We start from the raw sequence: 72,089 nt of genomic DNA on the forward strand, positions 1-72,089 counted from the left end.
ACCGTGCCACAAAACACTGAGTCACCGTGCCACCAAACACTGAGTCACCGTGCTGTCAAACACTGAGTCACCGTGCTGTCAAACACTGAGTCACTGTGCTGTCAAACACTGAGTCAACGTGCTGCCAAACACTGAGTCACTGTGCTGCCAAACACTGAGTCAATGTGCCACCAAACACTGAGTCACCGTGCTGTCAAACACTGAGTCACCGTGCTGTCAAACACTGAGTCACGGTGCCACCAAACACTGAGTCACTGTGCTGCCAAACACTGCGTCACCGTGCTGTCAAACACTGAGTCACCGTGCTGTCAAATACTGAGTCACTGTGCTGTCAAACACTGAGTCACCGTGTTGACAAACACTGAGTCACCGTGCTGCCAAACACTGAGTCACCGTGCTGCCAAACACTGCGTCACCGTGCTGCCAAACACTGAGTCACCGTGCTGCTAAACACTGAGTCACCGTGCTGTCAAACACTGAGTCACCGTGCTGCTAAACACTGAGTCACCGTGCTGCCAAACACTGAGTCACTGTGCTGTCAAACACTGAGTCACCGTGCTGTCAAACACTGAGTCACCGTGCCACCAAACACTGAGTCACCGTGCTGCCAAACACTGAGTCACTTTGCTGCCAAACACTGAGTCACCGTGCTGCCAAACACTGAGTCACTGTGCTTACAAACACCGAGTCACCGTGCTGTCAAACAGTGTGTCACCGTGCTGCCAAACACTGAGTCACCGTGCTGTCAAACAGTGTGTCACCGTGCTGCCAAAAACTGAGTCACCGTGCTGCCAAACACTGAGTCACCGTGCTGCCAAACACTGAGTCACTGTGCTGCCAAACACTGAGTCACCGTGCTGCCAAACAGTGTGTCACCGTGCTGTGAAACAGTGTGTCACCGTGCCACCAAACACTGAGTCACCGTGCTGTCAAACACTGAGTCACCGTGCTGCCAAACACTGAGTCACCGTGCTGCCAAACACTGAGTCACTGTGCCACCAAACACTGAGTCACCGTGCTGCCAAACACTGAGTCACCGTGCTGCCAAACAATGTGTCACCGTGCTGTCAAACACTGAGTCACCGTGCCACCAAACACTGAGTCACCGTGCTGTCAAACACTGAGTCACCGTGCTGCCAAACACTGAGTCACCGTGCTGCCAAACACTGAGTCACCGTGCTGCCAAACACTGAGTCACCGTGCCGCCAAACACTGAGTCACCGTGCTGCCAAACACTGAGTCACTGTGCTGCCAAACACTGAGTCACCGTGCTGTCAAACACTGAGTCACCGTGCCACCAAACACTGAGTCACCGTGCTGCCAAACACTGAGTCACTGTGCTGCCAAACACTGAGTCACCGTGCTGTCAAACACTGAGTCACTGTGCTGCCAAACACCGAGTCACCGTGCTGTGAAACAGTGTGTCACCGTGCTGCCAAACACTGAGTCACCGTGCTGCCAAACACCGAGTCACTGTGCTGCCAAACACTGAGTCACTGTGCTGTCAAACAGTGTGTCACCGTGCTGCCAAACACTGAGTCACCGTGCTGTCAAACACTGAGTCACCGTGCTGCCAAACACTGAGTCACCGTGCTGCCAAACACTGAGTCACTGTGCCATCAAACACTGAGTCACCGTGATGCCAAACACTGAGTCACCGTGCTGCCAAACAGTGTGTCACCGTGCTGTGATACAGTGTGTCACCGTGCCACCAAACACTGAGTCACCGTGCTGTCAAACAGTGTGTCACCGTGCTGTCAAACAGTGTGTCACCGTGCCACCAAACACTGAGTCACCGTGTTGCCAAACACTGAGTCACTGTGCTTGTCAAACACTGAGTCACCGTGCCACCAAACACTGAGTCACCGTGCCACCAAACACTGAGTCACTGTGCTGCCAAACACTGAGTCACCGTGCCACCAAACACTGAGTCATCGTGCTGCCAAACACCGAGTCACCGTGCTGTCAAACAGTGTGTCACCGTGCCACCAAACACTGAGTCACCATGCTGCCAAACACTGAGTCACCGTGCTGTCAAACAGTGTGTCACCGTGCCACCAAACACTGAGTCACCGTGCTGCCAAACACTGAGTCACTGTGTTGCCAAACACCGAGTCACCGTGCTGTCAAACAGTGTGTCACCGTGCTGCCAAACAGTGAGTCACCGTGCTGTCAAACAGTGTGTCACCGTGCTGCCAAAAACTGAGTCACCGTGCTGCCAAACACTGAGTCACTGTGCTGCCAAACACTGAGTCACTGTGCTGTCAAACAGTGTGTCACCATGCTGCCAAACACTGAGTCACCGTGCTGTCAAACACTGAGTCACCGTGCTGTCAAACACTGAGTCACCGTGCTGCCAAACACTGAGTCACCGTGCTGCCAAACAGTGTGTCACCGTGCTGTCAAACAGTGTGTCACCGTGCTGTCAAACAGTGTGTCACCGTGCCACCAAACACTGAGTCACCGTGTTGCCAAACACTGAGTCACCGTGCTGCCAAACACTGAGTCACTGTGCCACCAAACACTGTGTCACCGTGCCACCAAACACTGAGTCACCGTGCTGTCAAACAGTGTGTCACCGTGCTGTCAAACAGTGCGTCACCGTGCCACCAAACACTGAGTCACCGTGTTGCCAAACACTGAGTCACTGTGCTTGTCAAACACTGAGTCACCGTGCCACAAAACACTGAGTCACCGTGCCACCAAACACTGAGTCACCGTGCTGTCAAACACTGAGTCACCGTGCTGTCAAACACTGAGTCACTGTGCTGTCAAACACTGAGTCAACGTGCTGCCAAACACTGAGTCACTGTGCTGCTAAACACTGAGTCACCATGCTGTCAAACAGTATGTCACGTGCTGCCAAACACTGAGTCACCGTGCTGTCAAACACTGAGTCAACGTGCTGCCAAACACTGAGTCACTGTGCTGCCAAACACTGAGTCAATGTGCCACCAAACACTGAGTCACCGTGCTGTCAAACACTGAGTCACCGTGCTGTCAAACACTGAGTCACGGTGCCACCAAACACTGAGTCACTGTGCTGCCAAACACTGCGTCACCGTGCTGTCAAACACTGAGTCACCGTGCTGTCAAATACTGAGTCACTGTGCTGTCAAACACTGAGTCACCGTGTTGACAAACACTGAGTCACCGTGCTGCCAAACACTGAGTCACCGTGCTGCCAAACACTGCGTCACCGTGCTGCCAAACACTGAGTCACCGTGCTGCTAAACACTGAGTCACCGTGCTGTCAAACACTGAGTCACCGTGCTGCTAAACACTGAGTCACCGTGCTGCCAAACACTGAGTCACTGTGCTGTCAAACACTGAGTCACCGTGCTGTCAAACACTGAGTCACCGTGCCACCAAACACTGAGTCACCGTGCTGCCAAACACTGAGTCACTGTGCTGCCAAACACTGAGTCACCGTGCTGCCAAACACTGAGTCACTGTGCTTACAAACACCGAGTCACCGTGCTGTCAAACAGTGTGTCACCGTGCTGCCAAACACTGAGTCACCGTGCTGTCAAACAGTGTGTCACCGTGCTGCCAAAAACTGAGTCACCGTGCTGCCAAACACTGAGTCACCGTGCTGCCAAACACTGAGTCACTGTGCTGTCAAACACTGAGTCACCGTGCTGTCAAACACTGAGTCACCGTGCCACCAAACACTGAGTCACTGTGCTGCCAAACACTGAGTCACTGTGCTGCCAAACACTGAGTCACCGTGCTGCCAAACACTGAGTCACTGTGCTTACAAACACCGAGTCACCGTGCTGTCAAACAGTGTGTCACCGTGCTGCCAAAAACTGAGTCACCGTGCTGCCAAACACTGAGTCACCGTGCTGCCAAACAGTGTGTCACCGTGCTGTCAAACAGTGTGTCACCGTGCCACCAAACACTGAGTCACCGTGCTGTCAAACAGTGTGTCACCGTGCTGTCAAACAGTGTGTCACCGTGCCACCAAACACTGAGTCACCGTGTTGCCAAACACTGAGTCACTGTGCTTGTCAAACACTGAGTCACCGTGCTGCCAAACACTGAGTCACTGTGCTGCCAAACACTGAGTCACCGTGCTGCCAAACACTGAGTCACCGTGCTGCCAAACACTGAGTCACCGTGCTGCCAAACACCGAGTCACCGTGCTGTCAAACAGTGTGTCACCGTGCCACCAAACACTGAGTCACCGTGCTGCCAAACACTGAGTCACCGTGCTGTCAAACAGTGTGTCACCGTGCCACCAAACACTGAGTCACCGTGCTGCCAAACACTGAGTCACTGTGCTGCCAAACACCGAGTCACCGTGCTGTCAAACAGTGTGTCACCGTGCTGCCAAACACTGAGTCACCATGCTGTCAAACAGTGTGTCACCAGGCTGCCAAAAACTGAGTCACCGTGCTGCCAAACACTGAGTCATTGTGCTGCCAAATACTGAGTCACTGTGCTGTCAAACAGTGTGTCACCGTGCTGCCAAACACTGAGTCACCGTGCTGCCAAACACTGAGTCACTGTGCCACCAAACACTGAGTCACCGTGCTGCCAAACACTGAGTAACCGTGCTGTCAAACAGTGTGTCACCGTGCCACCAAACACTGAGTCACCGTGTTGCCAAACACTGAGTCACTGTGCTTGTCAAACACTGAGTCACCGTGCCACCAAACACTGAGTCACCGTGCCACCAAACACTGAGTCACCGTGCTGCCAAACACTGAGTCACCGTGCTGCCAAACACTGAGTCACCATGCTGCCAAACACCGAGTCACCGTGCTGTCAAACAGTGTGTCACCGTGCTGCCAAACACTGAGTCACCGTGCTGTCAAACAGTGTGTCACCGTGCTGCCAAAAACTGAGTCACCGTGCTGCCAAACACTGAGTCACTGTGCTGCCAAACACTGAGTCACTGTGCTGTCAAACAGTGTGTCACCGTGCTGCCAAACACTGAGTCACCATGCTGTCAAACACTGAGTCACCGTGCTGCCAAACACTGAGTCACCGTGCTGCCAAACACTGAGTCACTGTGCCACCAAACACTGAGTCACCGTGCTGCCAAACACTGAGTCACCGTGCTGCCAAACAGTGTGTCACCGTGCTGTCAAACACTGAGTCACCGTGCCACCAAACACTGAGTCACCGTGCTGTCAAACACTGAGTCACCGTGCCACCAAACACTGAGTCACCGTGCTGCCAAACACTGAGTCACCGTGCTGCCAAACACTGAGTCACCGTGCCGCCAAACACTGAGTCACCGTGCTGCCAAACACTGAGTCACTGTGCTGCCAAACACTGAGTCACCGTGCTGCCAAACACTGAGTCACCGTGCTGCCAAACACTGAGTCACCGTGCTGTCAAACAGTGTGTCACCGTGCTGTCAAACAGTGTGTCACCGTGCCGCCAAACACTGAGTCACCGTGCTGTCAAACACTGAGTCACCGTGCTGTCAAACACTGAGTCACCGTGCTGCCAAACACTGAGTCACCGTGCTGCCAAACACTGAGTCACTGTGCCACCAAACACTGAGTCACCGTGCTGCCAAACACTGAGTCACCGTGCTGCCAAACAGTGTGTCACCGTGCTGTCAAACACTGAGTCACCGTGCTGCCAAACACTGAGTCACTGTGCTGCCAAACACTGAGTCACCGTGCTGCCAAACACTGAGTCACCGTGCTGCCAAACACTGAGTCACCGTGCTGTCAAACAGTGTGTCACCGTGCTGTCAAACAGTGTGTCACCGTGCCACCAAACACTGAGTCACCGTGCTGCCAAACACTGAGTCACCGTGCTGCCAAACACTGAGTCACTGTGCTGCCAAACACTGAGTCACCGTGCTGCCAAACACTGAGTCACCGTGATGCCAAACACCGAGTCACCGTGCTGTCAAACAGTGTGTCACCGTGCCACCAAACACTGAGTCACCGTGCTGCCAAACACTGAGTCACCGTGCTGTCAAACAGTGTGTCACCGTGCCACCAAACACTGAGTCACCGTGCTGCCAAACACTGAGTCACCGTGCTGCCAAACACTGAGTCACTGTGCCACCAAACACTGAGTCACCGTGCTGCCAAACACTGAGTCACCGTGCTGCCAAACACTGAGTCACTGTGCTGTCAAACACTGAGTCACCGTGCTGCCAAACACTGAGTCACCGTGCTGCCAAACACTGAGTCACCGTGCTGTCAAACACTGAGTCACCGTGCTGTCAAACACTGAGTCACGGTGCCACCAAACACTGAGTCACTGTGCTGCCAAACACTGCGTCACCGTGCTGTCAAACACTGAGTCACCGTGCTGTCAAACACTGAGTCACTGTGCTGTCAAACACTGAGTCACCGTGCCACCAAACACTGAGTCACCGTGCTGTCAAACACTGAGTCACCGTGCCACCAAACACTGAGTCACCGTGCTGCCAAACACTGAGTCACTGTGCTGCCAAACACTGAGTCACCGTGCTGCCAAACACTGAGTCACCATGCTGCCAAACACCGAGTCACCGTGCTGTCAAACAGTGTGTCACCATGCTGCCAAACACTGAGTCACTGTGCTGTCAAACAGTGTGTCACCGTGCTGCCAAACACTGAGTCACCGTGCTGTCAAACACTGAGTCACCGTGCTGCCAAACACTGAGTCACCGTGCTGCTAAACACTGAGTCACTGTGCCACCAAACACTGAGTCACCGTGCTGCCAAACACTGAGTCACCGTGCTGCCAAACAGTGTGTCACCGTGCTGTCAAACACTGAGTCACCGTGGCACCAAACACTGAGTCACCGTGCTGCCAAACACTGAGTCACCGTGCTGCCAAACACTGAGTCACCGTGCTGCCAAACACTGAGTCACCGTGCCGCCAAACACTGAGTCACCGTGCTGCCAAACACTGAGTCACTTTGCTGCCAAACACTGAGTCACCGTGCTGCCAAACAGTGTGTCACCGTGCTGTGAAACAGTGTGTCACCGTGCCACCAAACACTGAGTCACCGTGCTGTCAAACAGTGTGTCACCGTGCTGTCAAACAGTGTGTCACCGTGCCACCAAACACTGAGTCACCGTGTTGCCAAACACTGAGTCACTGTGCTTGTCAAACACTGAGTCACCGTGCCACCAAACACTGAGTCACCGTGCCACCAAACACTGAGTCACTGTGCCGCCAAACACTGAGTCACCGTGCTGCCAAACACTGAGTCATCGTGCTGCCAAACACCGAGTCACCGTGCTGTCAAACAGTGTGTCACCGTGCCACCAAACACTGAGTCACCGTGCTGCCAAACACTGAGTCACCGTGCTGTCAAACAGTGTGTCACCGTGCCACCAAACACTGAGTCACCGTGCTGCCAAACACTGAGTCACTGTGCTGCCAAACACCGAGTCACCGTGCTGTCAAACAGTGTGTCACCGTGCTGCCAAACACTGAGTCACCATGCTGTCAAACAGTGTGTCACCGAGCTGCCAAAAATTGAGTCACCGTGCTGCCAAACACTGAGTCATTGTGCTGCCAAACACTGAGTCACTGTGCTGTCAAACAGTGTGTCACCGTGCTGCCAAACACTGAGTAACCGTGCTGTCAAACACTGAGTCACCGTGCTGTCAAACACTGAGTCACCGTGCTGCCAAACACTGAGTCACCGTGCTGCCAAACACTGAGTCACCGTGCTGCTAAACACTGAGTCACCGTGCTGCCAAACACTGAGTCACCGTGCTGTCAAACACTGAGTCAACGTGCTGCCAAACACTGAGTCACTGTGCTGCTAAACACTGAGTCACCATGCTGTCAAACAGTATGTCACGTGCTGCCAAACACTGAGTCAATGTGCCACCAAACACTGAGTCACCGTGCTGTCAAACACTGAGTCACCGTGCTGTCAAACACTGAGTCACGGTGCCACCAAACACTGAGTCATTGTGCTGCCAAACACTGAGTCACTGTGCTGCCAAACACTGCGTCACAGTGCTGTCAAACACTGAGTCACCGTGCTGTCAAACACTGAGTCACTGTGCTGTCAAACACTGAGTCACCGTGTTGACAAACACTGAGTCACCGTGCTGCCAAACACTGAGTCACCGTGCTGCCAAACACTGCGTCACCGTGCTGCCAAACACTGAGTCACCGTGCTGCTAAACACTGAGTCACCGTGCTGCCAAACACTGAGTCACTGTGCTGTCAAACACTGAGTCACCGTGCTGCCAAACACTGAGTCACTGTGCCACCAAACACTGAGTCACCGTGCTGCCAAACACTGAGTCACCGTGCCGCCAAACACTGAGTCACCGTGCTGCCAAACACTGAGTCACTGTACTGCCAAACACTGAGTCACCGTGCTGCCAAACAGTGTGTCACCGTGCTGTGAAACAGTGTGTCACCGTGCCACCAAACACTGAGTCACCGTGCTGTCAAACAGTGTGTCACCGTGCTGTCAAACAGTGTGTCACCGTGCCACCAAACACTGAGTCACCGTGTTGCCAAACACTGAGTCACTGTGCTTGTCAAACACTGAGTCACCGTGCCACCAAACACTGAGTCACCGTGCCACCAAACACTGAGTCACTGTGCCGCCAAACACTGAGTCACCGTGCCACCAAACACTGAGTCATCGTGCTGCCAAACACCGAGTCACCGTGCTGTCAAACAGTGTGTCACCGTGCCACCAAACACTGAGTCACTGTGCTGCTAAACACTGAGTCACCATGCTGTCAAACAGTATGTCACGTGCTGCCAAACACTGAGTCAATGTGCCACCAAACACTGAGTCACCGTGCTGTCAAACACTGAGTCACCGTGCTGTCAAACACTGAGTCACGGTGCCACCAAACACTGAGTCATTGTGCTGCCAAACACTGAGTCACTGTGCTGTCAAACAGTGTGTCACCGTGCTGCCAAATACTGAGTAACCGTGCTGTCAAACACTGAGTCACCGTGCTGTCAAACACTGAGTCACCGTGCTGCTAAACACTGAGTCACCGTGCTGCCAAACACTGAGTCACTGTGCTGCCAAATACTGAGTCACCGTGCTGTCAAACACTGAGTCACCGTGCCACCAAACACTGAGTCACCGTGCTGCCAAACACTGAGTCACTGTGCTGCCAAACACTGAGTCACCGTGCTGCCAAACACTGAGTCACTGTGCTGCCAAACACCGAGTCACCGTGCTGTCAAACAGTGTGTCACCGTGCTGCCAAACAGTGAGTCACCGTGCTGTCAAACAGTGTGTCACCGTGCTGCCAAAAACTGAGTCACCGTGCTGCCAAACACTGAGTCACTGTGCTGCCAAACACTGAGTCACTGTGCTGTCAAACAGTGTGTCACCATGCTGCCAAACACTGAGTCACCGTGCTGTCAAACACTGAGTCACCGTGCTGTCAAACACTGAGTCACCGTGCTGCCAAACACTGAGTCACCGTGCTGCCAAACACTGAGTCACTGTGCCACCAAACACTGAGTCACCGTGCTGCCAAACACTGAGTCACCGTGCTGCCAAACAGTGTGTCACCGTGCTGTCAAACAGTGTGTCACCGTGCCACCAAACACTGAGTCACCGTGCTGTCAAACTGTGTGTCACCGTGCTGTGAAACAGTGTGTTACCGTGCCACCAAACACTGAGTCACCGTGTTGCCAAACACTGAGTCACCGTGCTGTCAAACAGTGTGTCTCCGTGCTGTCAAACAGTGTGTCACCGTGCCACCAAACACTGAGTCACCGTGTTGCCAAACACTGAGTCACTGTGCTTGTCAAACACTGAGTCACCGTGCCACCAAACACTGAGTCACCGTGCCACCAAACACTGAGTCACCGTGTTGCCAAACACTGAGTCACTGTGCCACCAAACACTGAGTCACCGTGCCGCCAAACACTGAGTCACCGTGCTGTCAAACACTGAGTCAACGTGCTGCCAAACACTGAGTCACTGTGCTTACAAACACCGAGTCACCGTGCTGTCAAACAGTGTGTCACCGTGCTGTCAAACAGTGTGTCACGTGCTGCCAAACACTGAGTCAATGTGCCACCAAACACTGAGTCACCGTGCTGTCAAACACTGAGTCACCGTGCTGTCAAACACTGAGTCACGGTGCCACCAAACACTGAGTCACTGTGCTGCCAAACACTGCGTCACAGTGCGGTCAAACACTGAGTCACCGTGCTGTCAAACACTGAGTCACTGTGCTGTCAAACACTGAGTCACCGTGTTGACAAACACTGAGTCACCGTGCTGCCAAACACTGAGTCACCGTGCTGCCAAACACTGCGTCACCGTGCTGCCAAACACTGAGTCACCGTGCTGCTAAACACTGAGTCACCGTGCTGCCAAACACTGAGTCACTGTGCTGTCAAACACTGAGTCACCGTGCTGCCAAACACTGAGTCACTGTGCCACCAAACACTGAGTCACCGTGCTGCCAAACACTGAGTCACCGTGCTGCCAAACACTGAGTCACCGTGCTGCCAAACACTGAGTCACTGTACTGCCAAACACTGAGTCACCGTGCTGCCAAACAGTGTGTCACCGTGCTGTGAAACAGTGTGTCACCGTGCCACCAAACACTGAGTCACCGTGCTGTCAAACAGTGTGTCACCGTGCTGTCAAACAGTGTGTCACCGTGCCACCAAACACTGAGTCACCGTGTTGCCAAACACTGAGTCACTGTGCTTGTCAAACACTGAGTCACCGTGCCACCAAACACTGAGTCACCGTGCCACCAAACACTGAGTCACTGTGCCGCCAAACACTGAGTCACCGTGCCACCAAACACTGAGTCATCGTGCTGCCAAACACCGAGTCACCGTGCTGTCAAACAGTGTGTCACCGTGCCACCAAACACTGAGTCACCGTGCTGCCAAACACTGAGTCACCGTGCTGTCAAACAGTGTGTCACCGTGCCACCAAACACTGAGTCACCGTGCTGCCAAACACTGAGTCACTGTGCTGCCAAACACCGAGTCACCGTGCTGTCAAACAGTGTGTCACCGTGCTGCCAAACACTGAGTCACCATGCTGTCAAACAGTGTGTCACCGAGCTGCCAAAAATTGAGTCACCGTGCTGCCAAACACTGAGTCATTGTGCTGCCAAACACTGAGTCACTGTGCTGTCAAACAGTGTGTCACCGTGCTGCCAAACACTGAGTAACCGTTCTGTCAAACACTGAGTCACCGTGCTGTCAAACACTGCGTCACCGTGCTGCCAAACACTGAGTCACCGTGCTGCCAAACACTGAGTCACCGTGCTGCTAAACACTGAGTCACCGTGCTGCCAAACACTGAGTCACTGTGCTGCCAAACACTGAGTCACCGTGCTGCTAAACACTGAGTCACCGTGCTGCCAAACACTGAGTCACTGTGCTGCCAAACACTGAGTCACCGTGCTGTCAAACACTGAGTCACCGTGCCACCAAACACTGAGTCACCGTGCTGCCAAACACTGAGTCACTGTGCTGCCAAACACTGAGTCACCGTGCTGCCAAACACTGAGTCACTGTGCTGCCAAACACCGAGTCACCGTGCTGTCAAACATTGTGTCACCGTGCTGCCAAACAGTGAGTCACCGTGCTGTCAAACAGTGTGTCACCGTGCTGCCAAAAACTGAGTCACCGTGCTGCCAAACACTGAGTCACTGTGCTGCCAAACACTGAGTCACCGTGCTGTCAAACAGTGTGTCACCGTGCTGTCAAACAGTGTGTCACCGTGCTGTCAAACAGTGTGTCACCATGCTGCCAAACACTGAGTCACCGTGCTGTCAAACAGTGTGTCACCGTGCTGCCAAAAACTGAGTCACCGTGCTGCCAAACACTGAGTCACTGTGCTGCCAAACAGTGAGTCACCGTGCTGTCAAACAGTGTGTCACCGTGCTGTCAAACAGTGTGTCACCATGCTGCCAAACACTGAGTCACCGTGCTGTCAAAAACTGAGTCACCGTGCTGTCAAACACTGAGTCACCGTGCTGCCAAACACTGAGTCACCGTGCTGCCAAACACTGAGTCACTGTGCCACCAAACACTGAGTCACCGTGCTGCCAAACACTGAGTCACCGTGCTGCCAAACAGTGTGTCACCGTGCTGTCAAACAGTGTGTCACCGTGCCACCAAACACTGAGTCACCGTGCTGTCAAACAGTGTGTCACCGTGCTGTCAAACAGTGTGTTACCGTGCCACCAAACACTGAGTCACCGTGTTGCCAAACACTGAGTCACCGTGCTGTCAAACAGTGTGTCACCGTGCTGTCAAACAGTGTGTCACCGTGCCACCAAACACTGAGTCACCGTGTTGCCAAACACTGAGTCACTGTGCTTGTCAAACACTGAGTCACCGTGCCACCAAACACTGAGTCACCATGCCACCAAACACTGAGTCACCGTGTTGCCAAACACTGAGTCACTGTGCCACCAAACACTGAGTCACTGTGCTGCTAAACACTGAGTCACCATGCTGTCAAACAGTATGTCACGTGCTGCCAAACACTGAGTCAATGTGCCACCAAACACTGAGTCACCGTGCTGTCAAACACTGAGTCACCGTGCTGTCAAACACTGAGTCACGGTGCCACCAAACACTGAGTCACTGTGCTGCCAAACACTGCATCACAGTGCTGTCAAACACTGAGTCACCGTGCTGTCAAACACTGAGTCACTGTGCTGTCAAACACTGAGTCACCGTGTTGACAAACACTGAGTCACCGTGCTGCCAAACACTGAGTCACTGTGCTGCGAAACACTGCGTCACCGTGCTGCCAAACACTGAGTCACCGTGCTGCCAAACACTGAGTCACTGTGCTGTCAAACACTGAGTCACCGTGCTGTCAAACACTGAGTCACCGTGCCACCAAACACTGAGTCACCGTGCTGCCAAACACTGAGTCACTGTGCTGCCAAACACTGAGTCACCGTGCTGCCAAACACTGAGTCACTGTGCTTACAAACACCGAGTCACCGTGCTGTCAAACAGTGTGTCACCATGCTGCCCAACACTGAGTCACCGTGCTGTCAAACAGTGTGTCACCGTGCTGCCAAAAACTGAGTCACCGTGCTGCCAAACACTGAGTCACTGTGCTGCCAAACACTGAGTCACTGTGCTGTCAAACAGTGTGTCACCATGCTGCCAAACACTGAGTCACCGTGCTGTCAAACACTGAGTCACCGTGCTGTCAAACACTGAGTCACCATGCTGCCAAACACGGAGTCACCGTGCTGCCAAACACTGAGTCACTGTGCCACCAAACACTGAGTCACCGTGCTGCCAAACACTGAGTCACCGTGCTGCCAAACAGTGTGTCACCGTGCTGTCAAACAGTGTGTCACCGTGCCACCAAACACTGAGTCACCGTGCTGTCAAACAGTGTGTCACCGTGCCACCAAACACTGAGTCACCGTGTTGCCAAACACTGAGTCACTGTGCTTGTCAAACACTGAGTCACCGTGCTGCCAAACACTGAGTCACTGTGCTGCCAAACGCTGAGTCACCGTGCTGCCAAACACTGAGTCACCGTGCTGTCAAACAGTGTGTCACCGTGCCACCAAACACTGAGTCACCGTGCTGTCAAACAGTGTGTCACCGTGCCACCAAACACTGAGTCACCGTGTTGCCAAACACTGAGTCACTGTGCTTGTCAAACACTGAGTCACCGTGCTGCCAAACAGTGTGTCACCATGCCACCAAACACTGAGTCACCGTGCTGCCAAACACTGAGTCACCGTGCTGTCAAACAGTGTGTCACCGTGCCACCAAACACTGAGTCACCGTGCTGCCAAACACTGAGTCACCGTGCTGTCAAACAGTGTGTCACCGTGCCACCAAACACTGAGTCACCGTGCTGCCAAACACTGAGTCACCGTGATGCCAAACACCGAGTCACCGTGCTGTCAAACAGTGTGTCACCGTGCCACCAAACACTGAGTCACCGTGCTGCCAAACACTGAGTCACCGTGCTGTCAAACAGTGTGTCACCGTGCCACCAAACACTGAGTCACCGTGCTGTCAAACAGTGTGTCACCCTGCTGCCAAAAACTGAGTCACTGTGCTGCCAAACACTGAGTCACTGTGTTGTTGGACACTGAGTCACTGTGGTGTCAAACAGTGTGTCACCGTGCTGCCAAACACTGAGTCACCGTGCCGCCAAACACTGAGTCACCGTGCTGCCAAACACTGAGTCACCGTGCCACCAAACACTGAGTCACCGTGACGCCAAACACTGAGTCACCGTGCTGCCAAACACTGAGTCACCGTGCTGCCAAACAGTGTGTCACCGTGCTGTCAAACAGTGTGTCACCGTGCCACCAAACACTGAGTCACCGTGTTGCCAAACACTGAGTCACCGTGCTGCCAAACACTGAGTCACTGTGCTGCCAAACACTGAGTCACCGTGCTGCCAAACACTGAGTCACCGTGATGCCAAACACCGAGTCACCGTGCTGTCAAACAGTGTGTCACCGTGCCACCAAACACTGCGTCACCGTGCTGCCAAACACTGAGTCACCGTGCTGCCAAACACTGAGTCACTGTGCCACCAAACACTGAGTCACCGTGCTGCCAAACACTGAGTCACCGTGCTGCCAAACAGTGTGTCACCGTGCTGTCAAACAGTGTGTCACCGTGCCACCAAACACTGAGTCACCGTGCTGTCAAACAGTGTGTCACCGTGCCACCAAACACTGAGTCACCGTGCTGCCAAACACTGAGTCACTGTGCTTGTCAAACACTGAGTCACCGTGCTGCCAAACACTGAGTCACTGTGCTGCCAAACGCTGAGTCACCGTGCTGCCAAACACTGAGTCACCGTGCTGCCAAACACTGAGTCACCGTGCTGCCAAACAGTGTGTCACCGTGCCACCAAACACTGAGTCACCGTGCTGCCAAACACTGAGTCACCGTGCTGTCAAACAGTGTGTCACCGTGCCACCAAACACTGAGTCACCGTGCTGCCAAACACTGAGTCATTGTGCTGCCAAACACTGAGTCACTGTGCCGTCAAACAGTGTGTCACCGTGCTGCCAAACACTGAGTCACCATGCTGTCAAACGCTGAGTCACCGTGCTGTCAAACACTGAGCCACCGTGCTGCCAAACACTGAGTCACCGTGCTGCCAAACACTGAGTCACTGTGCCACCAAACACTGAGTCACCGTGCTGCCAAACACTGAGTCACCGTGCTGTCAAACAGTGTGTCACCGTGCCACCAAACACTGAGTAACCGTGCTGTCAAACAGTGTGTCACCGTGCCACCAAACACTGAGTCACCGTGTTGCCAAACACTGAGTCACTGTGCTTGTCAAACACTGAGTCACCGTGCCACCAAACACTGAGTCACCGTGCCACCAAACACTGAGTCACCGTGCCACCAAACACTGAGTCACCGTGCTGCCAAACACTGAGTCACTGTGCTGCCAAACACTGAGTCACCGTGCTGCCAAACACTGAGTCACCATGCTGCCAAACACCGAGTCACCGTGCTGTCAAACAGTGTGTCACCGTGCTGCCAAACACTGAGTCACCGTGCTGTCAAACAGTGTGTCACCGTGCTGCCAAAAACTGAGTCACCGTGCTGCCAAACACTGAGTCATTGTGCTGCCAAACACTGAGTCACTGTGCTGTCAAACAGTGTGTCACCGTGCTGCCAAACACTGAGTCACCGTGCTGTCAAACACTGAGTCACTGTGCCACCAAACACTGAGTCACCGTGCTGCCAAACACTGAGTCACCGTGCTGCCAAACAGTGTGTCACCGTGCTGTCAAACACTGAGTCACCGTGCCACCAAACACTGAGTCACTGTGCTGTCAAACACTGAGTCACCGTGCTGCCAAACACTGAGTCACCGTGCTGCCAAACACTGAGTCACCGTGCCGCCAAACACTGAGTCACCGTGCTGCCAAACACTGAGTCGCTGTGCTGCCAAACACTGAGTCACCGTGCTGCCAAACACTGAGTCACCGTGCTGCCAAACACTGAGTCACCGTGCTGTCAAACAGTGTGTCACCGTGCTGTCAATCAGTGTGTCACCGTGCCACCAAACACTGAGTCACCGTGTTGCCAAACACTGAGTCACCGTGCTGCCAAACACTGAGTCACTGTGCTGCCAAACACTGAGTCACCGTGCTGCCAAACACTGAGTCACCGTGATGCCAAACACCGAGTCACCGTGCTGTCAAACAGTGTGTCACCGTGCCAACAAACACTGAGTCACCGTGATGCCAAACACCGAGTCACCGTGCTGTCAAACAGTGTGTCACCGTGCCACCAAACACTGAGTCACCGTGCTGCCAAACACTGAGTCACCGTGCTGCCAAACACTGAGTCACTGTGCCACCAAACACTGAGTCACCGTGCTGCCAAACACTGAGTCACCGTGCTGCCAAACAGTGTGTCACCGTGCTGTCAAACAGTGTGTCACCGTGCCACCAAACACTGAGTCACCGTGCTGTCAAACAGTGTGTCACCGTGCCACCAAACACTGAGTCACCGTGTTGCCAAACACTGAGTCACTGTGCTTGTCAAACACTGAGTCACCGTGCTGCCAAACACTGAGTCACTGTGCTGCCAAACGCTGAGTCACCGTGCTGCCAAACACTGAGTCACCGTGCTGCCAAACACTGAGTCACCGTGCTGCCAAACAGTGTGTCACCGTGCCACCAAACACTGAGTCACCGTGCTGCCAAACACTGAGTCACCGTGCTGTCAAACAGTGTGTCACCGTGCCACCAAACACTGAGTCACCGTGCTGCAAACACTGAGTCATTGTGCTGCCAAACACTGAGTCACTGTGCTGTCAAACAGTGTGTCACCGTGCTGCCAAACACTGAGTCACCATGCTGTCAAACACTGAGTCACCGTGCTGTCAAACACTGAGCCACCGTGCTGCCAAACACTGAGTCACCGTGCTGCCAAACACTGAGTCACTGTGCCACCAAACACTGAGTCACCGTGCTGCCAAACACTGAGTCACCGTGCTGTCAAACAGTGTGTCACCGTGCCACCAAACACTGAGTAACCGTGCTGTCAAACAGTGTGTCACCGTGCCACCAAACACTGAGTCACCGTGTTGCCAAACACTGAGTCACTGTGCTTGTCAAACACTGAGTCACCGTGCCACCAAACACTGAGTCACCGTGCCACCAAACACTGAGTCACCGTGCTGCCAAACACTGAGTCACTGTGCTGCCAAACACTGAGTCACCGTGCTGCCAAACACTGAGTCACCATGCTGCCAAACACCGAGTCACCGTGCTGTCAAACAGTGTGTCACCGTGCTGCCAAACACTGAGTCACCGTGCTGTCAAACAGTGTGTCACCGTGCTGCCAAAAACTGAGTCACCGTGCTGCCAAACACTGAGTCATTGTGCTGCCAAACACTGAGTCACTGTGCTGTCAAACAGTGTGTCACCGTGCTGCCAAACACTGAGTCACCGTGCTGTCAAACACTGAGTCACCGTGCTGCCAAACACTGAGTCACCGTGCTGCCAAACACTGAGTCACTGTGCCACCAAACACTGAGTCACCGTGCTGCCAAACACTGAGTCACCGTGCTGCCAAACAGTGTGTCACCGTGCTGTCAAACACTGAGTCACCGTGCCACCAAACACTGAGTCACCGTGCTGTCAAACACTGAGTCACCGTGCTGCCAAACACTGAGTCACCGTGCTGCCAAACACTGAGTCACCGTGCCGCCAAACACTGAGTCACCGTGCTGCCAAACACTGAGTCACTGTGCTGCCAAACACTGAGTCACCGTGCTGCCAAACACTGAGTCACCGTGCTGCCAAACACTGAGTCACCGTGCTGTCAAACAGTGTGTCACCGTGCTGTCAATCAGTGTGTCACCGTGCCACCAAACACTGAGTCACCGTGTTGCCAAACACTGAGTCACCGTGCTGCCAAACACTGAGTCACTGTGCTGCCAAACACTGAGTCACCGTGCTGCCAAACACTGAGTCACCGTGATGCCAAACACCGAGTCACCGTGCTGTCAAACAGTGTGTCACCGTGCCACCAAACACTGAGTCACCGTGCTGCCAAACACTGAGTCACCGTGCTGTCAAACAGTGTGTCACCGTGCCACCAAACACTGAGTCACCGTGCTGTCAAACAGTGTGTCACCCTGCTGCCAAACACTGAGTCACTGTGTTGTTGGACACTGAGTCACTGTGGTGTCAAACAGTGTGTCACCGTGCTGCCAAACACTGAGTCACCGTGCTGTCAAACACTGAGTCACCGTGCTGTCAAACACTGAGTCACCGTGCTGCCAAACACTGAGTCACCGTGCCACCAAACACTGAGTCACCGTGCCGCCAAACACTGAGTCACCGTGCTGCCAAACACTGAGTCACCGTGCTGTCAAACAGTGTGTCACCGTGCTGTCAAACAGTGTGTCACCGTGCCACCAAACACTGAGTCACCGTGTTGCCAAACACTGAGTCACCGTGCTGCCAAACACTGAGTCACTGTGCTGCCAAACACTGAGTCACCGTGCTGCCAAACACTGAGTCACCGTGATGCCAAACACCGAGTCACCGTGCTGTCAAACAGTGTGTCACCGTGCCACCAAACACTGAGTCACCGTGCTGCCAAACACTGAGTCACCGTGCTGCCAAACACTGAGTCACTGTGCCACCAAACACTGAGTCACCGTGCTGCCAAACACTGAGTCACCGTGCTGCCAAACAGTGTGTCACCGTGCTGTCAAACAGTGTGTCACCGTGCCACCAAACACTGAGTCACCGTGCTGTCAAACAGTGTGTCACCGTGCCACCAAACACTGAGTCACCGTGTTGCCAAACACTGAGTCACTGTGCTTGTCAAACACTGAGTCACCGTGCTGCCAAACACTGAGTCACTGTGCTGCCAAACGCTGAGTCACCGTGCTGCCAAACACTGAGTCACCGTGCTGCCAAACACTGAGTCACCGTGCTGCCAAACAGTGTGTCACCGTGCTGCCAAACACTGAGTCACCGTGCTGCCAAACACTGAGTCACCGTGCTGTCAAACAGTGTGTCACCGTGCCACCAAACACTGAGTCACCGTGCTGCCAAACACTGAGTCATTGTGCTGCCAAACACTGAGTCACTGTGCTGTCAAACAGTGTGTCACCGTGCTGCCAAACACTGAGTCACCATGCTGTCAAACACTGAGTCACCGTGCTGTCAAACACTGAGCCACCGTGCTGCCAAACACTGAGTCACCGTGCTGCCAAACACTGAGTCACTGTGCCACCAAAAACTGAGTCACCGTGCTGCCAAACACTGAGTCACCGTGCTGTCAAACAGTGTGTCACCGTGCCACCAAACACTGAGTAACCGTGCTGTCAAACAGTGTGTCACCGTGCCACCAAACACTGAGTCACCGTGTTGCCAAACACTGAGTCACTGTGCTTGTCAAACACTGAGTCACCGTGCCACCAAACACTGAGTCACAGTGCCAAAAAACACTGAGTCACCGTGCTGCCAAACACTGAGTCACTGTGCTGCCAAACACTGAGTCACCGTGCTGCCAAACACTGAGTCACCATGCTGCCAAACACCGAGTCACCGTGCTGTCAAACAGTGTGTCACCGTGCTGCCAAACACTGAGTCACCGTGCTGTCAAACAGTGTGTCACCGTGCTGCCAAAAACTGAGTCACCGTGCTGCCAAACACTGAGTCATTGTGCTGCCAAACACTGAGTCACTGTGCTGTCAAACAGTGTGTCACCGTGCTGCCAAACACTGAGTCACCGTGCTGTCAAACAGTGTGTCACCGTGCTGCCAAACACTGAGTCACCGTGCTGTCAAACACTGAGTCACCGTGCTGCCAAACACTGAGTCACCGTGCTGCCAAACACTGAGTCACTGTGCTGTCAAACAGTGTGTCACCGTGCTGCCAAACACTGAGTCACCGTGCTGCCAAACAGTGTGTCACCGTGCTGTCAAACACTGAGTCACCGTGCCACCAAACACTGAGTCACCGTGCTGTCAAACACTGAGTCACCGTGCTGCCAAACACTGAGTCACCGTGCTGCCAAACACTGAGTCACCGTGCCGTCAAACACTGAGTCACCGTGCTGCCAAACACTGAGTCACTGTGCTGCCAAACACTGAGTCACCGTGCTGCCAAACACTGAGTCACCGTGCTGCCAAACAGTGAGTCACCGTGCTGTCAAACAGTGTGTCACCGTGCTGTCAATCAGTGTGTCACCGTGCCACCAAACACTGAGTCACTGTGCTGTCAAACAGTGTGTCACCGTGCCACCAAACACTGAGTCACCGTGCTGCCAAACACTGAGTCACCGTGCTGTCAAACAGTGTGTCACCGTGCCACCAAACACTGAGTCACCGTGCTGTCAAACAGTGTGTCACCCTGCTGCCAAAAACTGAGTCAATGTGCTGCCAAACACTGAGTCACTGTGTTGTTGGACACTGAGTCACTGTGGTGTCAAACAGTGTGTCACCGTGCTGCCAAACACTGAGTCACCGTGCTGTCAAACACTGAGTCACCGTGCTGTCAAACACTGAGTCACCGTGCTGCCAAACACTGAGTCACCGTGCCACCAAACACTGAGTCACCGTGCCGCCAAACACTGAGTCACCGTGCTGCCAAACACTGAGTCACCGTGCTGTCAAACAGTGTCTCACCGTGCTGTCAAACAGTGTGTCACCGTGCCACCAAACACTGAGTCACCGTGTTGCCAAACACTGAGTCACCGTGCTGCCAAACACTGAGTCACTGTGCTGCCAAACACTGAGTCACCGTGCTGCCAAACACTGAGTCACCGTGATGCCAAACACCGAGTCACCGTGCTGTCAAACAGTGTGTCACCGTGCCACCAAACACTGAGTCACCGTGCTGCCAAACACTGAGTCACCGTGCTGCCAAACACTGAGTCACTGTGCCACCAAACACTGAGTCACCGTGCTGCCAAACACTGAGTCACCGTGCTGTCAAACACTGAGTCACCGTGCTGCCAAACACTGAGTCACCGTGCTGCCAAACACTGAGTCACCGTGCTGTCAAACACTGAGTCACGGTGCCACCAAACACTGAGTCACTGTGCTGCCAAACACTGCGTCACCGTGCTGTCAAACACTGAGTCACCGTGCTGTCAAACACTGAGTCACTGTGCTGTCAAACACTGAGTCACCGTGTTGACAAACACTGAGTCACCGTGCTGTCAAACACTGAGTCACCGTGCCACCAAACACTGAGTCACCGTGCTGCCAAACACTGAGTCACTGTGCCACCAAACACTGAGTCACCGTGCTGCCAAACACTGAGTCACCGTGCTGCCAAACAGTGTGTCACCGTGCTGTGAAACAGTGTGTCACCGTGCCACCAAACACTGAGTCACCGTGCTGTCAAACAGTGTGTCACCGTGCTGTCAAACAGTGTGTCACCGTGCCACCAAACACTGAGTCACCGTGTTGCCAAACACCGAGTCACTGTGCTTGTCAAACACTGAGTCACCGTGCCACCAAACACTGAGTCACCGTGCCACCAAACACTGAGTCACTGTGCCGCCAAACACTGAGTCACCGTGCTACCAAACACTGAGTCATCGTGCTGCCAAACACCGAGTCACCGTGCTGTCAAACAGTGTGTCACCGTGCCACCAAACACTGAGTCACCGTGCTGCCAAACACTGAGTCACCGTGCTGTCAAACAGTGTGTCACCGTGCCACCAAACACTTAGTCACCGTGCTGCCAAACACTGAGTCACTGTGCTGCCAAACACCGAGTCACCGTGCTGCCAAACACTGAGTCACCGTGCTGTCAAACAGTGTGTCACCGTGCTGCCAAACAGTGTGTCACCGAGCTGCCAAAAACTGAGTCACCGTGCTGCCAAACACTGAGTCATTGTGCTGCCAAACACTGAGTCACTGTGCTGTCAAACAGTGTGTCAACGTGCTGCCAAACACTGAGTAACCGTGCTGCCAAACACTGAGTCACCGTGCTGCCAAACACTGAGTCACCGTGCTGCTAAACACTGAGTCACCGTGCTGCCAAACACTGAGTCACTGTGCTGCCAAACACTGAGTCACCGTGCTGCTAAACACTGAGTCACCGTGCTGCCAAACACTGAGTCACTGTGCTGCCAAACACTGAGTCACCGTGCTGTCAAACACTGAGTCACCGTGCCACCAAACACTGAGTCACCGTGCTGCCAAACACTGAGTCACTGTGCTGCCAAACACTGAGTCACCGTGCTGCCAAACACTGAGTCACTGTGCTGCCAAACACCGAGTCACCGTGCTGTCAAACAGTGTGTCACCGTGCTGCCAAACAGTGAGTCACCGTGCTGTCAAACAGTGTGTCACCGTGCTGCCAAAAACTGAGTCACCGTGCTGCCAAACACTGAGTCACCGTGCTGCCAAACAGTGAGTCACCGTGCTGTCAAACAGTGTGTCACCGTGCTGTCAATCAGTGTGTCACCGTGCCACCAAACTCTGAGTCACTGTGCTGTCAAACAGTGTGTCACCGTGCCACCAAACACTGAGTCACCGTGCTGCCAAACACTGAGTCACCGTGCTGTCAAACAGTGTGTCACCGTGCCACCAAACACTGAGTCACCGTGCTGTCAAACAGTGTGTCACCCTGCTGCCAAAAACTGAGTCAATGTGCTGCCAAACACTGAGTCACTGTGTTGTTGGACACTGAGTCACTGTGGTGTCAAACAGTGTGTCACCGTGCTGCCAAACACTGAGTCACCGTGCTGTCAAACACTGAGTCACCGTGCTGCCAAACACTGAGTCACCGTGCCACCAAACACTGAGTCACCGTGCCGCCAAACACTGAGTCACCGTGCTGCCAAACACTGAGTCACCGTGCTGTCAAACAGTGTGTCACCGTGCTGTCAAACAGTGTGTCACCGTGCCACCAAACACTGAGTCACCGTGTTGCCAAACACTGAGTCACCGTGCTGCCAAACACTGAGTCACTGTGCTGCCAAACACTGAGTCACCGTGATGCCAAACACCGAGTCACCGTGCTGTCAAACAGTGTGTCACCGTGCCACCAAACACTGAGTCACCGTGCTGCCAAACACTGAGTCACCGTGCTGCCAAACACTGAGTCACTGTGCCACCAAACACTGAGTCACCGTGCTGCCAAACACTGAGTCACCGTGCTGCCAAACACTGAGTCACCATGCTGTCAAACACTGAGTCACCGTGCTGTCAAACACTGAGCCACCGTGCTGCCAAACACTGAGTCACTGTGCCACCAAACACTGAGTCACCGTGCTGCCAAACACTGAGTCACCGTGCTGCCAAACAGTGTGTCACCGTGCTGTCAAACAGTGTGTCACCGTGCCACCAAACACTGAGTCACCGTGCTGTCAAACAGTGTGTCACCGTGCCACCAAACACTGAGTCACCGTGTTGCCAAACACTGAGTCACTGTGCTTGTCAAACACTGAGTCACCGTGCTGCCAAACACTGAGTCACTGTGCTGTCAAACAGTGTGTCAACGTGCTGCCAAACACTGAGTAACCGTGCTGCCAAACACTGAGTCACCGTGCTGCCAAACACTGAGTCACCGTGCTGCCAAACACTGAGTCATTGTGCTGCCAAACACTGAGTCACTGTGCTGTCAAACAGTGTGTCAACGTGCTGCCAAACACTGAGTAACCGTGCTGCCAAACACTGAGTCACCGTGCTGCCAAACACTGAGTCACCGTGCTGCTAAACACTGAGTCACCGTGCTGCCAAACACTGAGTCACTGTGCTGCCAAACACTGAGTCACCGTGCTGCTAAACACTGATTCACCGTGCTGCCAAACACTGAGTCACTGTGCTGCCAAACACTGAGTCACCGTGCTGTCAAACACTGAGTCACCGTGCCACCAAACACTGAGTCACCGTGCTGCCAAACACTGAGTCACTGTGCTGCCAAACACTGAGTCACCGTGCTGCCAAACACTGAGTCACTGTGCTGCCAAACACCGAGTCACCGTGCTGTCAAACAGTGTGTCACCGTGCTGCCAAACAGTGAGTCACCGTGCTGTCAAACAGTGTGTCACCGTGCTGCCAAAAACTGAGTCACCGTGCTGCCAAACACTGAGTCACCGTGCTGCCAAACAGTGAGTCACCGTGCTGTCAAACAGTGTGTCACCGTGCTGTCAATCAGTGTGTCACCGTGCCACCAAACACTGAGTCACTGTGCTGTCAAACAGTGTGTCACCGTGCCACCAAACACTGAGTCACCGTGCTGCCAAACACTGAGTCACCGTGCTGTCAAACAGTGTGTCACCGTGCCACCAAACACTGAGTCACCGTGCTGTCAAACAGTGTGTCACCCTGCTGCCAAAAACTGAGTCAATGTGCTGCCAAACACTGAGTCACTGTGTTGTTGGACACTGAGTCACTGTGGTGTCAAACAGTGTGTCACCGTGCTGCCAAACACTGAGTCACCGTGCTGTCAAACACTGAGTCACCGTGCTGTCAAACACTGAGTCACCGTGCTGCCAAACACTGAGTCACCGTGCCACCAAACACTGAGTCACCGTGCCGCCAAACACTGAGTCACCGTGCTGCCAAACACTGAGTCACCGTGCTGTCAAACAGTGTGTCACCGTGCTGTCATACAGTGTGTCACCGTGCCACCAAACACTGAGTCACCGTGTTGCCAAACACTGAGTCACCGTGCTGCCAAACACTGAGTCACTGTGCTGCCAAACACTGAGTCACCGTGATGCCAAACACCGAGTCACCGTGCTGTCAAACAGTGTGTCACCGTGCCACCAAACACTGAGTCACCGTGCTGCCAAACACTGAGTCACCGTGCTGCCAAACACTGAGTCACTGTGCCACCAAACACTGAGTCACCGTGCTGCCAAACACTGAGTCACCGTGCTGCCAAACACTGAGTCACCATGCTGTCAAACACTGAGTCACCGTGCTGTCAAACACTGAGCCACCGTGCTGCCAAACACTGAGTCACTGTGCCACCAAACACTGAGTCACCGTGCTGCCAAACACTGAGTCACCGTGCTGCCAAACAGTGTGTCACCGTGCTGTCAAACAGTGTGTCACCGTGCCACCAAACACTGAGTCACCGTGCTGTCAAACAGTGTGTCACCGTGCCACCAAACACTGAGTCACCGTGTTGCCAAACACTGAGTCACTGTGCTTGTCAAACACTGAGTCACCGTGCTGCCAAACACTGAGTCACTGTGCTGTCAAACAGTGTGTCAACGTGCTGCCAAACACTGAGTAACCGTGCTGCCAAACACTGAGTCACCGTGCTGCCAAACACTGAGTCACCGTGCTGCCAAACACTGAGTCATTGTGCTGCCAAACACTGAGTCACTGTGCTGTCAAACAGTGTGTCAACGTGCTGCCAAACACTGAGTAACCGTGCTGCCAAACACTGAGTCACCGTGCTGCCAAACACTGAGTCACCGTGCTGCTAAACACTGAGTCACCGTGCCGCCAAACACTGAGTCACCGTGCTGCCAAACACTGAGTCACCGTGCTGTCAAACAGTGTGTCACCGTGCTGTCAAACAGTGTGTCACCGTGCCACCAAACACTGAGTCACCGTGTTGCCAAACACTGAGTCACCGTGCTGCCAAACACTGAGTCACTGTGCTGCCAAACACTGAGTCACCGTGATGCCAAACACCGAGTCACCGTGCTGTCAAACAGTGTGTCACCGTGCCACCAAACACTGAGTCACCGTGCTGCCAAACACTGAGTCACCGTGCTGCCAAACACTGAGTCACTGTGCCACCAAACACTGAGTCACCGTGCTGCCAAACACTGAGTCACCGTGCTGCCAAACACTGAGTCACCATGCTGTCAAACACTGAGTCACCGTGCTGTCAAACACTGAGCCACCGTGCTGCCAAACACTGAGTCACTGTGCCACCAAACACTGAGTCACCGTGCTGCCAAACACTGAGTCACCGTGCTGCCAAACAGTGTGTCACCGTGCTGTCAAACAGTGTGTCACCGTGCCACCAAACACTGAGTCACCGTGCTGTCAAACAGTGTGTCACCGTGCCACCAAACACTGAGTCACCGTGTTGCCAAACACTGAGTCACTGTGCTTGTCAAACACTGAGTCACCGTGCTGCCAAACACTGAGTCACTGTGCTGCCAAACGCTGAGTCACCGTGCCACCAAACACTGAGTCACCGTGCTGTCAAACAGTGTGTCACCGTGCTGTCAAACAGTGTGTCACCGTGCCACCAAACACTGAGTCACCGTGTTGCCAAAAACTGAGTCACTGTGCTTGTCAAACACTGAGTCACTGTGCTGCCAAACACTGCGTCACCGTGCTGTCAAACACTGAGTCACCGTGCTGTCAAACACTGAGTCACTGTGCTGTCAAACACTGAGTCACCGTGTTGACAAACACTGAGTCACCGTGCTGTCAAACACTGAGTCACCGTGCCACCAAACACTGAGTCACCGTGCTGCCAAACACTGAGTCACTGTGCCACCAAACACTGAGTCACCGTGCTGCCAAACACTGAGTCACCGTGCTGCCAAACAGTGTGTCACCGTGCTGTGAAACAGTGTGTCACCGTGCCACCAAACACTGAGTCACCGTGCTGTCAAACAGTGTGTCACCGTGCTGTCAAACAGTGTGTCACCGTGCCACCAAACACTGAGTCACCGTGTTGCCAAACACTGAGTCACTGTGCTTGTCAAACACTGAGTCACCGTGCCACCAAACACTGAGTCACCGTGCCACCAAACACTGAGTCACTGTGCCGCCAAACACTGAGTCACCGTGCCACCAAACACTGAGTCATCGTGCTGCCAAACACCGAGTCACCGTGCTGTCAAACAGTGTGTCACCGTGCCACCAAACACTGAGTCACCGTGCTGCCAAACACTGAGTCACCGTGCTGTCAAACAGTGTGTCACCGTGCCACCAAACACTTAGTCACCGTGCTGCCAAACACTGAGTCACTGTGCTGCCAAACACCGAGTCACCGTGCTGCCAAACACTGAGTCACCGTGCTGTCAAACAGTGTGTCACCGTGCTGCCAAACAGTGTGTCACCGAGCTGCCAAAAACTGAGTCACCGTGCTGCCAAACACTGAGTCATTGTGCTGCCAAACACTGAGTCACTGTGCTGTCAAACAGTGTGTCAACGTGCTGCCAAACACTGAGTAACCGTGCTGCCAAACACTGAGTCACCGTGCTGCCAAACACTGAGTCACCGTGCTGCTAAACACTGAGTCACCGTGCTGCCAAACACTGAGTCACTGTGCTGCCAAACACTGAGTCACCGTGCTGCTAAACACTGAGTCACCGTGCTGCCAAACACTGAGTCACTGTGCTGCCAAACACTGAGTCACCGTGCTGTCAAACACTGAGTCACCGTGCCACCAAACACTGAGTCACCGTGCTGCCAAACACTGAGTCACTGTGCTGCCAAACACTGAGTCACCGTGCTGCCAAACACTGAGTCACTGTGCTGCCAAACACCGAGTCACCGTGCTGTCAAACAGTGTGTCACCGTGCTGCCAAACAGTGAGTCACCGTGCTGTCAAACAGTGTGTCACCGTGCTGCCAAAAACTGAGTCACCGTGCTGCCAAACACTGAGTCACTGTGCTGCCAAACACTGAGTCACTGTGCTGTCAAACAGTGTGTCACCATGCTGCCAAACACTGAGTCACCGTGCTGTCAAACACTGAGTCACCGTGCTGTCAAACACTGAGTCACCGTGCTGCCAAACACTGAGTCACCGTGCTGCCAAACACTGAGTCACTGTGCCACCAAACACTGAGTCACCGTGCTGCCAAACACTGAGTCACCGTGCTGCCAAACAGTGTGTCACCGTGCTGTCAAACAGTGTGTCACCGTGCCACCAAACACTGAGTCACCGTGCTGTCAAACAGTGTGTCACCGTGCTGTCAAACAGTGTGTTACCGTGCCACCAAACACTGAGTCACCGTGTTGCCAAACACTGTGTCACCGTGCTGTCAAACAGTGTGTCACCGTGCTGTCAAACAGTGTGTCACCGTGCCACCAAACACTGAGTCACCGTGTTGCCAAACACTGAGTCACTGTGCTTGTCAAACACTGAGTCACCGTGCCACCAAACACTGAGTCACCGTGCCACCAAACACTGAGTCACCGTGTTGCCAAACACTGAGTCACTGTGCCACCAAACACTGAGTCACCGTGCCGCCAAACACTGAGTCACCGTGCTGTCAAACATTGAGTCAACGTGCTGCCAAACACTGAGTCACTGTGCTGCTAAACACTGAGTCACCATGCTGTCAAACAGTATGTCACGTGCTGCCAAACACTGAGTCAATGTGCCACCAAACACTGAGTCACCGTGCTGTCAAACACTGAGTCACCGTGCTGCCAAACACTGAGTCACTGTGCTGCCAAACACTGAGTCACTGTGCTGTCAAACAGTGTGTCACCATGCTGCCAAACACTGAGTCACCGTGCTGTCAAACACTGAGTCACCGTGCTGTCAAACACTGAGTCACCGTGCTGCCAAACACTGAGTCACCGTGCTGCCAAACACTGAGTCACTGTGCCACCAAACACTGAGTCACCGTGCTGCCAAACACTGAGTCACCGTGCTGCCAAACAGTGTGTCACCGTGCTGTCAAACAGTGTGTCACCGTGCCACCAAACACTGAGTCACCGTGCTGTCAAACAGTGTGTCACCGTGCTGTCAAACAGTGTGTTACCGTGCCACCAAACACTGAGTCACCGTGTTGCCAAACACTGAGTCACCGTGCTGTCAAACAGTGTGTCACCGTGCTGTCAAACAGTGTGTCACCGTGCCACCAAACACTGAGTCACCGTGTTGCCAAACACTGAGTCACTGTGCTTGTCAAACACTGAGTCACCGTGCCACCAAACACTGAGTCACCGTGCCACCAAACACTGAGTCACCGTGCCGCCAAACACTGAGTCACCGTGCTGTCAAACATTGAGTCAACGTGCTGCCAAACACTGAGTCACTGTGCTGCTAAACACTGAGTCACCATGCTGTCAAACAGTATGTCACGTGCTGCCAAACACTGAGTCAATGTGCCACCAAACACTGAGTCACCGTGCTGTCAAACACTGAGTCACCGTGCTGTCAAACACTGAGTCACGGTGCCACCAAACACTGAGTCACCGTGCTGCCAAACACTGAGTCACTGTGCTGTCAAACACTGAGTCACCGTGCTGTCAAACACTGAGTCACTGTGCTGTCAAACACTGAGTCACCGTGTTGACAAACACTGAGTCACCGTGCTGCCAAACACTGAGTCACCGTGCTGCCAAACACTGCGTCACCGTGCTGCCAAACACTGAGTCACCGTGCTGCTAAACACTGAGTCACCGTGCTGCCAAACACTGAGTCACTGTGCTGTCAAACACTGAGTCACCGTGCTGTCAAACACTGAGTCACCGTGCCACCAAACACTGAGTCACCGTGCTGCCAAACACTGAGTCACTGTGCTTACAAACACCGAGTCACCGTGCTGTCAAACAGTGTGTCACCATGCTGCCAAACACTGAGTCACCGTGCTGTCAAACAGTGTGTTACCGTGCTGCCAAAAACTGAGTCACCGTGCTGCTAAACACTGAGTCACCGTGCTGCCAAACACTGAGTCACTGTGCTGCCAAACACTGAGTCACCGTGCTGTCAAACACTGAGTCACCGTGCCACCAAACACTGAGTCACCGTGCTGCCAAACACTGAGTCACTGTGCTGCCAAACACTGAGTCACCGTGCTGCCAAACACTGAGTCACTGTGCTTACAAACACCGAGTCACCGTGCTGTCAAACAGTGTGTCACCGTGCTGCCAAACAGTGAGTCACCGTGCTGTCAAACAGTGTGTCACCGTGCTGCCAAAAACTGAGTCACCGTGCTGCCAAACACTGAGTCACTGTGCTGCCAAACACTGAGTCACTGTGCTGTCAAACAGTGTGTCACCATGCTGCCAAACACTGAGTCACCGTGCTGTCAAACACTGAGTCACCGTGCTGTCAAACACTGAGTCACCGTGCTGCCAAACACTGAGTCACCGTGCTGCCAAACACTGAGTCACTGTGCCGCCAAACACTGAGTCACCGTGCTGCCAAACACTGAGTCACCGTGCTGCCAAACAGTGTGTCACCGTGCTGTCAAACAGTGTGTCACCGTGCCACCAAACACTGAGTCACCGTGCTGTCAAACAGTGTGTCACCGTGCTGTCAAACAGTGTGTTACCGTGCCACCAAACACTGAGTCACCGTGTTGCCAAACACTGAGTCACCGTGCTGTCAAACAGTGTGTCACCGTGCTGTCAAACAGTGTGTCACCGTGCCACCAAACACTGAGTCACCGTGTTGCCAAACACTGAGTCACTGTGCTTGTCAAACACTGAGTCACCGTGCCACCAAACACTGAGTCACCGTGCCACCAAACACTGAGTCACCGTGTTGCCAAACACTGAGTCACTGTGCCACCAAACACTGAGTCACCGTGCCGCCAAACACTGAGTCACCGTGCTGTCAAACATTGAGTCAACGTGCTGCCAAACACTGAGTCACTGTGCTGCTAAACACTGAGTCACCATGCTGTCAAACAGTATGTCACGTGCTGCCAAACACTGAGTCAATGTGCCACCAAACACTGAGTCACCGTGCTGTCAAACACTGAGTCACCGTGCTGCCAAACACTGAGTCACTGTGCTGCCAAACACTGAGTCACTGTGCTGTCAAACAGTGTGTCACCATGCTGCCAAACACTGAGTCACCGTGCTGTCAAACACTGAGTCACCGTGCTGTCAAACACTGAGTCACCGTGCTGCCAAACACTGAGTCACCGTGCTGCCAAACACTGAGTCACTGTGCCACCAAACACTGAGTCACCGTGCTGCCAAACACTGAGTCACCGTGCTGCCAAACAGTGTGTCACCGTGCTGTCAAACAGTGTGTCACCGTGCCACCAAACACTGAGTCACCGTGCTGTCAAACAGTGTGTCACCGTGCTGTCAAACAGTGTGTTACCGTGCCACCAAACACTGAGTCACCGTGTTGCCAAACACTGAGTCACCGTGCTGTCAAACAGTGTGTCACCGTGCTGTCAAACAGTGTGTCACCGTGCCACCAAACACTGAGTCACCGTGTTGCCAAACACTGAGTCACTGTGCTTGTCAAACACTGAGTCACCGTGCCACCAAACACTGAGTCACCGTGCCACCAAACACTGAGTCACCGTGCCGCCAAACACTGAGTCACCGTGCTGTCAAACATTGAGTCAACGTGCTGCCAAACACTGAGTCACTGTGCTGCTAAACACTGAGTCACCATGCTGTCAAACAGTATGTCACGTGCTGCCAAACACTGAGTCAATGTGCCACCAAACACTGAGTCACCGTGCTGTCAAACACTGAGTCACCGTGCTGTCAAACACTGAGTCACGGTGCCACCAAACACTGAGTCACTGTGCTGCCAAACACTGCGTCACAGTGCTGTCAAACACTGAGTCACCGTGCTGTCAAACACTGAGTCACTGTGCTGTCAAACACTGAGTCACCGTGTTGACAAACACTGAGTCACCGTGCTGCCAAACACTGAGTCACCGTGCTGCCAAACACTGCGTCACCGTGCTGCCAAACACTGAGTCACCGTGCTGCTAAACACTGAGTCACCGTGCTGCCAAACACTGAGTCATTGTGCTGTCAAACACTGAGTCACCGTGCTGTCAAACACTGAGTCACCGTGCCACCAAACACTGAGTCACCGTGCTGCCAAACACTGAGTCACTGTGCTGCCAAACACTGAGTCACCGTGCTGCCAAACACTGAGTCACTGTGCTTACAAACACCGAGTCACCGTGCTGTCAAACAGTGTGTCACCATGCTGCCAAACACTGAGTCACCGTGCTGTCACACAGTGTGTTACCGTGCTGCCAAAAACTGAGTCACCGTGCTGCCAAACACTGAGTCACTGTGCTGCCAAACACTGAGTCACTGTGCTGTCAAACAGTGTGTCACCATGCTGCCAAACACTGAGTCACCGTGCTGTCAAACACTGAGTCACCGTGCTGTCAAACACTGAGTCACCATGCTGCCAAACACGGAGTCACCGTGCTGCCAAACACTGAGTCACTGTGCCACCAAACACTGAGTCACCGTGCTGCCAAACACTGAGTCACCGTGCTGCCAAACACCGAGTCACCGTGCTGTCAAACAGTGTGTCACCGTGCCACCAAACACTGAGTCACCGTGCTGTCAAACAGTATGTCACCGTGCTGTCAAACAGTGTGTCACCGTGCCACCAAACACTGAGTCACCGTGTTGCCAAACACTGAGTCACTGTGCTTGTCAAACACTGAGTCACCGTGCTGCCAAACACTGAGTCACTGTGCTGCCAAACGCTGAGTCACCGTGCTGCCAAACACTGAGTCACCGTGCTGCCAAACACTGAGTCACCGTGCTGCCAAACAGTGTGTCACCGTGCCACCAAACACTGAGTCACCGTGCTGCCAAACACTGAGTCACCGTGCTGTCAAACAGTGTGTCACCGTGCCACCAAACACTGAGTCACCGTGCTGCCAAACACTGAGTCGCTGTGCTGCCAAACACCGAGTCACCGTGCTGTCAAACAGTGTGTCACCGTGCTGCCAAACACTGAGTCACCATGCTGTCAAACAGTGTGTCACCGAGCTGCCAAAAACTGAGTCACCGTGCTGCCAAACACTGAGTCATTGTGCTGCCAAACACTGAGTCACTGTGCTGTCAAACAGTGTGTCACCGTGCTGCCAAACACTGAGTCACCATGCTGTCAAACACTGAGTCACCGTGCTGTCAAACACTGAGCCACCGTGCTGTCAAACACTGAGTCACCGTGCTGTCAAACACTGAGTCACCGTGCTGCCAAACACTGAGTCACCGTGCCACCAAACACTGAGTCACCGTGCCGCCAAACACTGAGTCACTGTGCTGCCAAACACTGAGTCACCGTGCTGTCAAACACTGATTCACTGTGCTGTCAAACACTGAGTTACCGTGCTGTCAAAAACAGTATCACTGTGTTGTTGGACACTGAGTCACTGTGGTGTCAAACACTGAGTCACCGTGGTGTCAAACACTGAGTCACCGTGCTGTCAAAGACTAAGCTACCGTGGTGTCAAACACTGAGTCACCGTGCTGTCAAACACTGAGTCACCGTGCCACCAAACACTGAGTCACCGTGCTGTCAAACACTGATTCACTGTGCCGTCAAACACTGAGTTACCGTGCTGTCAAAAACAGTATCACTGTGTTGTTGAACACTGAGTCACTGTGGTGTCAAACACTGAGTCACCGTGGTGTCAAACACTGAGTCACCGTGCTGTCAAACACTAAGCTACCGTGGTGTCAAACACTGAGTCATCGTGCTGCCAAACATTGAGATACTGTTCTGCCAAATACGTAGCCAATGTGCTTCCAACCACTGAACCACCATGTCGCCAATAGTTTTGCTCTGGTCTTTCTGTTCCAACATGGCAACCAGAACTTGTGGTTTTGGGTCCAAGGTATTCTATCTCTATAACAATGACTCAACCTGACAGCAGAAGAGAACTGTGTTTGCATTGACCTCAATTTAACAGAGGAATATATTCTAAAACTTGTTGAACAATTAATGAGTTTGGAATCTCCTAACAAAGTTACTTGTCTATATTCCAATCAATGAAAGACATTAATGGTGAACAAGCTACTTCTGCCAATCCCTTGACAATGATTTGCAACTAGGGTGCAAGTTTAACAATGTCAGTTGAATTATGAGACCAGGTCATAGAGTCATAGAGACATACAGCATGGAAACAGACTCTTCGGTCCAACCCATCCATGCCGACCAGATATCCCAACCCAATCTCGTCCCACCTGCCAGCACCCGGCCCATATTCCTCCAAACCCTTCCTATTCATATACCCATCCAAACGCCTCTTAAATGTTGCAATTGTACCAGCCTCCACCACATCCTCTGGCAGCTCATTCCATACACATACCACCCTCTGCGTGAAAAAGTTGCCCCTTAGGTCTCTTTTATATCTTTCCCCTTTCACCCTAAACCTTTGCCCTCTAGTCTGGACTCCCCAACCCCAGGGAGAAGACTTTGTCTATTTATCCTATCCATGCCCCTTATAATTTTGTAAACCTCTATAATGTCACCCCTCAGCCTCTGACGCTCCAGAGAAAACAGCCCCAGTCTGTTCAGCCTCTCCCTGTAGCTCAGATCCTCCAACACTGGCAACATGTTTGTAAATCTTTTCTGAACCCTTTCAAGTTTCACAACATCTTTCCGATAGGAAGGAGAGCAGAATTGCACGCAGTATTTCAACAGTGGCCTAATCAATCTCCTGTACTGCCACAACATGACCTCCCAACTCCTGTACTCAATACTCTGACCAATAAAGGAAAGCATACCAAATGCTTTCTTCACTATCCCATCTACCTACGACTCCACTTTCAAAGAACTGTGAACCTGTACTCCAAGGTCTCTTTGTTCAGCAACACTCCCTAGGACCCAACCATTAAGTGTATAAGTCCTGCTAAGATTTGCTTTTCCAAAATGCAGCATCTTGCATTTATCTGAATTAAACTCCATCTGCCACTCCTCAGCCCATTGGCCCATCTGGTCCAGATCCTGTTGTAATCTGAGATAACCTTCTTCGCTGTCCACTGCTCCTCCAATTTTGGTGTCATCTGCAAACTCACTAACTGTGCCTCTTATGCTTTTATCCAAATCATTTATGTAAATGACAAAAAGTAGAGGGCACAGCACCGATCCTTGTGGCTCTCCATGTCACAGAGAGAAAGTTTAGAGGGAGTGATCAAGAGCTTGAATAAGGTTTTAAATTGTGTTCTAAACAAAGTTAAAAATCACACAACACCAGGTTATAGTCCAACAGGTTTAATTGGAAGCACACTAGCTTTTGGAGCGACGCTCCTTCATCAGGTGATTGTGGATGGCTCAATCGTAACACAGAATTTATAGCAAAAATTTGCAGTGTGATGTAACTGAAATTATACATTGAAAAATTGATTGTCTGTTAGTCTGTAGCTGGTCATTTCAACACAGCGCCTGCTTATGTGCCTACTTGCCCTTCCTCAGCATGCTGCAATGCTCCAACGTATCACAGCAGAAACTGAAAGAGCAATATCACATCTCCAAACTACAGCCTTCTGAATTTAATATTGAATTCAGCACCTTCAGATTGTGAACCCACTCCCATTCCTTCCCTTTCTTTTTGCTTTACTTGTTACATTCACTCTCACCCCCTCTCCCCTGCCTCCGCCCAGTGGGACTGTCTGTTCTTTCCAGTCTGACAATTAGATACACCATTGTTCTGCTATTCCCCCATTCTCACTTAATGTGAGCTATCAATGTTCTTTCACCCCCCCCACACTCCAACCCCTTCCCCCAACTATGACATGAATGTTGTCCCTCCACATTTCACTTCAGCTCTGATGTAGAGTTGTCTCGCCTTGAAACGTTAGTTTATGCCCTCTCCATGTACGCTGCCTGACCCGCTGTGATCTCCAGCACTTTTTGTTTTCAGTTCATGATTTTGTATGTTACCAAAGGTAACCTAATTGGTAAGGGCACTTTTGGAATATAGCATACAATTCTGGTTGCCCTGCTTTAAGAAGGATGTTATTAAACTGGAAAGGGTGCAAAAAATATTTACAAAAGTGTTACTGAGACTGGAAGGTTTGAGTTATTACAAGAGGTTGGGGAAGATGGGACTTGATTCCCTAGAGTGTTAGAGGCTGAGGGGTGACCTTATCAGAGTTTATATAATCTTGAGGGGCATGGACAAGGTGAATGACAAAGGTCTTTTCTCTAGGGCAGGGGAGTTCAAAACTAGGGGACATATTTTTTAAAGTGAGAGGAGAAAGTTTAAAAAGGACATGAGGGGCAACTTTTTTACCCAGAGGGTGGTTTGTGTGTAGAATGAACTACCAGAGGAAGTGGTGGGTCCAGCTACAATTACAACGTATAAAAGACATTTGGATATGTTCATGAATAAGAAAGGTTTGGAGGGATATGGGCCAAGTGCCAGCAACTGGGACTCATTTAGTTTGGGCATGGACTGTAGGCTGAAGGGTTTATTTCTGTGCTGTATGACTCTATGACTGTATGTACCAAAGCTGGAGGAAAATGTTTATTTAACTAAAGCTGAGGCTGATTGAAGGGTGATGATACTGGAATGTTTCTACCTTTGAGATGACAGGCTCTCAATTATTACACTTGAAAAATAAACAACTTCCTTTACTGCTTCCAGTATATGCGTTGGGGATGATTTGATGCTGCTCTGGGCTCAGAAGTCCTTATCCTGCTCAATGTTTCCAGATCAAACTGTGGAAGGTTTTCAAGAGCAGCCAAATTGCAATCAATCTAGCTCTGACTAGGGTGGATGGCAATCTGAACATATGCTAATTCAGTACACTGATATTCCCAACTGCCAACGTGTTTTATCAACGAAACAAACAGTGACAGTATATTGTAAATCAGCCCCCATATTGATTCAAACCAGTCCATATAAATGTACCGAATCATTGTCAAGCAGAATTCCCAAATATGCACTAAGATCATGAATAGTGTGCTGATTGTCACTTAATGGAATGGCCCTTTCAAGTTTTGATGTATTGGTCATATGGGGCTGTTAACTGCTAAAACTACACTCTGTTTGTGTAACCTACTCATTTCCCTAAGGATGAGAGCAAGAAATCTGAAGTCTTTCTAAGCACTTGGAAAAGGAAGTCAAGGAGGGTGTATCCTCCAATTTCAGGGGTATTTCCCAGCACGAATCAATCTTGCGCCCTGTGATGGGGATAACTGAATTGTGCAAAGTGATGTTAATGCTAATGGGAACAGTGATGATCTAACCATGCAGAACAATTCTATTAAAATGACATTACTCATGCTTGACATCAAAGGTGCTTAAACTTGGATACAGTATTAAGGATGACAAATATGTTTTAAAATAGTCAAGCTTATTAAATTTTGCTTGCTCTGAATTATGATTCCAAATTAAACATATTGAAGAGACACTTACTTGAAACCTGTGGAACAGATGCCTCCTACTAAGTGTTTGCTAGCTTTTTCCACAGCATTGTAAAGTTCTACTGAGCAATGAGAGGATATTCAGCTTATTGTGTATGTACTGTCCCTTTGCTGCAACAATCCAAATCTAATTACATAGCTCTGCTTTACCCTAGAGCAATGTGTGTTTTCCACATGGATGATCTTACAATGATATTTGTACAAGCCGCTTGATCGTTTGTTGAATAACCTCCTCCAATAGCTTGAGAGCCTAGCTTTTTTCTATAACACTTTTATGGGTCTTCATCATAAGTTTTTCAGTGCTGTATTTTGGGTCAATTATATAAGTGCATGATATAGGAGTTAAGGACTTAACTTTTAGCGGCCGTAATTTGTGTTTGAATCTAATTTCTAATAGCCAGATAAATAAAAACAATTAAGAAGCTCAAATTCAGTTTAATAGGTTTAGTTTATCATTACTTTGTGTGAGTGTACATTAATGGTAAACAAACTATTTATCTGTATTTCTAGCTTCGATTGCCCATCAGTGCAATTCTACTGACACTCTGCATGTTGAGACGACAAATTCTGGAAGATTTTTATGACTTGTATTTCTTCTGAAATATTAGTTTGAGCCATCATCAAATATGCCACCTCTTCTTGTCTGATCTACACCAAATTTGCATTGAAAGAATGCTATTAATTAGTGTTGGTGGGTGAGATTACCATGCAGACATTAAAAGTGTTATTCCCAGAAGCCGATTGTGGATTATCCTGAGCTAGCTAAATTTGTACTGATAAGGTCACAGTCATTAATCATCACTCATCAGATTACCATTAAAACATCTCATGCTACGTTTTTGCATCCCTGCATGATAAAATGTTGATTTATGATGCCTACCTTTGACATCTGCCTTCACAGTAAATGTGCTTTGCGTTGTTGGTCTTGGATTAGGTAATCAAATCTCCTTGATACAAAGTTAAAAATCACACAACACCAGGTTATAGTCCAACAGGTTTAATTGGAAGCATTAGCTTTCAGAGAGCTGCTCCTTCATCAGGTGGCTGCGGAAAGCCAATGCTTCCAATAAAACCTGTTGGACTATAACCTGGTGTTGTGTGATTTTTAACTTTGTACACCTCAGTCCAACACCGGCATCTCCAAATCATGACTCCTTGATACAGGATTCATAGTCTGTCATTTCTGATTTGGGTGCTGATTTTGATGTCAATGTGTTCTCTTATAACCCAGGTTGAGACCTTGCTAATCTTTGGAATCGCTGAAGATGTGCCAGATTTGGATGTGTTGCCATTTGCTTCTTTGCATTTATCATCACGAAGTAAACATTGTTACTTTATATTTTCACACTGCATGTTCACAAATTTTGAAGGTACTGCATGCAACAATGAAAATGTCTTTCTCAGAATGGTAATTTGTTGTACTTGAAGAGACCCCTGGTCAAAGAATCCACATGCCTGGATGCCCTATTTCCAAACTGAATTCCCCTCATGTACAGATTCCAGCTGGGATTATTATGTTATTGAATTCATCATTGCAGGTACAACAACAAAAATCCAGACTTCATATTTGGGAAACACACACTAGCTTCTATTTGTCCTTGAAATCTTGACATTCTTTTATAATAGAATGTTTCCTCAAACTATTTAATGTGTAGTGTGTGCATTTGTATGTGACATCATGTGCCATTTACCTTGAAGAGTTGTTGCGCATGTGTCTTTTGTCTTGTTGCTTATATGTCCTTGATTCTTTACTATGTTTATCTTTGTAACTTGTGGTGAGATTTTCTGAATGCTTTCCTTCATTGTGTACTGTTCTTAGATTCTTCTGAGTGTTCTCTATTGTGCTCATATGATGAAATTGGTTTTTATAAAGTGGATTTTTGGTTGTGTGTGAGCAGAATACTACCATTCACTGACCATAGATACTAATCCCAAGAGGATTTGCACAAAAGAACTCATTACTGAATATAGAACCATCAACCAGCAAAATGCATACATTAAAGCCAAGCCTCAGAGTGATCATATAAAGTGAATCATGTACAATCCTTAGTGCACGGAAAGGATATCAATATATTCCATGCTTTTTGATGTTTAAATTTCAGCAGATATTTTTAAGCAGGTATCTGAGTGCTGTGTTCAGTTTTATGGGCAAAAGCTCTGAATTTGGGGGAAAAATTGTTTAGTTCCAGTGTCGTTCCACAGAATGAGCTGTATCCACAGTTACATCCATTGTAAAATGAACACTAAATCCCAACGGACCCACAAATAATTACTTCTATATTAACAAACATAAGCGTTTCTACATGGTATTGCTGAGGAACATAACACAAAGGGAGCATTTATTGCAATGGATTAAATTAGGTTTATTGTCATGTCTTCCTAAATACAGTGAAAAGTGCAAAGGTTTGCCACTCTCTGGCTCCATCTTGGAAGTCTAAATAAAAAGTAAGAAATTAAAGAATTATTGCAATCACTTTAGGATATCAGGGGAGTATCAAATCTTTGCTTGCTATCTTTACTCAGTTCTGCTTCACAATATTGCCTTGTGATCCTGCCATTGACTTGTCAATGGGCCTACTTTTATTTTAATGTTATATAGAGGACATTATGATAGAGGACTTAAACAATCTTGAGCCAATTGAGTCAGCATGGATTTGCCATGGGTGGTTCATGTCTAAATAATCAGATGTAAATTTTTGAGGTTGATATATATATATATATGAATCAGAAAGTGTTTATTTGCATCATGTCCAAGACTTACAGAAACCATTTAATAAGTTATCCATTCGAGATTACTTAAAAAAACTAAATAAAAATGCATGGAATTAGAGGTATTTTTATGGCATGTAATTGGTTGGGGCTGACAGATAGAAAGCTGAAATAAAGAAATTATTCTGTGATTGTGAGTATGTGGTAAGCAGTATTACCCAGTAACAAAATAAAAACCGTAAGAAACAAACACAGAAATTGCTGGAAAAGCTCAGTGGGTCTGGTAGCATCTGTGGAGAGAAATCATAGTTAATATTTCGGGTCCAGTGTCCCTTCCTCAGAACTGAAGGTAGCTCGGGAAATGTCAGTTTATATGCAGAATATAGGTGGGGGTAGGGGGTAAGGAGTAACTAATAGGCAGGGATAGAGCCCAAGGAGAGAGAAGAACAGTTGGACAAACAATGGAGTGGATAATGGCCAGCCTGGAAGAGTGAATAGCTGCTAATAGGGACTATTAGTGGCTGACAGTGGGTGGTGTGTAATAGTAGACCATGTGATGGCTCTATGGATATCTATGGACAAAGCCTGGTGTGTGGGGATTGGGGTAAGGACATGGGAAAATATGTCTCAAGACCTAAAATTGTTGAATGTTATATTGAGTCCAGAAGGCTCTCGAGTCTCAAGCTGAAAAAGTCCCAAGTTCCAGCTGCCTCGCCTTTACCATGAACATGCAATCCCTTTTAAGTGTCCACTCCCCACCCGATGGTCACAGACCTCAGTGCTGCTTCCTGGAAAAAGGCCTGAACCATTCCCATCCATCACCACTCAGAAGAATCTAAGAACAGTACACAATGAAGGAAAGCATTCAGAAAATCTGGCTAAACTTGTCCTCACTCTGAACAACTTCTCTATTAACTCCTTTCACCTTCTTAAGGTCAAAGGGGTGGCCATGGGTACCCACATGGGCCCAAGTTTTGCCTGTCATTTATGGGTTATGTGGAACATTCCATGTACTGAGGAAGGGTCATTTGACCCAATTTCTCTCCATCGATGCTGCCAGACCTGCTGAGTTTTTCCAGCAATTTCTACTCTTGATTCTATGTTCTGGCCCCCACCCACAACTCTTTATCCAGTATATCATAAGACCATAAGGCATAGGAGCAGAAATTAGACCATTCAGCCCATCGTATCTGCTCCACCATTCAATCATGGCTGGTACATTTCTTAGAGGAGAAAGTGAGGACTGCAGGTGCTGGAGATCATAGCTGAAAATGTGTTGCTGGAAAAGCGCAGCAGGTCAGGCAGCATCCAAGGAACAGTAGAATCGACGTTTCGGGCATAAGCCCTTCTTCATTTCTTACATTTCTTAGCCCCATTTTCCTGCTTTCTCCCTGTAACCCTTGATCCCCTTGACAATCAAGAATCTATCTATCTCCATTTTAAATATACTCAATGACTTGGCCTCCACAGCCTTCTATGGCAGTGAATTCCATAGATTCCCCACTCTCTGGCTGAAGAAGTTTCTCTTCATCTCTGCTCTGAAAGGTCTTCTCTTTACTCTAAGGCTGTGGCCTCGGGCCCTAGTCTCTCCCACCAATGGAAACATCTACCCAACATCTGCTGTGTCCAGGCCATTCAGTATTCTGTAAGTTTTAATTAGATCCCACCTCGTGCTTCTAACATCCATTGAGTACAGACCCAGAGTCCTCAAACATTTCTTATACGTTAAGCTTTTCATTCCTGGGACCATTCTCATGAATCTCCTTTGAATATACTTCAGGGCCAGTATATCCTTCCTGAGATATAGTGCCCGAAACTACTCATAATACTTCAAATGTGGTCTGACCCAGAGCCTTATAGAGCCTCAGAAGTATATCCCTGCTTTTATATTCATGTCTTCTCAAAATATATGCCATCATTGCATTTGCCTTCCTAACTACTGACTCAACCTGCAAGTTTACCTTGAGAGAATCCTGGACTAGAACTCCCAAGTCTCTTTGCACTCAGACTTCTGAATTTTCTCCTCATTCGGAAAATAGTCAATACCTCTGTTCTCCCTACCAAAGTACATGACCTCACACTTTCCCACATTGTAGTCCATCTGCCACTCACTTTCCTAACCTGTCCAAATCCTTCTGCAGCCTCCCCACATCTTCAACGGTACTGGTATCTCTACTTATCTTTGTATTGTCTGCACACTTAGCCAGAATGCCCTCAGTTCCTTTATTTAGGTCATTAATGTATGAAGTGAAAAGTTGTGGCCCCAACACTGAGCCTTGTGGAACACCACTTGTCACCAACTGCCATCCTGAGAAGGACCCTTTTAGCTCCACTCCCTACTTTCTGTCAGACAGCCACGCTTCTATCCTTGGTAGCACCTTGCCTCTAACACTATTGGCCCCTGATATCATTGGTGCTGCTTCTCATCTGGAATTGGAAACGTTTATCAATTTCACTTTCAATTTCCTCGCAGTTCTCACCTTTACCTGGTCCATCTCTGACTCCTCCCTTCCCTTCCTCACCATCTCTATTTCATTCCTGGGGATAGGCTGGCCACCAATATCCACTACAAAGCAAACAACTCTCACGGCTACCTTGACCACACAGGTTGTTTCCTGTAAAGATTCTATTCTCCTAATTCCTCCATTTCCGTTGCATCTGTTCTGATGATGCCAACTTCAACAAGGGGACCTCTGAAATGTCCACCTTCATCCTCAGCTGAGGAAGGCCTATCAACTGTGATGGCTCAACTCCTATACTTTCGCCCTCGCTCCCTCAGTTTCCTCCCACAACAATGATAAAGTGCCCCTTGTTATCATCTACCATCCCACCTATCATCCCTCCCGTGGGATGCCACCACTAGGCACATAATCCCCTCCTGGTCAGCTTTCCACAAGGACCATTCTCTCTGGGACACCCTTGCCCACTCCTCGTTCACTCCCAACATCCCACCACAGGCCCATGGCACCTTCTGCAGCAATTGGAGGAGGTGTAACACCTGCCCATTTGCCTCCTCCCTCCTCAGTATCCAAGGGCCCAACCACATCTTCCAAGTGAAGCAACACTTTACCTGCACATTACACAATCTAGTCTGCTATATTTGCTGCTCACAATGTGGTCTCCTCTACATTGGGGAAACAAAGCATAGACTGGGCAACCACTTCACAGAACACTTACCCTTCTGCTCACAAAAGGCTCTGAGCTTCCAGTTGACTGCCATTTCAACATAACACCTTGTTCCCTGGCCAACGTCTCTGTCTCAGGCTTGCTGTAATGCTCCACTGAAATTTAATGCAAGCTTAAGGAACAGCACTACATTTTCCACTTCGGAACACTACAGCCCATCGTTAGCCACTAATAGTCCATTAGCAGCCATTCATTCTTCTAGGCCAATCTCATTATCCACTGTCTCTCCAACTGTTCTTTTGTCTCTTTGGGCTCTATCTCCACTTATCATTTACTTCTTACTCCCTTCCCCCCCACCCTATGTTCTGCATAAAAAACAACTTTTTCTTAGCTACCATCAGTTCTGAGGAAGGGTCACCAGACTTGAAACATTAACTTTGTTTTTTTCCTCACAGGTGCTGCCAAACCCGCTGAGCTTTTCCAGCAACTTCTGTTTTTGATTTACCGTATCTGTGGTTCTTTCAGTTTTCATAGAATCTCTACAGTGTGGAAACAGGCCCTTTGACCCAACAGTCCAATTCCCCTACATTTACCCCTGATAAGGCACCTGGCCTACGCATCCCTGAACAATATAGACAATTAGCATGGCCAATTCACCAAATCTGCACATCTTTGGACTGTGGGAGGAAACTGGAGCACCCAGGAGAAACCCACACAGACAGGGGGAAGAATGTGCAAACTCCACACAGACGGTCACCTGAAGCTGGAATCGAACCCAGGTCCCTAGCACTATGAGGCAACTGCGCTAACCACTAAGCCACTGTGCCTTGTTACCTAGCAACTATACTGGTACCAGAAGTAGTGTAAAAGGAAAGAAACCTTGGTTCAGCTGTGATAATATTAGATTACACCTGGAGTACCATGTTCAGCATTAGGCTTCAGGAGGAAAATTGTGGTTTTAGAGGGGGATCTTTCTAAATTTGCCTCCAATCTAACATAATCATAGAGTATTCATCATTTTGGAGAAATGAAGGGGAAACCTTCCATCTATTAAAGTATTCTAAAATATGCTTCAAAATCAGGCATGTGGAAGAGAACTACTGTGAAGGCCAGCTATACTCTGGGAGATTTCAAAGTCAGGCAGTGTCAATTTCTCCATCCTCTTGTATCTATTGTTTAAATCTGAGGAAATGCATAACACGAAATCTGATTAAAATACTATTGATAATGTCTGGTGAGTATGTGCTCACCTAGAGAACTATATTGAAATAAAAGGTCAATAGAAACTGAACAGAATGAAATATTGACAGAAGTCAGATTTTGAGAGGATGATTCAAGCTATATTTAGCGATCAGTTGCATTGGGGATTGTAATGAATTAATTAGTTAATTAATTCATTCATTAATGATCACTGGGATCATTTGATTCTTTGGACATGCAACAGATGGTGGACATAGTGTAACTAATGCAGATGCCTGAGATATTTGAATTATGCCAATAGCAAACATGACACAGAAATGTGTAGGCTGCTAATTGATTAAATTTATTCTATTTTCAGGCCCCATAACTTTAATGAATTCAATAGATAAAGCAAAATAGGAAAGCATTTTTCTTCATTATTATGGGTGAGTTCATTCTAATTTGGAATTGCTGAGATCGTCTGGAATGAAAGTTGGTTGCTTATGCCACAGAAGTATGTGACATTTCCAGAATCTAGTGAAATAAGTAAATAATGTTGCGAAACACCAATTTAAATGTGTCAGGCAGTTAAAGTATGATCCAAATTGGAACTTGTGTTTTTTTTTACAAGTGCTCCCCTGGATCCTTTTCCATATTTATTTGTGAAGATGTTAATAGCTTCTCCAATAGCCATCTTGCAAATGCTTGCACCGCAACCTGCAGTGAGTGTGAATTGTACCCAGCACTTCAGTTCTCAGTCAGTTAAGTGATTTTTTTAATTGACAAGATTGAGAAAAAAAAACTTGCCTTTATATAATACAGAGCTTCAGGACAGCTGAAAGTGCTTCACAGCCAGTGAAGTACTTTTGAAGTATAAGGAACATAGAATTCCTACCCGAAACGTTGATTTGCCTGCTCCTCAGATGCTGCCTGACCTTCTGTGCTTTTCCAGTACCACTCTGATATAGACTCTGGTTTCCAGCATCTGCAGTCCTTGTTTTTACCATAGACTCCCTACAGTTTGGAAAAAGGCACTTCAGCCCAACAAGTCCACACCGACCCTCCGAAGACTATCCCACCCAAACCAGTTCCCCGTTACTCTACATTTACCCCTGAATAATGCACCTAACCTATAAGTTCCTGAACACTATGGGCAATTCAGCATGGCCAATTCACCGAACCTGGCCACCTTTTAAAAGCAAGTTTAGTTGCTTATGTAACATTGGAAGGATAGAACTCAATTCGTGTACAGTAAGCTCATGCTGACAATGTGATAATTCATCTTGATGATGATGATAATATTTGTGGATAAATTTTGGCCAGGACATCAGGAAGAAGGTTTTGGCTCTTAGAGTCACAGAGTCCAAATGATATACAGCATAGAAACAAACCCTTTGGGCCATGCTGACCAACTATCCTAAATTAATCTAGTCCCATTTGTCAACACTTGGCCCATTGTGATGATGCTGCTACTTTAAGAAGGTGATGTTGTCCTTGGTTTTGTTTTCAGAGAGGTCATAGAAACACAGGTTCCAAAAAATTTGGGCTTGGATGGGTTTTAGGGCCAGTTTGATTGTAGCTATCAGATACTGCCTCAGTGAAAAGGCTTTCAAAGTGGAAAAAAAAAACAGTTGTCCAATGAAAGGGAAGTGGCCAGTTCCTGCTGCTCAGCTTTTCTCTGGTTTGCTTCAGTTGTGAAGCTGCTGGACCCAAAGAAGCAGGTCCATGCTGATCCCCTCTCTCTCTCTCTCTCTCTCTCTTTCTCTCTCTTGACAAAAAAACTGCAGATGCTGGAATCCGAAATGAACAGGCAGGAGGCTGGAAGAATGCAGTCAGCCAGGCAGCATCAATGTTTCGTGTGAAATCAATGTTTCGTGTGTAACCCTTCTTCAGGGCTGGGGGTGGTTGGAGGGGAAGCTGTAGATAAAAAGGGTGGTGGGGGCAGGGCGGTGAAGTGGGGATAGGTGAAGACAGGTTGAGGGTACGACCTGGTTGGTCAATGGGAGGAATGAATCCTGTTGATGGCAGGGAGGAGCGGAAGGATGGGGGAGGGGCTGGGAATGGAGTAGGGGGATGGGGAGGAAAGATTATTTGAAATTGGAGAACTCAATGTTGCGTCCTCTGGGCTGTAAGCTGCCCAGGTGGAAGATGAGGTGTTATTCTTCCAATTTGAGCTGTGGTTCATTGCGGTAATGGAGGAGGCCAAGGATGCTCATATCTGAAAGGGAGTAGTTGGGGGAATTGAAATGAATGGTGACTGGGAGGTCCAGTCAGCCCCAGCGGATGCGGCTGTAATGTTCGGTAACCTGTTCCCTAAGTTTACATTTGTTCTCCCTGATGTAGAGAAGACCACATCAGGAGCATCTGATGCAGTAAACTGGGTTGGAGGAGAGGCAGGTGAACCTCTGTCTCACCTGGAAGGACTGTTTGGGGCCCTGGATGGAGGGGAGGGGGATGGTGTACTGGCAGGTTTTACATGTTTTCCAGGTGCAGGGGAAGGTACCTGGGGGTTCGGTGGGGGTTTGGTGCAGAGAGTGGCACAAACCAAGGACTGTCAAAGGCAACATTCCTTGTGGAAGGCAGAAGGGGTGGGGAGGGGAAGATGTTCTTGGTGGTGGGGTCTAGTTGGAGTTGGTGAAAGTGTTTAAGGATGATGCATTAGATGTGGAGGCTGGTGGGGTGGTAGGTGAGGACCAGCGGACTCTGTCTTTATTGCATTTGTGGGGTGGGAGGTTTGGAACGGTGAAGTGGAGCAGTGGAACAGAAAATGGAGGTGGTGCGGTGAAGAACTGTCTGTATGATGGGGGGAATAAAAGCACATTGCTCAAAATAGGTGAATATCTAGGATGGCTGTGAGTGGAATATCTTCTTGTCCAAGCAGATGCAGCAGAGGCAGAGGAATTAGGAGAATGGGATGGAGTTCTTGCAGGATACTGGGTGTGCAGAGGTGTAGTCCAGGTAGTTATGGAAATCTGTAGGTTTGTAGAAAATGTTTGTCTGGAGATTGTCGCCGGAGATGGAAATGGTGAGGTCAAGAAAGGGGAGAGAGGTGTCTGAGATGGATCAAGTGAATATGAGGGCAGGGTGAAAGTTGTGGGCGGAGGTTTTTAGATTAGATTAGATTACTTACAGTGTGGAAACAGGCCCCTTGGCCCAACAAGTCCACACCGCCCCTCCGAAGCGCAACCCACCCATACCCCCACATCCACCCCTTACCTACACTACGGGCAATTTAGCATGGCCAATTCACCTGACCTGCACATCTTTGGACTGTGGGAAGAAACCGGAGCACCCGGAGAAAACCCACGCAGACACGGGGAGAAAGTGCAAACTCCACACAGTCAGTCGCCTGAGGCGGGAATTGAACCCGGGTCTCTGGCGCTGTGAGGCAGCAGTGCTAACCACTGTGCCACTGTGCCGCCCACAAATGGGTGATGAACTCATTTCAGCCTGGCTGCAGGATGCTGCACCGATGCAGTTCATGGTGTAACAGAGGAAACGTGGATGCATAGTGCCTGTGTAGGTACTGAAGAGGGATCCTTTCTTTCTGACTTCTCTCCTGTATGACCCTATCGTTTGTGCCAAGCGGTGTTTATTGGGATTGTTGCAAGTATTGGGAACAGCCTCATTAAGGTGCTATAATTTGTTGGGTTTTTGGATAGGTTAAGTTATTCTGTATTCTGTTCTCTTTTGTTTGTGTTTCAATTGGTAATCTTGTAAATAAATTCTGTTTTGCTTAAAATTAAGTCGTTTGACCAGCTGCAATCATCCTGGAATAACCATTTTACACCTGCTTAAAACAACTAGCAAAGTTAGGGTCTGAGCTACTTCCTTGAAATGTTTTGAGGGGGTCTAGCCTGGTCCATAACTGAATATCCCTCTAAACCTTTCCTATTTCTTTCATATACCATCATGGGAGCTTTTAAGTCCATCTTTGAGGGCAGATGCCTTACCTGAAAGCTCCAACACTAGGTCCACGCTGGGTCCATGAATTTCATTCTTGGATTGTGTGCACAAAGATGGGTCAATTCCTGGCTCATGAACCAGACTTCTAAAAGTGACCACTTCCATTTCCCATTTCTGACCTGGTTGTGGAGATGGTGGTTGGTGGAGTTGTGCTGGATTAGGAGTCAGGTCAAGTGACCCAGGAAGAGTGGAGATCAATTGTAAGCTCCCAAGGCTGTCTGGGCAAATGCTTGCTCAGGGACTCTGGAATTGAAATCAAAGTTTAAAATAGAGATTAAAACATAGAGCACACCTTCTCCTCTCATGCCTCACTCTCTGCACGCATTAATCCTGATCCATGTTAACCTTTTCCACCTGGTATTCTATACCCACTTCTGTGCCTCCCACACTCTCCATGTCAACTTATGTCATGTTATGCCCAGATACCCATTCACCACAGACCCCTCATGCCACAGTATGGTCATCTGTGGATCTCCTATTGCCCATTCGTACCTTCCAGGCCTCCAATCATTCCATTGTCCTTTTAAAATCTCCAATGTTAATGAAGTGGCAACTCGTATCTCCCCTATCCTTTACCCTTCTCTTGCCAGGTCATCTCACCTAGGAATCACTGTAGACGTCCCTCAGGAGGTATGTTGAGAGACAATAAAATTATCAGCTTGCATTACTGATTACATCACTGTTGATACAAAAACTTTCAACACATTGAAATTTCTTCAACACATCCTTTCTGAAAACACACATCAGTTTAAGTGCTTAATCCCTCATGTAAACAGACATTTTCATTCTATAAGCAGTTGGAGATGTCCATTAAAGAAGCTTACTTGATAGGTAGCCTTTTGGAATGATATGATAGCTCACTGGTTAGCACTGCTGCCTCACAGCACCAGGGACCCGGGTTTGATTCCACCCTTGGGTGACTGTGTGGAGTTTGCACATTCTCCCTGTGTCTGCGTGGGTTTCATTCAGGTACCCTGGTTTCTCCCACACTCCAAAGATGTGCAGATCAGGTGGATTGGCCATGCAAAATCACCCCTGATGTGCAGGCTGATAAATATGAGGTGAGAGGGTAGAATGCTCTTTAGAGGGTTGGACAGGTTCAATGGACTGAACAGCCTCAATGTAGACTGTAAAATTCTATTGTAAACCTGATCATTTGGGAAGCCAATCATGCAGCATAAATCCTACAATGCTTTATATCAACAGGAATGAAATGCTTAGCATTCTTTTTTTATAATGCAACCCTTTTTTGTACAGTTTCTTCACAGCTTTGGCTAACCCTATCATTATTATCCCAGTATTATGCAAAGTGATGGAAGGGCTCATCAAGCAACATTTGCTTAATAATAGCCCGCTGAATGATGCTTAGTAACTGCAAATGATATCAAGGCAGCCCTCACCCAAGTATGTCACCAAGCAGCCCTAGCACAATGGGAGTCAAGGAGAATCAGGGGTAGGTTCTCCTCTGTTTGGAAGATGGAAGCGCAATGGGAGATGGTGTGGATGTTGGATGTCAAATATCTCAGCTCCAGAATATCAACAAAGGAGTTCCTCAGGGTAGTGTCCTTGGCCTAACCATCTTCCATGACTGCATCAATGACCTTCCCTCCTGATCACATCATAGTACTATCCATGAGTCTCTGAAAAAAACCTTCTAACTTGTTGGTCCTGTTTCCAAGAATGGGAAATTTGGCTCCAAGCTTGAAAAAAAATTGAATAAATGGACAAAATTGGAAGCACTTTAATGGTCAAGAATTGCTGAGATTATAAGAGGGGAGACAGATAGAGAGGGAAATGAGGGGTTCTGCAGTTTGAGATCTTTTAAAAAATGAGTGTAATAAGAGCTGTTTTTAGCACAGAAAGGATGATTTATAGAGACAGGATTGAATAGCACTGAATATAATTCCATTTTCTTCACTACCTTCAACCATGATTGACACTTCTGTGGTTATAAGTAACAAGAAAAAAATAATCAGGAACCCTGACCACAAAAAAATTGATAAAATAAAGGGAAATTAAGACTGCATTGGAGATACGGAAAGATGATTGAACCTCAGAAAATAATTGGCTGTAACAGACTTTAGGTCTTGAATACAGATGGGCTTCATGAACGGTCTCTTGTGGTACAGTGGTAGTGTCTCTGCCTTTGAGCCAGGAGGCCTGTGCTTAGGTTCCAACTGCTCTAGAGGTATATTATAACATTCCTTGGCAGGTTGATTAAAAATGTTGACAATTGGGCTTCGTAGAAAATTAAGGTGGGTTCAGACAACATGAATTTGGCCTGGATTAATTAATATGTTTTTGAGAAAACTATGTCTTTGTCCTGAGAAAAGTTACAATTTGGTTTTGGGAATAAATTTAATGATTTAGTAAATGAAGAATCTCAACTTGCAAAGCGTTGGAAAATATTCAGACTACATAAAAAGGTAATTTGACGCGACTGGTTCATTCTGGTGTTGAACTTCCACTGAAATTTGCTCTGAGGATACTTATTCTTATCCTATCAGGAAGGGCCACTCGACCTGAAACGTTAACTCTGATTTCTCTTCACAGATGCTGCCAGACATGCTGAGCTTTTTCAGCAATATCTGTTTTTGTTTCTGAGCATAATTTTTTGTTCCTTTCTTTTCCCTGTGAGTATCAAACTTCCCCTTGATTGCAGTTTCTCATTTCAGCTTTCTCTGATTGGTGAATCCCATGTTTTAAACATTCTGCAAGTAAATGTTTCTTCTGAATTCTCTATTGAATGTATTTGTAACTACCTTATATTTGTGGCTCCTGGTTCTCGTCTTACATGCAATTGGAGACAACTTATATAAATCAATCCTCTCGAATGCTTTTCTAATATTGAAGTTGAATATTAGGCCACCCCTCAATTCTCTTTTTTTAGACAAAGGTGCACCAGCCCTTCAAATTTCTGATAGGTATAATCTTTTAATTCAGGAATAACTCCAGCAAATTTTTATTGCATCTCCACAAGTGCCTTTACATCCTTTGGATGACTAGTGCACCTCTAGTGATGTTGAACCAAGGCTCTTTACAAATGTAGCAACGCTTCTCTGCATTTTAATTTTGCCCACCGCCTTCCACCAGAATCTAAACCCTATGCTTTGTTTTTCCTTGTTATAACTCTATAGAGCCATGTCACTACTTTTAATGATGCTTGTTTGGAACTCTACCAAATTCAGATAGGTTCTGTATATTGTAAGCTGGGTGGCACAATACCTGATCATACACAGGAACACAGGATGTTAGTGAAACATCACAGCAAATTGACAAAATGATAGCTGACAGTAACTTTCTTTAGGTTTTCTGTTTAACGTTATTTTCCACGATTTGCCCACGTTTCCAGAGGCACCCAAGTCCAATTACTCCCTCTGCCTAGCCAAAAACTCACCAGTTGTGGATTTGTGAAGCTAGTGGCTGGCTGCTACCAGAATTTGCCCTGCTGTGGCACTGTTGGGCATTGTACTATTGTATTGCCTTTCATTGCAGTCAATAATGGTAAGGAGGTGAGGCACTGGAGAGATCTGAACACAAGAATATAAGAACTAGAAGCAGGAGTAGGCCATCTGGGCCTTCCAGCCTGTTCCGCCATTCAATAACATCATGGTTGATCTTTTCATGGTCTCAGCTTCACTTACCCACCCTCCCACTATAACCTTTAATTCCCTTACTGTTCAAAAATTATCTATCTTGCTTAGTTTAAAAAGATTTACTGAGGAAACCTCAATCTCTTCACTCAGCAGGGAATTCCATAGATTCACAAGCCTCTGGGTGAAGAAATTCCTTCTTGATTCAGTCCTAAACCTGCTTCCCCTAATCTTGAGGCTATGCCCTTTGTACTAGTTTCACCCGCCAATGGAAATATCCTCTCTACTTCTATCTTATCTATTCCCTTGATACTTTTATATGTTTCTGTTAGATCTCCCCTCATTCTTCTAAATTCCAGTGAATACAATTCCAGTCTACTCAGTCTCTCCCCATAAACCAACCCCTTCAACACCAGAATCAACCTGGTGAACCTCCTCTGCACCCCCTCTAGTGCCAGGACAACCTTTCTCAAGTAAGGAGACCAAAGCTGCATTCAGTGCTCCAAGTGTGGCCTCACCTGCACCCTATGCAATTGAAACATAATCTCCCTCCTTTTAAACTCAATCCATTTAGCTATGAAGGACAATATTCTATTTGCCTTCTTAATTCCCTTTGGTACCTGTGATTCATGCACAAGGACACCCAGGTCCCTCTGCACAGCAGCGTGCCGTAATGTTTTACCTTTCAAATAATAGCCCTTCTTACTGTTATTCCTACCAAAATGGATGACTTCACATTTATTAACATTGTAGTAGTCAATCTGCCAGACCTTAACCCACTGACTGACACTGTCTATGTCCCCTTGCTAAGTTTCACAGTTCTCTGCATACTTTGCTCTACCACTCATCTAGGTGTCCCTTCCACTGGGGAAAGGAAGTTCCAGCTCACCCCTACAACCTCCCTGATCCCCTTGTCCCCTGTCTCTTCCCTAATCTCTCCTGGTACAGTGGGTGCCATCTGCACATGCACAGTGCATGGAATATAGTGACTTTGGCAATGCATACACAGGGGCTTCTTGCAGCAGGTCACAGCAAGCTGACATCACAGCCCACTCCTGCACAGGGGCTGGTGGCCATTTTTTTGTTTGAAGCAATTCAAACGCTGAATTTCCAAGGAACAAGGAGTAAATGGCAGCCATATTCCACATACCAAATTGTATTGCCTCATAGCTACCTATGTTAAAGTTTATTTTCCAATTAGAAACCCAATGTTATTACTAACTTTCTGTATTTCATCACACTCCTTCCCTACATTAACTCCACCCTTCCATCTGGCACCATCCATAATTTTTTTAATTGAACTTCCATTTCCTGAGTCCAAATAATTTATGCAAATTATGAACAGCTGTGGTCCCAGCACTAATTTTTGTGAAAATCACTTCCAACCATTTGCCAATCTAAATAACTACCTTTAATCCCTACTTTCTGTTTTTGGCTTTGTAGCCAGCTTGCTATCTATTTAGCTATTTGTCCCCTGACTCCATATGTCCTGATGTTAATCATGAGCAATGTTCCCTCCAAATTTTCTTTCTGGTCTTATTTATTTCAATGCTCGCACCTTTAGACAGTTTTTCACAGCTGCACTCTATTTAATATAGAATGACGTGTGAGCATCTAGCACAGTGCTTTTCAGAATGCTGTATGTCTCTGCACATACATCGCTTGGAGGTCTCACTGGTGATCAGTCTGCTACGTGGGATTGTATTGAAGGCTTTTTGCAAATTCAAATCTGTAATGTTTATTGTGGATTGAGAATGGAGGAGTGAAAATCAGAAAGATATTATGGAAAAACTTTAATTACCTAAAGGATACTCAGAGTGGAACATCACATTTATTCTGCCAATGTTAAATCACGTTTGATTTATTACAAGCTGCCTTGCAACCTGAATTAATTCAGTCTTCAGCTGATTGTCACTGAATGATATTTTGAATCAGGAGAAAATCATTTGATTTTTAAAGAATCACATTTTTATTAAAGATATTTGCAAATCAATAAAAAATGGTTTGGTAAGTACAGAGTGCAGTCAAATGGGTTGAAATACATCCTTGAATAACTTAATTAAATGACACACATTCCCTTCTGCTTCTAAATCGGAGAAGCTTTGCTCAAGGTGTTGTTAAGTGCAACAACAACTGACATTTTTATGACATTTGTAGTATGGCAAAATATCTGCCGGCGTGTCACAGATGCATAATCAGTCGAAAAAGTGGTGCAAAGTCAATGGGAGGAGGTGACCAAATGTTTGGTCAAAAGGGTAGGTGCCAGGCAACTTGTCGGAGGAGGTAAATCAATAGAATAATTGTATTTCTATCTTGCATTTCATCACCTCAGGAGATCCCAGAAGAACTTTACAGCTTACGCATGGTGTTGCCACTGTTGTAGGAAATGCAGTAGCCACTTTGTGCATAATGAGCAGTGTTCATACAGACCAGTTTTATGCACAGCAGTGACTATTTGATCTGCTTTTGACTGATGTTGGATGAGGGGTATATATTGGTCAGGAGCATGAAGAAACCTTCTGTTCTTTAAACTAATACTCTGGCACTTTTTCCCATCTACTCGAGAGCGCGTGGAGTTTTAGATATCTGAGCTGAAGGACAGTCGCTCTGAGTGTAGCGATTCCTCAGCATCGTGCGGGAGTATCAGCCTGGATCTTGTGGTCAAACCTTTTAAATTTGTGACATTCTGACTCAGATGGTTATGTGCTGCCGAGTGAAGCACAGAGGAGAGGAGAGAGAAAAGTGGAGAGTAAAAGAAGTTTGAAAAAGGATATTTAATGCTCAGGTCTTTGAAGACTGACAATTGTGCAAAGGAAATAGGGCCTGCACAAATTCAGGAACTGGAACACAGTGTTATCAATGGATTGTAAGGCTGAAGGAAGTCACACTGTCATGAATGGTCAGGGCTCTGAAGGGATTTGAACACCAATGTTAGGATTTTAATTAGTGTGGTGCTGGTGGATCAGGAGCCTAAGTAGGTCAGCGAGAACTAGGTTGATGTGAACAGAACGTGTGAGAGTTCGGATACAACCAACAGCCTTTTAGATTAGATTAGATTAGATTACTTACAGCGTGGAAACAGGCCCTTCGGCCCAACAAGTCCACACCGACCCGCGGAAGCGCACCCACCCACACCCATTCCCCTACATATACCCCTGCACCTAACACTACAGGCAATTTAGCATGGCCAATTCACCTAATCTGCACATCTTTGGACTGTGGGAGGAAACCGGAGCACCTGGAGGAAACCCATGCAGACAAGGGGAGAATGTGCAAACTTCACACAGTCAGTCTCCTGAGGCAGGAATTGAACCCAGGTCTCTGGCCCTACTGTGCCACTGTGCCGCCCTTTCTGGTGGGTCAAAGATGAAGCACTGGAAGAATGTTGGAAGAATTGAACTTGAGTGTAACAAAGACATGATTGAGAATTTTAATAAGAAATGCATTCAGCAGAGATGGGTCAGGATTCATGAGTAAGTTGGAAAGAAATGGTCTTTTTTTGTGGGGGTGATATAGAGTTGGAAGCTCAGCCTAAGGTCTATCAGGATACTAATGTTATGAGTAGTCTGGTTGGAAGGAAGATTGATTCACTGTGAGATAATGAAGGAGTAACCCCAAAGAGCTTACGGACATATTGAACTTTTAATTGCAACGTGTGTTTTTTTTAAGAAAAAGGCACTCAGTCAAAACATTATGTAATTTTAATCATTGACAGGATGGTAATTGACTGTCCCTCGTCACTCCTGAGAAGGAGCTGCCTTCTTAAACCACTGCAATCCATTTTGTATAGATAGACTCCAAAGTTGTTAGGGAGGAAATTCCAGGATTTTGACTCAGTGATACTGAAGGAGTGGTGATATATTTCCAAGTCAGGATAACGTGTGTCTTGGAGGGGAAATTGCAAATGGTGCTGTTCTTGTGTACCTGCTGCCCTTGTCCTTTAATTTGGCAGTTGTCTAGAGTTTGGAAGATTCTACCTAAGGAGGCTTGGTGAATTTCTGCAATACAACTTGCAATGTGAGTTTTGTTGGGCCGATTCTGTGATGGAAAATTCATTGAATGTCAAGGGGTGATGGCAAGATTCTCTCTTTCATTAGAAAAGGTCATTGCCTGGCACCTGTGTTACATGAAGTCTGGGTAAAGAAGGGCTTTTGTTGTGCTGTGGTAGTGTATCTATCTCTGATCCAAGAGACCATAAGACCATTAAATATGGGAGCAGAATCAGGCCATTCAGCCCATCAAGTCTGCCCTGCCATTTGATCATTGTTGATATATTTCTTAATCCCACTCTCCTGGGCTTCTCCTCATAATCCTTGGTTGCCTTACTAACCAAGAACCTACCAATCTCCTTCTTAAATACACTCAATGGACTTTGCTTCCACAGCCCTCTGCGGCAATGAGTTTCACAGATACAGCACCCTTTGGCTGAAGAAATTCCTCCTCATTTCAGTTCTGAAGGGCCGGCACCACTCTGAGACTGTGGTCTCGGGTCATAGTGTCTCCTACCAGTGGAAACAACTTCTCCATGTCCACTCTATGATTTGGAGAAGCCAGTGTTGGATTGGGGTGGACAAAGTTAAAAATCACACAACACCAGGTTATAGTCCAACAGATTTATTTGGAAGCACTAACTTTTGGAGTGCCGCTCCTTCATCGGGTAGCTGTGGAGCAGGATCATAAGACACAGAATTTAGAGCAATAGATCAGTGTCATGCATGCAACTGATACAATATATTGAATAAACCTAGATTGCTGTTAAGTCCTTCATCTTTTAGAATGTGTTGCAGGTTTCGGTTCATTAATGCGTAAATCCCAAAATTTCCTTCAACTCACATTCATGAGATAACTTAAAATTTTATAAAAGGAAGTAACATCTCAATTTAGACAATGCATTAAAGGTGTGAGGTTACAATCTGTCTGTATCCAATCTTGAGTCAGACTGGTTCTATTTCCAAAGTAGGAATTTATAAAATGTGAATATAATTTTGAACAAAATACATTGTGTCTGCAATTACAATTCTGCAAATACAAATTGACCCCATAGACTTATATGTAAGTGTGTGCATGCATGTGAGGCAGGGACAGAGTTTGTGTGTGTGTGTGTGTGTGTGGGAGAGAATGTGCGAGTTTGCATGTGAGTGCGTGTGAGAGTGTGTGTTTGAGTGTGTGGGCCTATTAGGGGGTGTATATGTATGTGTGCCTGAGAGCGTGTGTATGAGAGAGGGTCTGCATGAGTTTGTGAGAATGTAAGAATGTGGGTGTGAGAGTGAATAGTGTAGTGGGGTCACCTGCAGTGTGACATGAACCCAAGGTTCTGGTTGAGGCCATCTCTGTGGGTACCGAACTTGGCTATTAGCGTCTGCTCGACCACTCTGCATTGTTGCGTATCCTGAAGTTTGCCTTGGAGGATGGTCAACCAAAGACCCAAGGCCGATGTCCCTGACCTCTGAAATGTTCCCTGACTATCTGGTGATTGTTGCATAGTGTCCATTCATCTGTTGTCATAGAAATCTACCATGCTTTGGAGCATCCTTGCCTGCAGTGTATGAGAAAGACAACATTGGCCGAGTAACATGAGTACCTGCCGTGTACATGGTGGTAGTGTCCCCACGTGTATTGTTGGTATCCGTATTGACACTCTGACATGTCTTCCAGATGTTGCCGTGACAGGGTTGAACGGTATTGTGATCTATGTTGTCCTGAAGGCTGGGCAGTTTGCTGCAAACAGTGATCTGTTTCAGGTTTGGCGGTTGTTTAAAGGTGAGAAATGGAGGCGTAGGGAAGGTCTTGGTGAGATGCTCACCCTCATCAATAATGTACTGCAGGCTGCGAAGAGCCAGCACTATACACTAGATATATTGATGATATTTTCTTCCGCTGGTTCCATGGCAAGGAGTCACCGAAACAACTACACAGTGATATCAACAAGTTTCATCTCACTATCAGACTCACGATGAGACTACTCTTTAGTATCTGTCTCATTCTTGGACACACACGTCTCCATCAAGGACGGGCACCTGAGTATCTCACTCTACCACAAGCCCACAGATAACCTCATGATGCTGCACTTCTCTAGCTTCTAGCTCCCTCCCTAAACATATTTAAACAGCCATCCCCTACAGAAAAGCCCCAGACATACACAGGATATGTTCAGATGAGGAGGAACACGACAAACACCTGAAGGTGTTCAAGGATGCCTTCATAAGAACAGGGTATGATGCCCAACTCATCAATCGGCAATTACGATGTGCCACAGCGAGAAACCGTAATGACCTCCTCAGGAAACAGATGCAACCGTGGGATGCAACCGACAGGATACCCTTCATTATCCAGTACTTCCCAGGAGGGGAGAAATTACGCCATGTTCTTTGTAACATGCAACATATTATTGATGAGGATGAGCACCTCGCCAAGACCTTCCCTACACCTCCATTTCTCACCTTTAAAGAACCACTGAAACTTAAACAGACTGTTTGTAGCAAACTGCCCAGCCTTCAGAACAACATTGACCACAACACCGTACAACCCTGTCATGGCAACCATTGCAAGACATGTCAGAGTGTCGACATGGATGCCACCATTACCTGTGGGGACACCACACACTGTGTATGTGGCAGGTACTCATGTGACTCAGCCAACGTTGTCTATCTCATAAGCTGCAGGCAAGGATGCCCCAAGACATGGTACGTTGGTGAGACCAAGCAGATGCTACGACAACAGATGAATGGACACCAGACAATAATCACCAGCCAGGGATGTTCCCTCCCAATCGGGGAACATTTCAACAGTTATGGACATTCGGCCTTGGATCTTCGGGTGACCATCCTCCAAAGCACACTTCGGGATATGCAACAACACAGAGTGGTCAAGCAGAGGCTGATAGCTAAGTTCAGTACCCATGAGGATGGCTTCAACCAGGACCTTGAGCTCAGGTCACACTACAGGTGACCCCACTACACTATACACTCTTTTACACACACACACACACACACACACACACACACACAGACCCTCTCTCATACACATGCTCTCTCTCAGACACACACACATGCACGCCCCGAGAGGTGCACATATGCAAACACGCGCTCATGCTCACACGCAGACACTTACATGCGCACACTCACACTCTCTCCTAAATACACACACGTTCTGTCTCTCCCTCACATGCACATACACTTACATATTAGTCTATGGGGTGAATTTGCATTTGCAGAATTATAATTGCAGACACATTGTATTTTGTTCAAAAAGCACACAATCTGCAGGCAGTCAATGCAGACAGTCAATCTATGTAGCATTTTATAAATTCCTACTTTGGAAAGAGAACTAGTCTAACTCAAAATTGGGATACAGATAGACTCTAGCCTGACACCGTTAATGCATTTTCTGAGCTGAGATGTCACCTTTTTTTTTATAAAACCTTAAGTTATCTTGTGAATGTGATTTGGAAGAAGTTCTGGGATTTATATATTAGTGAACCGAAACCTGCACCCCATTCTAAAAGATGAAAGACTTCACCACAATCTAGGTTTGTTCAAAATATTGTATCAGTTGCATGCATGACACAGCGATCTATTGCTGTTAATTGTGTGTTGTGATTCTGCCCCACAGCTGCCTGATGAACGTGCAGCACTCCAAAAGCTAGTACTTCCAAATAAACCTGTGGGACTATAATCTGCTGTTGTGTGATTTTTAACTATGTCCACTCTAATCAGACCTCTCAATATTCTATAAGTTTCAATGAGATACCCCCCCTGGCTGCCATTCTTCTAAACTCCATTGAGTATATGCCCAGAGTACTCAACCACCCCTCATATGACAAGCCCTTCATTCTTATTGTACACAATATACAATAGACAATAGGTGCAGGAGTAGGCCATTCGGCCCTTCAAGCCAGCAGCACCATTTGTTATGATCATGGCTGATCATCCACAATCAATATCCTGTTCCTGCCTTATTCCCATAATCCTTGATTCCACTATCTCTAAGAGCTCTATCCATCTCTTTCTTGAAGGTATCCAGAGACTTGGCCTCCACTGCCTTCTGGGGCAGACCATTCCATGTATCCACTACTCTCTGGGTTAAGAAGTTTCTTCTCAACTCTGTTCTAAATGGCCTACCTCTTATTCTTAAATGGTGTCCTTTGGTTCTGGACTGACCCATCAGCGGAAACATGCTTCCTGCCTCCAGAGTGTCCAATCCATTAATAATTTTATACATCTTAATCAGATCCCCTCTCATCCTTCTAAACTCAAGGGTATACAAGCCCAGTCGCTCCAATCTTTCAACATATGATAGTCCTGCCATTCCAGGAATTGACCTCGTGAACCTACTCTGCACTCCCCCAATAGCCAGAATGTCCTTCCTCAAATTTGGAAATCAAAACTGCACACAATACTCCAGGTGCTGTCTCACCAGGGCCCTGTACAGCTGCAGAAGGACCTCTTTGCTCTTATACTCAAATCCTCTTGTTATGAAGGCCAGCATGCAATTAGCTTTCTTCACTGTCTGCTGTACCTGCATTCTGGATTAGTGGTGCTGGAAGAGCACAGCAGTTCAGGCAGCATCCAAGGAGCAGCGAAATTGACGTTTCGGGCAAAAGCCCTTCATCAGGAATAAAGGCAGTGAGCCTGAAGTGTGGAGAGATAAGCTAGAGGAGGGTGAGGGTAGGGAGAAAGTAGCATAGAGTACAATGGGTGAGTGGGGGAGGGGATGAAGGTGATAGGTCAGGGAGGAGAGGGTGGAGTGGATAGGTGGAAAAGGAGATAGTCAGGTAGGACAAGTCCGGATAAGTCATGGGGACAGTGCTGAGCTGGAAGTTTGGAACTAGGGTGAGGTGGAGGAAGGGGAAATGAGGAAACTACTGAAGTCCACATTGATGCCCTGGGATTGAAGTGATCCAAGGCGGAAGATGAGGCATTCTTCCTCCAGGCATGTGGTGGTGAGGGAGCGGCGGTGAAGGAGGCCCAGGACCTCCATGTCCTCGGCAGAGTGGGAGGGGGAGTTGAAGTGTTGGGCCACAGGGCAGTGTGGTTGATTGGTGCGAGTGTCCCGGAGATGTTCCCTAAAGCGCTCTGCTAGGAGGCGCCCAGTATAGAGGAGACCGCATCGGGAGCAACGGATACAATAAATGATATTAGTCAATGTGCAGGTAAAACTTTGATGGATGTGGAAGGCTCCTTTGGATAGAGGTGAGGGAGGAGGTGTGGGCGCAGATTTTGCAGTTCCTGCGGTGGCAGGGGAAAGTGCCAGGATGGGAGGGTAGGTCGTAGGGGGGTGTGGACCTGACCAGGTAGTCACGGAGGAAACGGTCTTTGCGGAAGGCGGAAAGGGGTGGGGAGGGAAATATATCCCTGGTGGTGGGGTCTTTTTGGAGGTGGCGGAAATGTTGGCGGATGATTTGGTTTATGCGAAGGTTGGTAGGGTGGAAGGTGAGCACCAGGGGCGTTCTGTCCTTGTTACAGTTGGAGGGGTGGGGTCTGAGGGCGGAGGTGTGGGATGTGGACGAGATGCATTGGAGGGCATCTTTAACCACGTGGGAAGGGAAATTGCGGTCTCTAAAGAAGGGGGCCATCTGGTTATGTTCTGTACCTGCATGTTTGCTTTCATTGGCTGACGTACAAGAACATCTTGATCTCATTTTACTGCCCCTTTACCTAACTTGACTCCATTTAGATCGTAATCTGCCTTCCTGTTCTTGCCACCAAAATGGATAACCACGCATTTATCCATTAAACTGCATCTGCCATGCATCAGTCCACTCACCTAGCCTGTCCAGGTCATCCTGTAATCTCCTAACATCCTCGTCACATTTCACCCTGCCACCCGGCTTTGTGTCATCAGCAAATTTGTTAATATTACTTTTAATACCTTCATCCAATTTTCAATCCAAGTCAGTACCTTGCTCCCAATACCATGTGCCCTAATCTTGCTCACTAATCTCCTATGTGGGACCTTATCAAAGGCTTTCTGAAAGTCCAGGTACTGTCCACCTTCATAGTTACATCCTCAAAAAATTCCAGAAGATTAGTCAAGCACGATTTCCCCATTATAAATCCATGCTGACTCTGACCTATCCTGTTACTGCTTTCCAAATGAGTCATAATTTAATCTTTTATGTTTGACTCCAGCATCTTTCCCACCACTGACGTGAGGCTAACCGGTCTATAATTCCCTGCTTTCTCTCTCCCTCCCTTCTTGAAAAGTGGGACAACATTAGCCACCCTCTAATCTACAGGAACTGGTCCTGAACTGATAGAACATTGGAAAATGATTACCAATGCATCCACGATTTCTAGAGCCACCTCCTTAAGTACCCTGGGATGCAGACCATCAGGTCCCAGGGACTTATCAGCCTTCAGACCTAACAGTCTCTCCAACACCATTTCCTGCCTAATATAAATTCCCTTCAGTTCATCCATTACCCTAGGTCCTTCAGCCACTTTAACATCTAGGAGATTGCTTGCGTCTTCCCCAGTGATGACAGATCTAAAGTGCCTATTCAACCCTTCTGCCATTTCTTTGTTCCCCGTCGTAAATTCACCCATTTCTGTCTTCAAGGGACCAACTTTAGTCTTAACCAAGTTTTTTCTTTTCACATACCTAAGAAAGCTTTTACTATCCTCCTTTATATTTTTGGCCAGTTTGCTTTCGTACCTCATTTTTTCTCCTCTATTGCCTTTTTAGTTATCCTCTGTTGCTCTTTAAAAGTTTCCCAGTCCTCCGGCTTCCTGTTCATCTTTGCTATGTTATACTTCTCTTTTATCTTTATACAGTCCTTAACTTCCCTCGTCAGCCACAGCCGCCCCTGCCTCCCCTTAGGATCTTTCTTCCTCTTTGGAACGAACCGATCCTACATCTTCTGCATTATACCCAGAAATACCAGCCATTGTTGCTCCACTGTCATCCCTGCTAGGGTATTGCACCATTGAACTTTGGCCAGCTCCTCCCTCATAGCTCCATAGTTCCCTTTGTTCAACTGCGATACTGACACTCCCGATTCTCCCTTCTCCCTCTCAAACTGCAGATTAAAGCTTGTTGTCTTGTGGTCACTACCTCCGAATGGCTCCTCTACTTCAAGGTCCCTGATCAAATCCGGTTCGTTGGACAACACCAGATCCAGAATTGCCTTCTCCCTGGTAGGCTCCAGCACCAGCTGTTCTAAGAATCCATCTCGGAGGCACTCCACAAACTCCCTTTCTTGGGGTCCTGTACCATCCTGGTTCTCCCAGTCTACCTGCATGTTCAAATCCCCCATAACAACTGTAGTAATATCTTTGTGACAGGCCAATTTCAGCTCTTTATTACAACTTACACCCTACATTGTTTGGGGGCCTGTAGATAATTCCCATTAGGGTCTTTCTACCCTTAGAATTTCTCAGCTCTATCCATACTGACTCTACATCTCCTGATTCTATGTCCCCCCCACAAGGGACTGAATGTCATTCTTGACCAACAGGGCCACCCCACCCCCTCTGCCCATCAGTCTGTCCTTTCGATAGCACGTATAGCCTTGAATATTCATTTCCCAGGCCCTGTCCACTTAAAGCCACGTCTCAGTTATCCCCACAACATCGTATCTGCCAATTTCCAACTGAGCCTCAAGCTCATCCAGCTTATTTGTTATGCTTTGTGCATTCATATATAATGTTCTTAATTTGTTACTCCCCTCACCCTTCCTATCAATCCCTATTTCACTTGACCATAATGTATGATCCCTTCTTGAGTTTTCTGCTCCATTCATTCTGTTGTCTCTCTTCACTTCTCTTATTCTCACTTTCCCTTTAATTTCCTTCGTAAATTTCCATGATTTGGAGATGCCGGTGTTGGACTGCAGTGTATAAAGTTAAAAATCACACAACACCAGGTTATAGTCCAACAGGTTTAATTGGAAGCACTAGCTTTCAGAGCGACGCTCCTTCATCAGGTGGTTGTGGAGGACACAATTGTAAGGCACAGAATTTATAGCAAAAAATACAGTGTGATGGAACTGAAATTATACATTGAAAAATACCTTGATTGTTTGTTAAGTCTCTCATCTGTTAGAATGACCATGTTAGTTTCTTAACACACCTATTTAAATAGCACTCAATAACCTTCCCAACAGCCTCTGTGCTCCGACCTCATTTCCGCCCAGCTCCTGCTGCTCCTTGCTTCAAAAAAGACCACTGTCTTTGAGGTAACTATTTAAATGGCACTCCTCTGAAATCCCCTCCAAGGCTAGCACATCCTTTCTGAGATAAGGGGCCCACAATTGCTCACAATATTCCAAATACAGGTCTGATTAGAGCTTTGTATCACCTCAGCAGTACATCTCTGCTCCTGTATTCTAGCGCTCTTGAAATGAATGCTAATATTGTATCTGGCACGTCTTTGCTCACTCTCCAGTCAAGTCTGTCAGCAGTCTCTCCACCTCCTCAACATTGCTTGTCTCTCCACATCATCTGCAAACTTAGCAATATTGTTGATGGATAATGTGAATAGTTATGGCCCCAACACTGACCTCTGCAGAATTCCAATAGTCATCGGCTGCCATCATGAAAAAGACCCCTTTAGCCCCACTCTCTGCTTTCTGCCCATCTGCCAATCCTCTGTCCATGCTCGTTCCTTGTCCCTAACATCATTGGCTCTTATTTAGCAGTCTCCTTTATGCAGCACTTTGTCAAAGGCCTTCTGGAAATCCAAATAGATCACGTCCATTGGCTCTCCTTTGTATAACTTACTCATTACTTCTTCAAAGAATTCTCATAGATTTGTCATGCATGACCTCCCCTTGCAGTCTGAGAGGGAGAAGCTGGAATCAGATGTAATGGTGTTACAATTGAGTAAAGGTAACTACAAAAACATGAGGGAGGAGCTGACCAGAGATGATGGGAAGAGGAACCAAACAGGTAGAGTTAACATGCAGAAAATGTTTCCACTAGTAGGAGAAACTAGGACCTCAGGACACAGCCTCAGGATGAAGGGATGTCCCTTTAGAACTGAGATGAAGAGGACTTCCTTCAGCCGGAGGGGGGAAATGATTGCCACAGAAGGCTGTGGAGACCAAGTCATTGGCTTTAAGACAGAGATGGATAGGTTCTTGATTAGTAAGGGGAACAAAGGGAGAAGGCAGGAGAATGGAGCTGAGAAACATATCAGCCATGATCGAATGGTTCAATTCTGCTCCTACATCTTATGGTCTTATATCCAGATTTTGCAGCATTTGAACATGGACTACTTTAGTATCTGAGGAGTCATGAATGGTGTGAAACATTGTGTAATCATTAACAAACATCTCCTCTTCTGACTTTATGACAGAGAGAAGGTTATTAATGAAGTGGCCCTGGTGGAACCCAATCTGAGTATCGGTGAGCAGGTTATTGCCAAACATGTGCTGGTTGATAGCACTGTTTATGACTGCCTTCCATGATATTATTGATGATTGAGAATAGACTGATGGGTCAATCGATGATGTGTTGGATGGTTTAGGTGTACAGGACATACCTGAGTAATTTTTCACCTTGTTGCCAGTGTTGAGGTGGTGCTAGAATAGCTTGGCTATGGATGAGGCAAGTTCTGAAGCACAAGTCTTCAGTACTATTTCTGGAATTTTGACAGGGCCCACAGCCTTTGCAGTATCCAGTGTCCTCAATTATTTCTTGATATCACATGAATGCATTGAATTGGTCAAAGACTGGCATGTGTTGTGCTGGGGAACTCTGGAGGAGGCTGAGATGGATATTCCACTCAGCACTTAGAGTCATAGAGTCATACAGATGCACAGCATGGAGACAAACCCTTCGGTCCAACCCGTCCATGCCGACCAGCTATCCCAACTGAGTCCAGTCCCATCTGCCAGCACCCGACCCATATCCCTCCAAACCCTTCCTATTCTTATACCCATCCAAATACCTCTTAAATGTTGCAATTGTACCAGCCTCCACCACTTCCTCTGGCAGCTCATTCCATACACGTACCACCCTCTGCATGAAAATGTTGCCCCTTAAGTCTCTTTTGTATCTTTCCCCTCTCACCCTAAACCTATGCCCTCTAGTTCTGAATTCCCCGACCCCAGGGAAAAGACTTTGTCTATTTACCTGATCCATGCCCCTCATAATTTTGTAAACCTCTGTAAGGTCACCCCTCAGCCTCCGACGCTCCAGGGAAAACAGCCCCAGCCTGTTCAGCCTCTCCCTATAGCTCAAATCCTCCAACCTTGGCAACATCCTTGTAAATCTTTTCCGAACCCTTTCAATTTTCACAACATCTTTCCGATAGGAAGGAGACCAGAATTGCATGCAATGTTCCAACAGTGGCCTAACCAACGTCCTGTATAGTGGCAACATGACCTCCTAACTCCTGTACTCAATACTTTGACCAATAAAGGAAAGCATACCAAACGCCTTCTTCACTATCCTATCTACCTGCGACTCCACTTTCAAGGAGCTATGAACCTGCACTCCAAGGTTCAGCAACACTCCCTAGAACCTTACCATTAAGTGTATAAGTCCTGCTAAGATTTACTTTCCCAAAGTGCAGCACCTCGCATTTATCTGAATTAAACTCCATCTGCCACTTCTCAGCCCATTGGCCCATCTGGTCAAGATCCTGTTGTAATCTGAGGTAACCCTCTTCGCTGTCCACTACACCTCCAATTTTGGTGTCATCTGCAAACTAACTGTACCTCTTATGCTCGCATCCAAATCATTTATGTAAATGACAAAAAGTAGAGGACCCAACACCGATCCTTGTGGCACTCCACTGGTCACAGACCTCCAGTCTGAAAAACAACCCTCCACCACCCTCTGTCTTCTACCTTTGAGGTAGTTCTGTATCCAAATGGTTAGTTCTCCCCTGTATTCCATGAGATCTAACCTTTCTAATCGGTCTCCCATGGGGAACATTGTCGAACGCCTTACTGAAGTCCATATAGATCACATCAACTGCTCTGCCCTCATCAATCCTCTTTGTTACTCCTTCAAAAAAATTCAATCAAGTTTGTGAGACATGATTTCCCACACACAAAGCCATGTTGACTATCCCGAATCAGTCCTTGCCTTTCCAAATACATGTACATCCTGTCCCTCAGGAGTCCCTCCAAAAACTTGCCCACCACCGAGGTCAGGCTCGCTTGTCTATAGTTCCCTGCCTTGTCTTTACTGCCCTTCTTAAACAGTGGAACCACGTTTGCCAACCTCCAGTCTTCCGGCACCTCACCTGTGACTATCGATGATACAAATATCTCAGCAAGAGGCCCAGCAATCACTTTTTTAGCTTCCCACAGAGTTCTTGGGTACACCTGATCAGGTCCTGGGGATTTATCCACCTTTAAACATTTCAAGACATCCAGCACTTCCTCCTCTGTAATCTGGACATTTTGCAAGATGTTACCATCTATTTCCCTACAGTCTATATCTTCCATATCCTTTTCCACTGTAAATACTGATGCAAAATATTCATTTAGTATCTCCCCCATTTTCTGTGGCTCCACACAAAGGCTGCCTTGCTGATCTTTGAGGGGCCCTATTCTCTCCCCAGTTACCCTTTTGTCCTTAATATATTTGTAAAAACCCTTTTGATTCTCCTTAATTCTATTTGCCAAAGCTATCTCATGTTCCCTTTTTACCCTCCTGATTTCCCTCTTAAGTATACTCCTACTTCCTTCATACTTTTCTAAGGATTCACTTGATCTATCCTGTCTATACCTGACGTATACTTCCTTCTTTTTTTTAACTAAACCTTCAATTTCTTTAGTCATCCAGCATTCCCTATACCTACCAGCCTTTCCTTTCACCCTGACAGGAATATACTTTCTCTGGATTCTTATTCTCTCATTTCTGAAGGCTTCCCATTTTCCAGCCGTCCCTTTACCTGCGAACATCTGCCTCCAATCAGCTTTCAAAAGTTTTTGCCCAATACCTTCAAAATTGGCCTTGCTCCAATTTAGAACTTCAATTTTTAGATCTGGTCTATCTTTTTCCATTACTATTTTAAATCTAATAGAATTAAGGTCGCTGGCCCCAAAGTGCTCCCCCACTGACACCTCAGTCACCTGCCCTGCCTTATTTCCCAAGAGTAAGTCAAGTTTTGCACCTTTTCTCGTAGGTACATCCAAATGCTGAATCTGAAAATTGTCTTGTACGCACTTAAGAAATTCCTCTCCATCTAAACCTTTAACACTATGACATTCCCAGTTGATGTTTGGAAAGTTAAAATCCCCTACCATAACTACGCTATTATTCTTACAGATAGCTGAGATCTCCTGACAAGTTTGTTTCTCAATTTCCCTCTGACTATTCGGGGGTCTATAATACAATCCCAATAAGGTGATCATCCCTTTCTTATTTCTCAGTTCCACCCAAATAACTTCCCTGGATGTATTTCCAGGAATATCCTCCCTCAGCACAGCTGTAATGCTATCCCTTATCAAAAATGCCACTCCCCCTCCTCTCTTGCCTCCATTTCTATCCTTCCTGTAGCATTTGTATCCTGGAACATTAAGCTGCCAGTCCTGCCCATCCCTGAGCCATGTTTCTGTAATTGCTATGATATCCCAGTCCCATGTTCCTAACCATGCCCTGAGTTCATCTGCCTTCCCTGTTAGGCCCCTTGCATTGAAGTAAATGCAGTTTAGTTTATTAGTCCTACCTTGTCCCTGTCTGCCCTGACTGTTTGATTCAGTTCTGTTCTCAACTGTACCCGTCTCAGATTGATCTCATTCCTTACTATCTTCCTGAGTCGCCCCCCCACCCCACCACTCCCCAACCACCACCTTACTAGTTTAAATCCTCCCAAGCAGTTCTCGCAAATTTCCCTACCAGTATATTAGTCCCTTCCAATTTAGATGCAATCCGTCCTTCTTGTACAGGTCACTTCTACCCCAAAAGAGATTCCAATGTGAATCCAAAAATGTGAATCCAAAAATGTGAATCCTTCTCCCAAGGGTGGACGCTAGGAAATTGTTTCCGTTAGGCAAGGAGACTAGGACCTGTGGACTCAGCCTTAGAATTAGAGGGGGTAAATTCAGAACAGAAATGCAGAGACATTTCTTCAGCCAGAGAGTGGTGGGCCTGTGGAATTCATTGCTGCAGAGTGCAGTGGAGGCCGGGACGCTAAATGTCTTCAAGGCAGAGATTGATAGATTCTTGATGTCGCAAGGAATGAAGGGCTACGGGGAGAATGCGGGTAAGTGAAGTTGAAATGTCCATCAGCCATGATTGAATGGCAGAGTGGACTCGATGGGCCGAATGGCCTTACTTCCACTCCTATGTCTTATGGTCTTATACACCAGCTCCTCAGCCATGCATTCATCTGCTCTATCCTCCTAGTCCTGCCCTCACTAGCTCGTAGCACTGGGAGTAATTCAGATATTACTACCCTTGAGGACTTCCTTTTTAAATTTCTGCCTAACTCTCTGTAATCTCCCTTCAGAATCTCAACCTTTTCCCTTCCTATGTCGTTGGTTCCAATGTGGACAATGACCTCCTGCTGGCCCCTCTCCACCGTGAGAACATTCTGCACCCCCTCTGAGACATCCTTGATCCTGGCAGCAGGGAAACAACACACCATTCTGCTTTTTCTCAGCTGGCCACAGATTCTGACTACAGAATCCCCGAACACAATTGATCTCTTGGAAGCCAATGTACCCCTCATTGCATTAGAGCCAGTCTCAATACCAGAAACTTGGCTGTTTGTGCTACGTTCCCGTGAGAATCCATCACCCCCTACATTTTCCAAAACAGCATACCTGTTTGAAATGGGTATATCCACAAAAGACTCCTGCCCTAGGTGCCCATCTCTCTTACCCTTCCTGGAGATTGTTGCAACTTTTTCATCCTTACCTTTTGAACTGGTGCATTGGGCTGTCCTATCAGTAAGAACACAAGTATTTGTGGAGCCTTTTCATCCAATGTGTTGTTTTAATTGTCTACCGCCATTGACATTGGATGTGACAGGACTGCAGAGCGTATATCTGATCCAATGGTTATGGAATTGCTTTGCTGTTTCTATCACTTGCTGCTTATACTGTTCGACATGCAAGTAGATCTTCTTTGTAACTTCACCAGGTTGGCACCTTGATTTTAGGTTTGCCTGGTGCTGTTCCTGGCATGCCTTCCTGCAATCTTAATTGAATCAGGATCGATTCCCTGGCTGGCTGGCTGGTATTGGTAGAGTGGGGGCTACACTGGCCCATGAAGTCTCAGATTGTGTTGGAGTATAATTCTGCAACTGCTGATGACACATAGTACCTCATGCATACCAAGTCTTGAGTTGCCAGATCTGTTCAATACAGTCAGTGCATTGGTAATGCCAAACAACTTGATGGAGGACATTCTCAATTGAAGATGGGACTTTGTTTCTATTAGGAGTGTGTGGTGGTCACATCTACCCATTGTATCATGGATTGAAATATCTGTGGCAGGCAGGTGGATGAGGATGAAGTTTGTTTTTCCCTCTTGATGGCTGTTTCACCATTTGCTGCAGACGTAGTGTCGCAGTTATGTCCTTTATGACCTGACCGGGTGTGTCAGTGGTGGTGCTGCAGAGCAGCTCTTGGTCATGGAGTTGGAGGTCCCTCACCCAGAGTACATTTTGTACCTTTGATACTCTCAATACTTCCTCCAACAGATGTCCGACATGGTGGGGTAGTGATCCGTCAACTGAAGTTGCACAGTACATGATAATCAATGCGAGTTTTGACCTTGAACCATGAGACTTCAGAGGGACTGAAATCAATGTTGAAGACTCTCAAGTTAACATCTCAAGGCTGTATACTGCTGTGCCAGAGAATAACCTAGGTCTTTTGAATAATGTTCAGTAACAATAACATGACGCCATTGCTTCCCAATTACTCTGAGGGAAACATTTATTGGCCAAATGGAGAAAAGTATTTAGAATATCACACCTGACAAGGTATCATGGAAGCTTCAAAGGGATGGACTGTAAAGGAAGACATGACCTAAAATCTCAACTCTAATCTTTTGGGAATTATCACAGACTGGGAATATGATGAGAAGAAAGACTGGGTAAGAGACATGCTTTGTGCCTTCCTCATTCAAGAATACACAAGGACAGGCATTAAAAATGTCCAAACTAGTCTGAGGGAGCTGGTGGAAGAAAGTGTACTAGTGAGCTGAAGTGTTTGTGTGTACCAGTAAAACTGAGGAACTCATATGCGTCCTGGACTTCAACATGAGTGTGCTGTGGAGGTCACAGTTGAAAACTCACCCATTAGTCACCCCTGCATTGCAGCTGCATAACTGCATAACGGTGAGTGCTGCAAGCCAGTTAGCCAGCAAGCCAGACAAAAGAAGGAGCTGCCAGTGGAAGTGGTGGAGGCTGTTACAATTGCAGCATTTAAAAGGCATCTGGATGGGTATAAGAATAGGAAGAGTTTAAAGGGATATGGGCTCAGTGCTGGCAAATGGGGCTACGTTAGGTTAGGATAGCTGGTCATCATGGACAAGTTGGACCAAAGGGTCTGTTTCGGTGCTGTACATCTCTATGACCACGACTCCTTCTCTCTATATATACACCCTCCTATCTCTCTCTCTCACTCCTCGCTCTCTCTCCCTCTATTTCTCTCTCTTTCTCTCACTCACTCTATCTCTCCCTCTCTCTCTCTCTCTCTCAAGAAGAACTAGGCAACAAAGAATTTCAATTAAGTTGCAAAGCTTAATCAACTGCTTTACTTTGTGTTCCACTATTTACTGTTCACAAATGACCCAAAGACTGACCTGTGTAACTTTTAACCCTTGTTTTTTTTGGACTCACTTGTCATTTCTAGTCTGTAAGTAGATGTGTTGCATTATTTTTTTTCTCATGTTTAGTATCTAATAAGCATTTATTAATTTAAGAAAGCTTGTTGAAATGGGCATGAATTCATTTTACCTGGGAGAATGGTACCCAAAGGAGGAGACCCTTCATAAATAACCTTGTTACAACCAAACAAAGAGGCAGGTGAATAATGAAGGTGTACCTTTTTAGATTATATGGGATATCCTGTCTGGAACCATAAAAACTTGGAGAGTCTTGTCTGTGGCTTGGTTGTAACGCTAGGGAGTAAGGTTTGTGCAACACTTGACAAGCTTTTCCATTCCTCGGTTCACTCTATTAATAGCATTTAACTTCTTGGAGGATGAGGTGCTTCACCCAATGGATGCACTCTCAGTGGCAATGAGACCGAGGAGCTCCTGACGCTCCTATTGGCTGGCAGCTCTTGGAGGCTAGATCTTATTGCTCAAAAGGATGAGAGGTCTTGTGGCTTTGCTTTAGCTGTCTTAGTGTCAACAAAGTCAAAAATCAAATGACACCGGGTTATAGTTCAACAGGCTTATTTGAAATTGCATGCTGTCAGAGTTCTACTCCTTCCTCAGGTGTGGTATTTACGGAGGTATAGGACACTGTATTTAGAAGCAAAAACTTAACAACTTTAAAACTACCTGTTAATATTTTGCTCATAAATAGAGTGTCTTATACCTCTCTATCATACCATGCCTGAGGAAGGAGCAGAGCTCTGAAAGCTTGCAATTTAAAATAAAGCTCTTGGGTTATAACCTGGTGTCATCTGATTTTTGAC

This window comes from Chiloscyllium punctatum, chromosome 14 (genome assembly GCF_047496795.1).
Source record: "Chiloscyllium punctatum isolate Juve2018m chromosome 14, sChiPun1.3, whole genome shotgun sequence".
NCBI lineage: Eukaryota > Metazoa > Chordata > Chondrichthyes > Orectolobiformes > Hemiscylliidae > Chiloscyllium > Chiloscyllium punctatum.